Source organism: Podarcis raffonei, chromosome 8, assembly GCF_027172205.1.
Source record: "Podarcis raffonei isolate rPodRaf1 chromosome 8, rPodRaf1.pri, whole genome shotgun sequence".
In the NCBI taxonomy this organism is placed as follows: Eukaryota; Metazoa; Chordata; class Lepidosauria; order Squamata; family Lacertidae; genus Podarcis; species Podarcis raffonei.
The window spans coordinates 47,031,015-47,093,022 of NC_070609.1; the positions used below are offsets into that span (position 1 = coordinate 47,031,015).

At 43.9% G+C, this 62,008-nt stretch overlaps 2 protein-coding genes across 3 annotated transcripts; both read right to left on the minus strand.

Annotated features, from left to right (window-relative positions):
- Positions 1–860: 860 nt before the first annotated feature.
- On the minus strand, positions 861–28,441 carry PSKH1 (protein serine kinase H1). Of its 2 annotated transcripts, none has more exons than XM_053399712.1 (3): positions 28,336–28,441; positions 22,264–23,282; positions 861–2,243 (listed from the first exon to the last, which is right to left on the minus strand). In XM_053399712.1, exons 2-3 carry the CDS (start codon positions 23,182–23,184, stop codon positions 1,926–1,928), a joined length of 1,239 nt encoding a protein of 412 aa, XP_053255687.1. In that variant the 5' UTR covers positions 23,185–23,282; positions 28,336–28,441; the 3' UTR covers positions 861–1,925. The 2 variants fall into 2 exon arrangements, with proteins under 2 accessions (XP_053255687.1, XP_053255688.1); XM_053399713.1 differs by lacking the exon at positions 28,336–28,441 and adding an exon at positions 27,863–28,233.
- Positions 28,442–44,383: 15,942 nt separating this feature from the next.
- NRN1L (neuritin 1 like) lies at positions 44,384–59,225 on the minus strand. The gene is made up of 3 exons (XM_053399716.1): positions 59,131–59,225; positions 46,492–46,663; positions 44,384–45,317 (listed from the first exon to the last, which is right to left on the minus strand). The coding sequence occupies exons 1-3, from the start codon at positions 59,183–59,185 to the stop codon at positions 45,032–45,034; spliced, it is 513 nt and encodes a 170-aa protein (XP_053255691.1). The 5' UTR covers positions 59,186–59,225; the 3' UTR covers positions 44,384–45,031.
- Between the last annotated feature and the right edge of the window lie 2,783 nt (positions 59,226–62,008).

Below are 62,008 nucleotides of genomic sequence, written 5' to 3' on the forward strand. Positions count from 1 at the left end.
ATGACTGACGCAATGTCCTTAAGCTGATGTCTGACAATGTATCCTGACACATTAACCAGCACAAGAGAGTTGCTCTCGGAAACAGGAGAGGCTGGAAGTAGCTGGTTTCTGTGAAACAGAGCAGCTGATGTGAGGGCACAACGCCAATCATGAACAGGACAGAGAAATATTGATTTAAGGTTGGAAACTCCAATAGCTGCCCTTTTTTCTTGACCTTATCTATTGGGGTGAATGAAAGGGCAGAACATCAAGACCTGCTCCTATATCCCAAATAAATTTATCCCACCCCGGGCCATCATATTATTTCAGGACTCTAGTACCTCATTACATCATTTTGATGCACTTTTAGATAAAAGTCTAACCAGAGACAAAAAATCCCTACAGAAACATGTTGTCTCTCTGCTCAGACTGGCTACTGACTCTGGCAATTTGCTGCTGTAATAAGCACCAAGCTTGCTGTCTAGATTTTTTTCATATTACTTAATTCAAGAGGCAGCTCTGGTGTGAGCACCTGATTTGCTCTCTGGCTCTTTATTTGCAGCACACTAAAACCAAGGGAAAGTGGGTTAATCCGGGGGGGGGCATGCAGCGTAGATTATCTTTGGGTCCCTTTAAGCTATGTGATTTTATGATTCTAAGCTGCATTGCCTGCACCCCAGTGTGCCAGCTGTAGAGGCAACCACAGCAGTTGTTTGAACCCACTCAAGCCTTTAATGAGAGAAACAGACTTTTGATGTCACCCCTGTGATGAGAGACCCCCCTGGTGTGTGTACAGGAGGTCAGAAGATGGAAGAAAGCTGTCTGATGTCTCCTCAGTCACTTACAATGTTGCAGTACTGAGTCACACATCTAAGCACTGATTGAGTCAGAATGATGACCGGGTTTCCTATAATTCATTCCAGCGTTAAGTGGAAAGATACAACAGAGAGCAAGATAAGGCTCCAAAATAGTGGGAGGAAAAGCCATTCCCAGCCAACAAAATGAGTGTACTGTAGTTAAGGCACAACCATTTCTCCGGCCTTCAACACACAGGACAGTGAGAGGAGCAGCACTAATTCTGATTTCCTCCAACAAGTATCAAAGGAGAATTTGGTCCCCATTTCACAGCTGTATGGATGGAAAACAGCCATTTAAGTGCAAAACCAAGTGAAAACTGAAACTGTGAAAGTGCATAGCCCAAGATTCAGAGAGCTGTGCAGTGTTCCATACATGTACTAGGACTTATAGGCTCCACTACCCTCTCTTTTGGGTGCAGAAAACCCCCAACTGATGTCACAAAAACTTCTGGGGCAATGTATGATGCAGTGCAAAAGGCTGCAGCCAGAAGAGGAACTCAGTAATCTCCTTCTGCACCTGTGGACCCATGGGGTTCCATGATCCTGATTTTAACCAACAGCCTAAGTCAGCAATAGCCAATGTGGTGCCTTTCAGTTATTGCTGGACTCCAACTCCCATAAGCCCCAGTCAGCATGGCCAGTCAACAGGGATGACGAGCTGTAGTACAACGTTTGGGTGGTACCATGTTAGCTACCCTGGCCTAAATCACCCCCTCCCAGACCCTGTAGCAACAGAGGCTGGCTAGATAAAACTTGGGAGTCAATAAATAGGAGTAGCAAAGATTATTGGCTAGGGAAGGACTCTTCTGCGTGGCTCCAGTATTTCAGGCAACTAACTGTAGACTTTTTTTCCAGGGCTGGGCCAAGAAGCAGGATTTTCTAATCCCCTGACCCTACACAGGTGAGATGTGCTCTCAGGGTCAGCAGCATCCCTAAAGCTCCATCTCCCAAGGCAGGAAGATGGACATAGGAAGTTGGGCTTTGAGAGAAGAGGGCTGGAGCTTGGGGCCCCCTCACTTTAGTGAACACAGTGCAGAACATGTCCCAATGACAAACAAAGAACAAGCCAGGCAGCCTCCTGCTGAGTTGTCAGCCATTGTACTGCTGCTGGTAGCGCAAGTTCAGCTCTCGCAGTTCCCGCTCCCGTACCCGCCGGGACTTATTGGACTTAGTGGAGCGGCTGGAGCGGGTGGACTGGGCTGACTTGGTGCTTTGGCAACGAGATGATGCCCTCTTGAGGAGGTTCTGAGATATGGAGCGGTGCAGGTTCTTCATGGAAGAAGAGGCAGCCATGCTGACCACCCAGGGGTGCTTTAAGGCTTGAAGAGCTGTCATCCGGTCACTAGGATCCACTGTGAGCAGACGGTCAATGAAATCCTTAGCAAGATTGGACACGCTGGGCCATGGCTGAAAATTATAAAGAAACAGGGGGTGGGGAGAGAAGAAAGCATTAATTCTAATGTTGGTAACAAACAGACCATCCCTCACTGGAGTAAGAATGTCAATGTGCAAGCAGTCTTGTTTTAAATAAGTGTGCATTCCTACCACACTTGCTCTGGCAAGTGGAAGAAACCACATAACTTGCCTTGCCCTTGTTATTCCTTCACCCAGAGCAGTGAAAGAAGCCACAGATGCTGATGTACATTGGCACGTACATGGCTGGAGACTAATGGATTGCAGGGCAGCAGAACTACAGGGGCAGCAAATGTATGATTAATGAGCAACCATACTGCTACATCTCTTAATTAAGTTTTGTGTGAAAAGTCAAAAGGCATTTACTAATACTTGGGTTTTCAGTATTTGCACTCTGACAGAACTTCAGAAAGGTTCTAAACATGCTAAATCAATAGTTTTAAAAATCAGTTTTGGTGTGTGTGAACACTTTCACATGTATTAAGAATCTTGCTGGACTATCTCCCATATCTCCTGAAATGGGTTTTCACGGTTTTCATTATGCTTTTTTAATTGTTTGTTTTATTGTATATTTTAATTATGGATCTTTTAATGTTATTGTGTGTTTTGATTCTGATTTTATAGTTGCAAACCACTTAGAAGCCATTTTGGCATGTAAGCAGCGTATAGATTAAATAACAACAAAAACAACAGTAATAATAATATTATTTGATTCTCCATGCAATAAATCCTAGATATTATACAACAATACAGAATATACAGTATTTCCATAGGTTCACAAATTGGAGGATAATTCCCCCTTTGGTGCTGCTTACAGTTATTTATCAGCAAAGTTTTCGTTCTCTTTTTGATACAGGATTCAGACAGAATGGAAGCAGGAAGTCTGGGGCACATGTGTGCTTTTAGGCAGATATAAATAAATACACACACATATATACTTTAATGTGCTAGTGCACAGTGTATTGAAACCTCTAAAAATAAACTCCTACTAAAAAATTTAAGCAACTCTTGAATAAGGAACTAGGATCCCAAGTAGACAACTGGAAATAAATTACCACCTTCAGCCTCGACAGACGAGTCAGCATTACCAGTCCAGTTAAGTGGAGCTAAACAGAAACAAACTCCCAAACAAGAGGGAATTGGATTTCTTATGCTTTCAATTACTCCCACGCCATCAGAAATGGGGAGTACAGAGCACTAGTAATTAGAAATCTCTTCTGGTCAGCAAACACAAATCGGTTTATTGATCTGTTTATGCTGCTGCAGGTTTCACCTGCCGTACTGTATGTATCTTTGGCTTGATTTAATTAAGCTACCCTCCTGAAGAAAAAAAGGAAAAAAGAGAATATCCTGCTGAGGTTATAGCCAAGATGAGTTTACCAGCTTCTTTGTCAAGTTCCTGACAAAGTTGATCCATTTCACAGTACCACATCAGCAGGGTTGAACTTTGATGGAAGAACGGCATCAATGGAAGCGGGGGGTAGGGGAGAAATCATTTTTACAGTATAATCTTTCACTTCTCACTTTCAGATTAATAGAAATTGAGCCTTAAAGTAACTTGCCCAAAGAGGGTCAAAGTATACATGATATTCACCACATCTTTGAAGCCCTATGATTGAGATTCTCTGCCAATTAAAAAACAAACAAACAAAAAATCAAAACAGTAAATAGCAGATTCTGAGGGGTGTGTGAGGGATTTTCAACACAAAACAGTGATGGAGAAAATGTTAAGGTAATCCTCCCCCAACCGAAGTCCCAACCTGGATCAAGACTCTTGCTGTTCTGCAAACCTCATGAGGAATGATTGAGGGTGTTGTTGGGTATGTTTAGTCTGGAGTAGAGGAGACTGGGAGGAGATAAGACAGCCATTTTCAAATATCTTAAGGGCTGTCACAAAGAAGATAGTGCAAGCTTGTTTTCTGTTGCTCCAAAGGGTAGGCCCTCAATGGATTCAAATTACAAGCAAGGAGATTCCAACTAAACATTAGGAAGAACTTTCTGATGGTAAAAGCTATTTGGCAGAGAGGCAGACTAGCTCGGAATGTGGTGGACTTCCTTTCATTGGAGGTTTTTAAGCAGAGGTTGGTTGGGCACTTAGCAGAGGGTTGGACTAGATTACCCTTGGAAACCCCTCCAATTCTGCAATTACAGTATATGAAAGGAAAATCCCAAGCAGAAAATTCAAATTAAATTTTTTTCCTTCCAAATTTCAAATAATCAACTAGGATATGTTAATGCTTATAGAAGAAAGTCATATTTCAATATCATATATTCCAGAAACAAATGATGATACAGCATTAACGTAGCAAACAACGCAGGGCTACTGTGCGTTTCATCCACATTTTTTTTTTATCAGGCAGCAAGTAAAGGCCGCTTGTTGATGCAGAGAGAATGCAAGAATGTATATCTGGAGCTCCTGAACATTAAGTGTCTTCCTCCATCAGCCTGGAAAACACTACAGCATGAAAAGGGTTTAGCTGATCAAGGTGCCCATTACTGTGTTTGGTTTGTAACTTGTGGCCGCTTATGTGAGTCAACTGACATCACTCTTTACTATATATGTGTATGATAAGACACAAAGAGTGCTAGAAGAGAGCAGTTTGGTAAAATTACAAACCATTCTCATATAGGATCAGTGGTTACTTTCCCAACTTGAACTTTCACTGAAATTATATTTGAAATCTGCTTCTACTTCTCAGAGGTCCAATATTGCTCTATTTGCAATCCTTGTTTTGCTGATTTCATTTAATATTCTAATTTTCTGAGATTGTTAATTTGGGATTTTCATCAGCCTGTACGCCATGATCATCACAATTATAACAAATAAAGGCTTGACATTTCTCACTTTGGATGTCATGAGTCTATCTCATATATTAGTTTCACATTTTAAGTTGAATTACTGAAATAAATGAACTTTTCCACGATATTCTAATTTTCCGAGTTTCACCTGTATTAATAAATCGGAGGAAGCATTTCCATGTAGCACAGTATTTCAGTAAATATTAACAGAAGGGACAAAAAGGACCCCTTTTCTATGCTGCTGGAGGGTGGTGGTGGGGAAATTCTTCCAGTCTGCAAATTCTACTAGCCACTTGGTATTTATTTATTTATTTTGTGCAAGTTAAGATAATTCTGGGAGTTAAGTAACAAGGCTGTATGACATGCTTTCTTATGCTCACCTTAAGAGCTAATCACGTGAGTCCTTCTTATAGGTAAACCAGTATTAAGGGAAGGACTATAGCTCAAATGGAAAGCATAAGCTTGGCATGCTGAAATTCTGAGATTCATCCCCTAACATCTCCAGGGAGAGCTGGGGAAAGACTCTTGCCTGAAACTACAAAGAGCTACTTGTTACTAGTCAGTCTAGCTCAAGGGTAGTCAACCTTTTTATACCTACTGCCCACTAATACATCTTTCTTGATGGTAAAATTTTCCTACCGCCCACCAGTGCTCAATGGAAGGAGCTTGTGCCATAGAACCCCCTACCGCTCACCTAGAATCCTGAAACGCCCACTAGTGGGCGGTAGGGACCAGGTTGACGATACGATACGATACATCTTTATTGTCATTGTCCCATAGAGAACAACGAAATTGAAAAATCTACATAAGACAACTCCTGGTCTAGCTGATACTGAGCTAGATGTACAGTTGTACCTTATTTTGTGACCGGGATCAGTTCCGGAGCCCCGGCCGCTAGCTGAAAAGGATGCAGGGCAAAGTGCCATGTCTGCACACGCAAGCGGAGCCGTTTGCGCTTCTGCGCATGTGCAAAGAGCAATTTAACACTTCTGCGCATGCGGCAAGCCCAGAAGTAACTTGTTCCGGCACTTCCGGGTTTGCCGTGGACGTTCACCGGAATGGACGCTAGACGAGGTGGACGTTCGTGGAGGTATTACTGTATCCTATGTTCCTATGACAGCTCAAAGCTGCCCTCAAGTACATATTTAGATGAGCACATGGATTCTGCGTATCTGCATTTCATTGAACAAAGCCAGTCTGTGTCTTCCTCCTGTATTTCCTTTCTCCTATAATACATTGTTATTTGGGGCCAACAGCAAGCTCCCAGGAGCGAGACTGAACTACAAGTCCTCTAATTACTGATAACTTTTGAAGTAAGAACATAAGAAGAGCCTGCTGAATCAGACCAACAGGCCATCTAATGTAGCACTCTGTTCTTACGGTCAGTGGTGAACTTCGGGCTCTCCAATTTCAGTGGCACCCTGCCTCTCATGCTCCGCTCTACAGGATTGTTGTGGTGCCCCCTGCAGCATGGTACCCAGTGTGGCTGCACCAGACTCGTTACCCTATCAGATGCCAATGGGAAGCCTGCATGAATGACCTCAGCACAAGAACATTCTCCCCTCCTGCAGTTTCCAGCAACTGGAATTCAGAAGCATACTGTCCCCCAGCAAAGCCATTGTGGTTAGTAGCCATTGATAGCCTTATCCTCTGTGTATTTGTCTAATCCTCTTTTAAAGCCATCCAAGTTGGTGGCCATCACTGCCTTCATTGGAGTGAATCCCATAGTTTAATTGTATGCTGTTGTGAAACATGTCTATTTCCTTTGGCTCAGTATTAAAGGCTTTATTGTGCAACACCAAGTCTGTAGTGCAGACATAACCACAGCCTAGTATAGAGTGAAAGCTTGTGAGGAAGGAAACTTTTGTAATGCTGCTCTCTCTCGGATTTCTTGAGGAGGCAGTTCGATTCATCACTAAGCCCTGCTGTGAACTAAATGCTAGGGTTACTTTACTGGAAAGTGGATTATAATCTTCCACAGTGAGACAAATGAGTTAATGTCTGTTGTAGCACAAGGGAGCTTTCTGGATAGCAAGAAGAAATACACTTCTAATCCTGCAATAAGCTTCCAAGGAGCTGGTCTTGCCACCAGAACTTTCTAATCTTGTTTTTAATCTTACATTAAGAAAGATTAAATAAAATCTGAACCACTCATCTAGCTTAAAAACATGACCAAAGGTTCTTGGTCCATAAGGAGCTTTCAGCGCCAAGCAAGCAGTTACTCTCCTTGCTTAAAAATAAATAAATCATAGAGGCCATTTCAATACATAGCTACTGTGCACGTAATGGGCTGACCAGCAACTTAATATAAGATAAATTAAAATCTGAACTTTCCTCACAAAAAGAAAATTATCTAGAATGTTCATCTCAATCACAAATCAGAGCTAGGCATACTGCTGTCAGCCTTTTCAAAGTAGGTGACAAAATGGGCACTGCAAACTGTGCTGACATTTGCATTTTAGTGCAGTTTAGGGTGTTAGTCCAAAACCCCAAGTCAAAAGAAATGGCCACACTTCCTCATAAACTCTTCTCATGGCAAGGGCAGACATCTGGAGTGGATATGTTTATTTTGATCTGAGATGAGGTGATCCATTAAAGAGTTGGGGATCCAGGTGACTTCTGTCTGTGGTGCACCTTAAAGGTTTCCAAGCAAAGAATTCAAAGAAGCAAAAATAAAAATAGAGTTACTGGATTCCCAATGAATTGCAGCAAGCAATTACTTCCTTCACCCTTTTGGATCAGCAGAAGCAAGAAAGCAAGCATTACTGCCATAGGAAGGGTGAGCAGCCACAATGAGAGAGGACTGAGGGGGGCTCTCTGCAACTGGCTGTAGTAGCTGTTGGAATCCTTAGTTGCTGCTACAGTCACCCAGAGCCTTGTTTACAGGCTCCTGTGTGAACTAGGACAATATTTTCCCTGTAGCCAGCACTAATAGCAGGAGAAGCTTGAATACTTTATACTTTATCTGGGCCTCTTAAGAGAAAAAAGTAGAAACTACCACTGCCCCTCTCTGACCCGTCCCCATACTCAGAAGTATTGCTTATTTTAATGTTCAGCTTAAAAATTCTTTCAGATGTAATCTGGGCTGGAAAGAATTATATCACAGTACTTCTGGCCTCACAGTGTCAGCCCCCAACAACAGTGACCTTAGGGCAGGCTTCCAAGGACATGCTTCTAATTCCTGAACAAGAAGAATAAAACTGGGATCAGGAGCTGATCGGCTAGATGAATCAGGACTGCCTGTGCAACAACAGGCATTTCCCAGCCTAGAAGAAGCACAACTCTATCATCTTATGATGATGTGTGCTCCAGGCTTTCAACAGGGACAGCAATGTAGAGGTTTTTCCCTTCCACAATTATAAGCCTTCCTCACCAAAACTGTGGGATCAGCTGTATACATAGCAAGATGAATAAGACATTGAGAAGAATTGCCAGCACTCCTTCCAATAGATTCTTGTGCCATTGATGAGGGGCCTACCAACATCTAACAGGAAAGTATGGGTACCTAGGAGTTCTAAATCAGACCAGGGTGTGTTGAGGCCCTGAACTATACAGCCTCTAAAACAGGAATGGGGAACCTGTCTTCTGTTTAAAGTTGCATTCGCTTGGGGATAATCCGTCCAGGCACACATGGTAGAGTTGGGCTTTTTAATTTCTGCCACCCCTTCTTCTTCTCTCCTATAGGATCACTCTTGCCAGAGATCTGATCACTTCCAGAGAGCTTTTGAAATTAGGCCCACCCCTGCTCTTAGATGACACAACTCATGACAGATCTTAAGCAATGGGCACTTGACAGTATCGGGAGGGAGGAAAAAAGGATAAGAGCATGACAAACCCTTTAATAATCCACAGCACTCTAAGGATATGCGGCCATCTGGTGCCATCATCTCCTATAACCTAGTTTTCTCAAATGAAAATAGCCAACGTGGTCTCCCTTGCACAAACACCTTGTTAAAAAGAGGTCATTGGATAACATACAACAGACACACATCATCCTAAGAAACAGAGTCTTAAGACACAGGCATACACTATGCACAACTAAAGGCAGCCACATTTAAGACCAAGCACTAGGCAAGCTTAAATGCATCAACCCACTCAAGCAAGAAATACTTTTTTCCTACACACCAGAGAAAAGAAGTTAATGAATCCTGAGAAACAGATTGCCAGGCAGTTGGTGGTAGTCAGCAAAAGCCTGAGCAAGCCAAGCAGTCAGAAACCCTGTAAAACACTGCTCAAATGAAAAAGTAAAGCCGCCATAAACAATTGCTGCATCTTCGGTGGGTACCATCCTCAACAGGCACCACCCTTATTTTGTACTGTCTGGGTTACTTGCGTTTCTTAACAACACAGAAGTACAGAAACAGATGGCAGCCCTGTACTCTTGAAGGGCTGTAGATCAGTGGCAGAGCACTGGCTTTGAGTGCCATAGGATTCAATACCCGATGTCTCCAGATAAGGCTGGGAAACTGTGAAACCCTGGAGAGCCTCTGCCAGCCAGCATTGACAAAACTGAGCTAGAAGGACCCATGGTTATACCAACCCAAAAGCAGGTATAATTCTTGTCTAAGGTAGATCAAATTCAACACCAAGAAATACTGGATACTGCAATATGCATAGACTATGCAAATTTAGAAGATTTATAGAAGTTATTCAGCTAGTCATGGGGAAAGGCAAGAAGTTATGTAGGCCACAGAAACCCTGCTGATAGCAAATCCTCTTCCATTTGCTCCCCACAATTTCTTTTGATAGTATACAGGCATTGCCAACACACTTTCAAGCTTCTCTTTGCTACCTTGAGGGCTGGAAACAGGCATTTAAAGAAAAAGGGAGAGGAGATTCTCAGGATTCTAAGTCATGCAATCAAAATTTGTGGAGACACAAACGTACACCTCCCAGCCTAAAATGCTATAATAGACTCTCTGCTGCAAGAGTACCAGAGTGGCCCATTTCTCAAATCAGGGAAAGGATAACTATATATAAATTTGCCAGAGACTGGACTGGCTCAGCCAAACTAAATGTTTGGTTTCTGAAGCAGTTATTAAGCAACAGCAATATCATAAATAGTGAAAACAGCAATATAGCAAGGAATGGGATGGGGTGGGGAGTACAGAACCACAAGGGAAGAAGGGGAACAGAAAAACTGGCCTTGGCCAGGTTGGCCCTAGCCCTAATGGGTTTATTCAGCTGACTGCCTACACATAGTCACTTGCTCTGCTATTAATAGTATTGCTCCCCTGGAGTAGCATCAGGTTGGTTTCACCACTGTGCCTGCACTGCATCAAAGTTCCCAATGCCTTGCCCCTCTCCCTCTCAGTAACTGGCAGTGACATGCAGTGTTGGGAAGCCAGGAGAGCAACATATCACTGCTAACAACTACTGCTCGATGGCACAGAGGGTTTCCCTGGTGCATGGTAAGGTCCCATCCTCCCACTGAAATTACATCTGGCTAATAAGACTCCTTTTCTGAAACCTAATTGTGACATTTGGACAATTTTAGAGGCCCTACAGTCGGGGAGGAAGAGTTGTGGCATGTGTGTGGTGCCCTCAAGCATTTTTCTGGTTTGCTAATGTGCCCACAGGCTCAAAGAGGTTGGCAAATCCAGGTCTACAGGAAGAGTCTGGTGACTTGACACATCATGCAAAAATAGACCATGAAGGGCTCCAGATGTATCCACTGATGTTCCTTGATAAATGAACAATATAAAGGAAATTTTGTGCTGCCTTGTTTTAAGTGGGTACTGGCAAGCAGTTAAGCCATTATCAGATCTGGATGTCCCTAGGAATGTCACTCCATATATCTCAGAAAGTTCAAGATGACAGACACGTAACTAGACGAATCTCTTGAATTGTACTCATCATGCAATCTCTACAAGATTTGAACCCCCTTTGGTCTAGGATAATACAGCTGTAAGTTAGTTCCCCAATCACTCTGGAAATCAATCTCCTGAAATATCTCAAAATAAAGGCTCCCCCAGGAGAGACGTTCCTCATGTGCAGCATGCCACAGTATGGGAACTCTGCAAGCTACAAGCCACTGGGCATGAATCTATATAGCTGGGCCGGCAAATCCAGTATCAGCAGGTGCTACAAACAGCTGACAGCGGGAAGCTTCCTCCCCATAACCAACTGTCTGAACAGCTTACCATTTAACCAATCAATGCTTGATTGGTTGCTTGAGCTGATTCTCAGGTTTTAGCAGAACCACACAATTCTTCCAGAAAAGAATTTAGGTCCAAACAAATAACTAATTGGGAAGCATGTTTGGGGACTCCAGACTGGCACTCTCCCAGAACTGCAGGAGGGAAAGGAGGAGAGGGACAGACAAAGCTACCAATTCTCAGAAAGACTGGACCACACAAGGGGTGGTGGGAATAAAGTAAACATAAACCAGAGCTTGGACAGAATGATAAGAGACATATTTGAGCAAGCAGGGTGGGAAGGTCTGCTTGGTTTTTGGAAGAGTTCAATAAACCTTCTTGTCTTTACAGTAACAGTTGCTCTTAGTTTGTGTTAAATGTAGTAAAATGTAGGTTCTCAACTTACAGTGCATATAGTTATGGCAGCTACAATAAATTATGATGAATGCTGGAGATTAAATAAGGTTTCAACTATAAAAGAGTTGAAAAATAAACTGATTGGGTTTGTTATGTCTATATCAATACAAAGACTAATAGATTTGTTGAAAATGGCTTTGCTTTTAGTAGCTTTCAGAAGAGTTGGATTTCTCCAGTTGGGAATAGCTTGTCAGAACAAAAAAGTCTTCAGTTGTTTCTGGGAAGGGCAGATAACGGGCACCTGCCATATCTTGACAAGGAATGCTATTCCACAGAAAAGGAGCAGCCTTCATCTAGCCCACATTCTACTCATGTAAAAACACACTGATTCCTGGACCGTCCACGGGCCAGATTTAGAAGGCAATTGGGCTGCATCCGGCCCCTGGGCCTTAGGTTGCCTACCCCTACTCTAAAACTCCTAATGAATGTTCCCAATGGTTTAATGTAGATGTTAAATAGCACCGGAGACATTATTATATCCTGTGGCACCCTATAGTGCCCCTGAAGCCCATCTCCCAGGTGGATGCCATGATTGATGATATCAAAAGCTGAGGAGAGAAGAAGAAGAGTTTGGACGATATCTCGCCTTTCACTCCCCTTAAGGAGTCTCAAAGTGGCTAACAATCTCCTTTCCCTTCCTCGCCCCACAACAAACACTCTGTGGGGTGAGTGAGGTTGAGAGACTTCAGAGAAGTGTGACTAGCCCAAGGTCACCCAGCAGCTGCATGTGGAGGAGCGGGGAAGCAAACCTGGTTCACCAGCTTATGAGTCCACCGCTCTTAACCACTACACCATGTTGGCTCCCAGAAATAGAAGGCACAGTTGCAACATTTTTATGAGAATGTATAAATCTTTAGAAACTTTAATATTAATGTAACAACAGTTTTATACATGATTTTCTGAGGAGCAGAATATTTGTAATAATTTACAGATGTTGAGTCTTTTGGATACTTCCATCAGTTTATATTCATGACAAATGTATCAAGACAATCTATTGTATATTTACTTATTTATGATAAGATTTTGTGCATTTTATAAGATAAAAATATTGTATTAGAAAAGGAAGAAATTTTCCTTCTGGTGTAAATGGCAAGAAAAAGCCTCTAGGTCACCAAAGAATTGCATTGTGTGGACTTAGTATGGCAGAAAGAACAGGCTCTTCTGCTGGCTCCATATGCAGCTGAATAGATTCACCATATTGCCTGGTGGTTCAGTGGGTTCCCATTGTGACCAAAAGAAACATGCATTATTAGTTAAACTAGTTTGGTTTCTTTCTTTTTTTAGTTTTCCAGGAATGTTTACTTGGGTTATTCACAAGGTTTTGCAATGCCCTGTGACGGGGGGTGGGGGGGTGGAATTATTTGCATTATAGCCCAACTTTGCTGTCCTCTACTTATACAACTTGCCAGTCAGTTGTGACGTAAGGCCAACGTATTTTGCTCTCTCTTTAAGCATGGCAAATCAGGCTTGTGTCAAAAGGGACCCAAGCCCAAAATATTTTAACCGTCTGTTGAAACTATGTATTTATGATGTCAAGACGGTGAACAAATAAGTCTAAAAGGGATGCAACAACTGAGATAGCCTCTTTACTCTTCAGGGGATTCATGCTGCAGAAGAAGTCTTCACTCTATTCTGATGGGAGACTATCCCTCTCATTTTATTAAATGGACTGAGCACCTTCAGAAGGCAAATAAACTACAATGCGTACTGTGCATTCTGTCACACTTAAATCAGAGCTAGAAGCTTTGTGAGTGTGTGCATTTGTATGCTTGATTTGATATTCTCCACGTTCTCTAAATAATCACATTTATTTTAACAAATGCAATACTAGTTTTGTCCCAGTATTATTCAAGGAACTCACTTCCATCTCAAACAAGTGTTTGATGTGTGATTTTCAAACTATTTCACTTTACAGTGGTACCTCGGGCTACAGATTCTTCAGGTTACAGACTCCGCTAACCCAGAAATAGTACCTTGGGTTAAGAACTTTGTTTCAGGATGAGAACAGAAATCGCACTAGCGGCGCAGTGGCAGCAGGAGGCGCCATTAGCTAAAGTGGTACTTCAGGCTAAGAACAGTTTCAGGTTAGGAACGGAACTCCAGAACGAATTAAGTGTCTAACCCGAGGTACCAATGTTTTTTGAGAAAAATACTCTCCTGGAGACTCAAAGAAGTTTATAATTAATGCACCATAATGGAAAGTGGACATTTTACAGAAAACAATACAGATGCTTAGTAATTCATAGAAACTGACAATGAGAAGTGTCAAATTCAGCTTGCAATACAGGTCCAAATATAGGTCCATTCTCCCCTTCCCCAAAGAAACATCTTTACTACAGGATATCTGGTTACTTTGAGCAGATTTGCACTCACCCTAGGTAACCAAGCAGGATGTTGACATTGCTACTTGAGTTCCTAATTCTGCAAAAGTTTCTACCACTGTTCCAGTTAGTTAGCTACACAGCTCAGCACAAAACCACGTCAACTACATCAGCACTGCAGATAGACAATATGATGCCCTTTAGATGTTGCTGGATCCCCAACTCCCATCAGCCCCAGCCAGCATGGCCAATGGTCAGGGATAACGGCAGTTGTAACCCAACAGCAACTGAAGGGCACCATGTTGGCTACCTCTGCCTGAGATGAACAGTTGCATTAAGGTCAGGTGTAGGAGATAAGAAAAAGAGGCAGAGCAAAAAAGGCTTCTGAGCCTCATCATAGAGTGTGCATTTGTCAGGCTGACCTCAACGTTCCACCTCAGGCATGGAGACAGCCTATTTCAGGCTCTTTTCAATGTTCCTCCGTCTTGAAAGAAAAAAAATGAAAGAAAGAAAGGGGGGGGGAGAGAGAGAGAGACCAGAACACTCTGTCTCTTAAGTAGAGGCCCCTCAGGTCACATGCAGCCTTCACCCATACTTGCTCAATGCTCTCTTCATCTGGGACGCAAGAGCACATTCCTCTGTAAATGGATTTCTCTTCTCTTCCAGGAGACAGAACTCTCAGGTGCACTTAAAAACAGTTCCTCTTCTCAGTAAAAGCTGAATTTTCTAGCCTCTATTTATTCCAGTCAGAATCTTCATTGATTTGTTTGTTCATTCTTGTACATACGCACAATTTTAGGCCTCTGTGGGAAATATGTGCAACATTTAATGCATCTCACACATGGTGGGGGTGGGGTGGTTCTAATAAGACCACTAGGAAGACAATCTTAAAAATCCAAAAGTTGCTTCCAAAGCACCATCCAAGGAGACAGCCAAATCTTCACATCCAGCCAAAAAAGCACAAAGTGGACCAAGGAAAGTGAAACACCTCTTTCAAAGGGCCCTCTAATTTGCGCTGACTTTGAATGTATTTCATTCATCATGTTATGTTTGAAGCAGCCAGTGTGGCCAAGCATGGAAAACATCAGATTGAATTTTACCTTCCGAGCACCCTTTCTACAGGTAAGGAGGGAGTTGGAACGAATAATCCTTTGAAACAGGCATTCAGACCTTTCAAATTTCAAAAAGAAAATCAAATACTGTATATCAGTCAATGGAAAGAAAGAAACAACCTTACAGTCTCAGTTGGGTTAGTTTCCTGCTGGGAACATTCTTCTGTAACTATTGCAGGAAAGTCAAATCCTCAGAAGCCTCAGAAGAACTGTGCAGTCATTTATAGGGATGTATGGAGAAAAAGCATTAACCAAAAGACCTCCTGCTCCCTCGCTGTTACAATCAGCCACCTCTTGAATGCCCCTACTATCAAAGTGTGGTGGAAGTCTACCAAAGTCAGGACCGTTTTTGTAACAGTGCCAAATGTGATGGAGGGGGTCAAAGAAAAATCACTTTCAATTTTCTGGGCTCTTACTGGCATTGATAGTTCAATCCTACTCAAAAGAAAACGCAGTGGAGTTCAGTGGAGCTTATTGCCAGGTAAGTCAATACAGGATTGCAGCACTTTATTATTATGGCTATATTTTCTTGTTATATGCTATGAATATGTTGTAGTAAGCCATCCAGGGAGTTATGGATTGACAAGTGGGTACAAAAGTTAAAGTGGCAAACTGCCTGCCTAAAGTTGATGTTTAAAGTATAAATATTTTTAGCACCAAAATATCTGACTGCACGATATTTTATCTGTAAGCTGCCTTGAATCCCTGTCGGGGGGAAAATAGGGTATGTATGTATGTATGTATGTATGTATGTATGTATAAATAAATAAATAAATAAATAAATGTGGTATAATAATAATAATAATAATAATAATAATAATAATAATACCATAACATCATAAACACACATCCCTGCTAGTAAAGGCAAGCCAAATTTCCATTGAGATCAATGCACATGCACTGAATTCCTGCTTGCTTTTAGATGAGACTTGGGAATGTTTAGTTTTCTTTTAGGGCTGTGCACAAGAACACAGGAAGCTGCCATACGCTGATATACCATGGGTCCATCCAGCTCAATATTGCATGTGTGGACCAGATCTCCAGGGCTTCAAAAAGGGGTTTCTCCCAGTCCTACATGGAGATACTGGAAACTGAAACTGAGGCCTTCTGCATGCAAAGCAGATGCTCTCCCACTGGCATCAGCAAAAACTGTCCCTTTATTTGCACTGCTCCTCCTGCATCCCCACATGGCACACAGCCCTTACATGTTTGGGATACCAATTCCCATGAGTAAACATGTTTTTGCATTGAGGAGTTGAGGAAAAATCACACATATTTACGATATCCCAATTTTATTTGGACTGTGTCCCGTGAAGCTGACTTGGTGAAGCCATAGCAAAAAGCTAAGCTTGAGTGTCAAATAGGAAGAAGGCAGATGCTATGGTGTTAGGAGGAGCTTAAATACAAAGGCAGTCTTTGAATATTTATGTTATGTTCCTTTCCCTTTTATAATTCTGTATGCCTCCATTTCACACTAACCCAAGCTAATGTCAACCAGAAACTGTTATGCACCACATCGTGTTCCAGGCTAAATATGCAACACGACCCTTCAAAGTGCATTGTGCGTCAAGGTGTTTAAGCCTCATCCCATCTGAAGGTGGTATTCATCAGAGAATAAAAGCTGGTGTGAGTCACAAAGCAAAAGGAAGGGGGGGTGTGACGTTGGTGGACCATTTACTCAAGCGAGTCAACAAATATCCATGACAATAGATTTCAGCCACTCTTTCAAAGACAGATAATGCAGCCTACACTTTTTAAATTATGATCAGGAAAGTTTACAAAGTATGTTTTCAGGATTCTTACTTTGCTTCCAGTAACTCTAGACATGTCCTCTAAAACATTCCCCGCAGATTCCACTGGGCTTCTTTAGTAAGTAAAAGTAGATCTTGAAGTAAAAGCCAAGGCAAAGAGGATTTGTTAATTTTTTACCCTGCCTTCCTCCATGTTGCTCAGCATGGCATGTATGGTTCTCCCCTTCCCCTGTGAGGTAGGTAAGGCTGACAGACCGACTGGCCCACATTTACTCATGAACTGCACTGTCATAGTCCAACACTTTTAATCACTGCACCACACTGGTTTTCTCCCCGACCCTTTATCTCCCCTCTTGTGGATGCTCTCTCCAGGGAGCCTTGCCTGGCACCTTTGTTACTATCTTTAGGTGTCAGACAAAAACATCCCTCTTCTCCTAAACAATCTAGGGTCTTTTAAACCATCGATAGTAGGCATTGTTTTATTTTCTTTTTATGGTATGTGTTTTTGTGTTTTTATAATGTAAACTGCCCTGTGATATTCAGATGAAGGGCAGTATAAAAATGTAATAATAATCTTTGTAATGCTCTTCAGATGTCAGCTAGGTTCAAAAGAAATACTGTATTTTTCGCTCTATAAGACGCACCAGACCACAAGACGCACCTAGTTTTTGGAGGAGGAAAACAAGAAAAAAAATATTCTGAATCTCAGAAGCCAGAACAGCAAGAGGGATAGCTGCGCAGTGAAAGCAGCAATCCCTCTTGCTGCTCTGGCTTCTGTGATAGCTGCGCAGCCTGCATTCGCTCCATAAGACGCACACACATTTCCCCTTACTTTTTAGGAGGGAAAAAGTGAGTCTTATAGAGCAAAAAATGCGGTAGTAACTGACTGGCTCAAGGGCACTCAGTGAGCTTCATGGCTCAGTGAGAATTTCAACTCCATTCTCCCCACTCCTAGCCTGACACTCTAACCACTACAATGTTCTGGATCTAAGCACAGAGACAGAGCAGCCAGGAAACACAAACAATATACGGAAGAATTTGAGAATGCAGCAGTTCAAGCGAAAGGCACCAAAAAAAGTGGGGGCAAGTAGAAATGAAGATACAAAAATGATGCAATTTATTTCAACGAATTTCCAAGTTGTTCTATGCAAAAATTATTTTATGATGCCTTCTAGGAGGGGCTGCTGAAAGGCTGAGCCACTGAGGCCAGACTGACAGCATTTAAGATGCATGGCAACATAGTTGGAGAAATTGGATAGAGATAACTTTTTCTCCCACTCTCATAATGGAAGCTGAATGTTGTATGATTCAGCACAGGAAAAGCAATGTACTTCTTCACACTGGGCATAGTTCAACTATGGAATTCACTCCCACAATTATGTATTGGTGGCCATCAACTTTCATGGCTTTAAAACAAGATTAGATAAATTAATAAGTGACTATTGGCCATGATAGGTATGTTCTGTCTTCATTGTTGAAGGCTCTAAATACAGCTTGCTAGGTCACAAGTAGGGAGAGTGATGCTGCACTCATATCCTGCTTCTGGGATAATAGGATGCTAGACTAAATGAGCCTTTGGCCTTATCCAACAGGACTCTTTCCTCTTCTTATGACATGCAGCTAGTGGCTTCCATTATGGGTGAACATAATAGTAAAACAACTAACTGTTTGCCTGCCACTCTGTCAAACGTAGGCTCCATGCACTATTGCAAATATTACTCAGAGCTTGCCAGGACTGTAACTCTCTACAGCACTACACTGTCTGTTTCAAGACAAACGGTAGGAAGAGAGGGAATCATTCCAGATGATATGAATAGTGACCTGAGCTTGGGGAACAGGATGGCAGTGGTATGGGGAACTGTGGTGATGCATGACATGGTAGCATTCAACTAGAAACAGAAACAGACTCTGGCCTGAGCATTGCCACTGTTGTGACCAAAGGACATATTGATCTTGACTCAGCAGGGGCACTAACAGCAGCAAAGATTCTGCAGAGATAACCTCCTGCCCAAAAAGATGGAAAATCAAGGTGGAAGACATGGCTGATTGGAACCTTGAAGAGGAGCACTCCTCTACAAAGGTGATGATACACTGCAACATTTTGTTGCAAGTCTTAGTACTTTAACATTGGCAAAGTGCTTTCAAGAAGAAGTAGGCATAACTCAGAGGTAGATCATTTGTTTTGCATGCAGAAGGGTTCCAGGTTCAATACCCAGCATCTCCAGGTCGAGCTGGGAACAAATCCTGCCTGAGACTGCCTGCCAATCATTGTGAACAATACTGAGTAAAACAACCACCCGACTTGGTATAAGGTCCTTGGTTCCATGTATATTTTCCAGTAATTTTTACAACAATCCTAAGTCTGCGTTTTTATCCCCCATACTGTAGATGGGAGAACCAGGGCCGTGAGAAAGTAACTTGCCTAAAGCAGCTTAATGAGTTCAAGGTAGAGGTGACATTTGAAGCTGGGACTTCCTGATTTATACATCAGCCTCTACACTACACCAGCTCCCAAGCACTAAGTTTCCCCACAGGCCAACAGCCTCCAGTACCTGTACTCCACATATTATGCCAAGTTGCAAATAGCTACTTCTCCCTTGAATTCCAACTTTTAAGTAGTTGGAAGCCTTCTAGTTTGTTAGCATCAAATCAGAAATGCAAAAGAGTGACAGGATACATTTCTGAAAAGCATGTGAACTCTCCTCTCTAATGGAAACACTAGAACAGTAGAATAAGTTTTCTGCTATGTTACCTGTAGGATTTTTGACAGTAAAACTAGCCCCTTCAGCTTATTTAGCAAAGCCCTGATAAAGCAAAGAAAGAGCAGCAGGGAGCAGGGTGGCAGGGGAGAACACAATTAGTTCCTGATGGATAGGCTGTACTGATCCAGCTTCGATAAGCATTGTAACCCTTACCCAGGGAGCTAACATCATCAAAAGGGCTTGCCAAGTCACTTATCCCCAGACTGCCTTAAACCCCATGCCTTTGCCATCAACTCTATACCATCAGGAGCCAGAGAATGATAATTAGAGTAGTTGAGGTCAGCAGGACCTAAATGAGCTATTAAGATATAGCTTTCCCATCAATTGCCTACTAGCCTCTTGAAAACAGACACTGCTCCAGGAAAGGAACCCAAATTGTAAGCTCTCTTCATTTCTCATCAAGAAAATGGAAATACTTCACAAGTCAGCCTGAATATCAGCTTTCACATCTCTCTCTCTCAATAGGACTCCACAATCTCAGTTCAGCATTTGAGGCAAGCCTTGTCTTGGAAAGTACACCTTTTCTTTTGGGGATAGGAAGAGAAGGAAAAACATCTAACCTTTTTTGGATTCTTCTATGATGCAAGTTCTCTGCCTGTGAAATTCTATGAGAGCCTATGTTAGCAGACACTCTCCTCCCTGGTTCAAAAGCACATTTCTTATGCTTTAGCCTAGAGGGTCACTGCAGGCGAATCTATAACTCTATGATCGGATCTCCACGGGAGTGCCACTGTCAGATAAAAGTGTGTTCATTTCACAGAGTTAAAGCTAAAAAAGGGGGGTAGGGGCCTTTCTGTAGCAGCCTTTTTCTCCCGCATTCTCAATCTTACACTCAGTTTGCCACAGCTGCATCCAGTGCAGTTTTAAAGGATTTCTGTGTAATAAAAGTTCTCTTAATTTGTTTTTGGAAGGCCAGTGATAAAACAAGCTTATGGCTGATTTCTTCCCATTACACCAAAAAAGATAAGAAGAAGAAAACTGATTCTCCAAGATTTATCAGGTTAGCAGAAGCATGGTTTCTTCAAGACACCCATTATTGGGGGGGGGGTTGTGGGAGCTTGGGAGCCTACCACCCGCTATCAGCTCTTTGACCTACTTCTCCATTGATTATCACTCATTCCTAAACACTGTGAAACATGTTGCTTAAATCAGTGCCAGGACATAGCAGCTGTCAGATTCATTCACAATTCACAAATAGGGAAACTAGTTGGATCATCTGGATTCACTGGCTCTGGTCTACAGGAAGCAAAACAGGCATGGCAAAATAACCAACAACAACAACTACTACTACTACTCTACAGAATATAAATGGGGTGCCTACTTACTGTAGGTTACCTACTTGCTTGTGAAATCTGACTGCCTGACACAACCCAGCCACAAACATACAGAAGCTACAAGTCAAATCAAAGAGTGACCAACTGCACATTATTTGGAAGACTTATCAAAACCTGCACAGCCATGAAAATTGCCTCAATGTTTTCAAAAGCAACTTATATCCTGATTTAGCATCTAGAACATTACACCCCAAATAATATAAAAAGGACTCTTCATCCATTACTGAAATGTCATCACAGCCTGAGAACTAGCAAGTACCTCGTTTGTTTTTCAGTCAGTTATTTTACTGTCACTTCTCAACCCCCGACTGAAAAATTGCTCTCTTACACATATAAAACATTTGGCTCAGTTCTTGCTGAGATGCCACTAGGGGCAATATTTGAATTATTTCTATTTCTGAGTGTAACTTATTGAAGGAAGTATAGAACTTATCTCCACATTCATATATTATTCTTTCTATAACCATAAGACACACAATGAAGCAGACCAAAGCAGTACAATGACAGATTTAATTGATACATGCCAGCACCCCCTAGAAATAGCCTCCAAAGCATTGCCTCTCCAGAGAATGTGTGCCTCTCCAAATATTACTAAACAACAGCTCCCATTCGCCCTGGCCATTGGCCATGCTAGCCAGAGCTGATGGAAGCTGGTGTCCAACAACTTCTGGAGGGTCCACTGCTCTTTTGAACAGCACCAGACAAGACTCAGAAGTTAGATTTAGCTCCATCTTTCCTGAGGACAGGCAGACTCCTAGAGGGGAATGGCTTTTCAACTCATCCCATCTGAAGCTGTTGTAAAGACTTGGCAGAGCTCCCATGCATTCTTCTATCTTCCAGAGGAGTGAGGCCTCCCAAACTGCTTAAAAGCCAACCATTCCAATGCTAAAATGTTAAATAATGTTAATTTATGTAAGAAAAATAAGAATTTTTATATTAGTTTAATACTTCTTTTACATTTTTCTTCTTTGCAAACCATTTTGAGAGGGGGTTTTTTTCTTTAGAGGAAATGCAATACATCTCCAAAAAATGGATAAATGACTCTCAATTCCATTTCTGAAAAAGCCTGGCCTTACCACCTCCCATCAGCAGGGGCAGAGATTCCCACTGCTTGGAAATAACTTGTTACTTTTGCTTTCACCCAGACAACCTCATTGTTGTTGTTTCTTGTAAGACATTTTGTGCAAAAGGGGGCCTAATTTCTGAAACAAAAAAACATACACTATATATTCTGAAAGCAGTAGCTTTTAAAGGACCAGGGTTGCAGTAGGCTTCAAGATTTAAGGATGAGGGTGTTTCCTGTAGAGACCAGAGATTTCAGACCATCACAGAATACACTGGCACAACAGGCACTCCCTTGCTGGAACCTTGACACACTCACCTCCCCTGAGTAACTGTACTTTCCTTTCAGAATTTGCCGATACAAGCGGGTGCGGTTGTCATCTTCAAAAGGCATCGTCCCACTTAGTAGGATGTATGAGATCACACCCAGTGCCCACATGTCTACTGAGTTTGTGTAGGGCTTTCTGACCAAGATCTCTGGGGCAATATACTCTGGTGTCCCACAGGTAGTCTTCATTAAGCAGTCGTCTCCCTTCTTTCGAGCACTCGCCAGCCCAAAGTCTGTGATCATTATTTTAGAATCCATGCCTGGGTGGTAATAGAGCAAGTTCTCTGGCTTTAAGTCCCTGTGAGTTATGCCCAATGTATGTAAGTATTTAACCCCATCCAACACCATTTGCAGCACTCGGGTAGCATCCCTTTCCGTGAAGGAACCTTTGGCAATGATTCGGTCAAACAACTCCCCTCCAGTGGCCAATTCCATCACCATGTAGACACGCTCCTGAGTCTCAAACACTTCAATGAGCTGGATGATATTGGTGTGCCGAACACGACGCAACACACACAGCTCTGACTCACACACTTCCCTTCCTTCACGGTACTTAGTCTCTATTAACTTGATTGCATACGGCTGCTTGGTAGCCTTGTGCTCCACCCGTACTACACGACTAAAGCTGCCTCGGCCAATCAGGGCTTTGATATCATACTTGGCTGTCACTCTGGGATCAAATTTTGCACGGTACTTTGCCACTCTGTTCTTGCGAGGCTCTGCCTGTTCCACATGTGGGTTAGTGTGACGAGGAGGAGAAGGGATAGCAGATTTGATGGCATCTCCATCACCCTTGATGAAGTGCTTATATATGTCAGTTTTATAACCAGTATATGGCTCCACCTTTTTAACGAGATCCAAATGAACATCCTTGGGAGGCTCAGGAAGTACTTTGCTAGTCCCACAGCCCATCACTGAATGGTACTAATCATCCATCAAGGTGTTCTCCCAGAGCAACACCAGAGCAAGCATGTCTGGAACAATTCCAATCTCCACGACATCCCAGGAAGCTGGAGCGGAAAGAGAGAGAGAGATGAGCATACTATATTTATTCAATAAATGCCCCCTTCCTTTCTGCACATAAGCTTAATTCAGGTTTTAGTGCAATATTTGAATTCTTAAACCACAGTTTGTGATCACCAACAAATCAGAATCAATAACTACAGTTTGAAGTAAATTTGCAAACCATGGTTTGCACAGCCTGGCACCCATTAGAATACAACTTCCACCATCCCTGGAGTTGATGGGAATTGTAGTCCAAAACATCTGGAAGACACCAGCTTGGAGGAAGACTGACACAAACCATACCTCTGTGTGATGTCTGAGTTGAACCATATTAATAACCTCAATTCTTTCTCCTGCTTATTCAATCACTTGGAAATTATCTCTACTATGACTCAGGAGACTTGGCTTCCCAGAAAATATAATTAGGAAGGGGGAGTGTAAGTGTGCTTTAAACCACAGCTCTGTCATGAAACCAAAGGAAGAAATGCCACAACATCAGTACTTCCACTGATAAGCCAAGACTCGGACATTCTTAGTTCTGTGCTAACTCCATCAAGTTAAAAATAAAATGATCCAACAATTCTGAGCATCTCAAGATAACTTTTAGTACATATACAGTTCAAACTGTTTCAATATATCAACCCAAGTCCTCCCAAAACCAGTTGGCTAGAGCTTCCTTAATACAATCTCCAGTAGAGGAAAACCTGCAAGTTAATTAATTGCATCCAAAAATGTGCAGAGATATTGTGAGAAAGGGAGAAAGTCACCAGAATCACTTCACAGGTATGAAGTGCTCACATTTCATGAGCATCTGCACCCAAATTATAGGTTACCTATGAAGCTGAAGACAGGAAATTGATGCTGGAACAGCGAATGTTTTCTGCAAAAAGAATATGGGAATGCAATGGAGTCTAGCAGCTGTATAACTAGAAGGCATTAAGGCTTCTAGCTTAGCATAGTTACTAAAAGTAAATTTCACAGAAGTCAAGAGATTTCCAAGTGAACTCAGTATTTGTCTATTTGTTTGGCTGATCAGCATATTGACCTACAGTATCGTTTGGCACCTTCTTTTCTCTATTGTTCCTTCTGGAGCTAGGGTTGCAGATGCTGAATGCTGAAACTGTTGACTCTCAAACAATACTATCAACATTATCATACAGATTACACAGGTACAAAATTCCATTACAAGCTTTAGCATTTTATGCTGCTGGGCTAATATTAAATTGCCAAATAACCTACCTTATCAGGGTTTTAAAATATTTCAGATTCCTAGGAATTAAGCATCAAATGTTTCAAATAGAATAATTCTTAGGTGCCAGATTTACATTTTACCAGTCTCATCATTTTTTCAGACAGATCTTTGAATTGGCTCGCTTTTTGGAAAATGAGGACCTTCCATTCATTTTATCAAAAGAGAAAAGCACCCCTATATCCCAACACACCACAGAAGGTTGCTTGATTTTACAGTGTTTGAAGATTATTTTATAAAAAAAAAAATGCTGGACAGGAGTTTGGTAAGTTGCCTACATTATGTCACTTTCTCAGTCTGAGTTTTCCCATTCTGGTCCACGAGAGAGGAAAAGATGTCTAAACTCAAGCTACTCAATGGAAAGTACTAGAAAGCTGCTGGATCTTCTCAAACATCTTTTGCCATTGTATATTTTACCTTTCCTCAAACGTACATGAAACCTGAGCAACCGTAAGAGAATCCCATCTACTAAGAGCAGCTAAACAACAGAATTTTAAAGGCATGTCAGAAAGAAATGCAGCATTCCACTTTTGAAAAAACAAAAAGCTTAAGGAAGTCAGTGTTCAAAGGTTAACATTTAATCCCAAAAATCTCTTTAAAGCTAAACCTAAACCTCCATTCACAGGACGGGAATGATCTCAAGGCTCAAGAAGTAGAAGGGGAAGCCAACTGCAGAGTAGAGGACATTCCACCCTCTGCTGATGGCTTACCACATGTCTTTGTCAATTTAAAGCACCTGTAACAAACATCAATCATGCACAATTGGCATTCAAAAGTATCAGGAAAATTATCCGAAGTGTGGCATTACTCAGTGTGTTAGAAGCATGCCTTTCAAAATAATCTTTAAAAAATGATGAGCACATTTTCTTCACACTGCAAAGTCAAAGCAACTAACCTTCCCTAATTTAATGCCCTCCAGACATTTTGGACTCCAGCTCCAACAACTCCAGTCAATGTGGACAATGGTCTGGGAGGACAGGAGTTGCAATCCAAATTATCAGGTGGCCACCAGCTTGGGAAAGGCTGGTGTACATACACATACAAACACACACACACTTTTCTTCCTTATGAATGCTGTGAGAAAAGTTAGCACCTCAAGTTTTCCTGTTTTCATCTTAAAGGTACCTGTCATCATATTTAATTTTTATTCCTCCTTCAAATGTCTTTTTAAAAAATCTACGATATTATAAAAAAAGATTTATTGTGCAAACCCTTCACAGACTGCAATAGAATTTCAACAAGAAAATGTTTTGAGAACTGTACTTTCAGAAGAGTTCAGATGTACTTCCTTCCAATCCTACACAAATCTCAAGGGTGGAAACGGGGGGAAACAATGCTCGTCAGTGCAATCAGATATTGTCCCAGAACCTACCAAGGAAGTAAAATATTTCTCAATATTCACCTAGAAGGCCGTTATAAGGAAGTGATTGGAATGCAAACAGAATAGCCTGGTCTTCATCTGGAGTTGATGCCTCTCCTATTAAAACTATCAAGGCATTGAGAGATATTGCAGTAGCTGCACCATTAGCCACCATCTCTCATATCTAAAGTCAACCTTACTACTGCAGGCAGGAATGAAGGTAGGTAACAGACTGGTAGAGTAACAACTGCATCCTCTTAGTAAATCAGAGCTTTGAAAGGGGCAGTCACCATCTTGGGGTGGGGGGAACTAGCAATACTACACTTATTTTGTTAATTTATTAATCACCTTCCATTTGTATCCCAAGGTAATTTACAAAAACAACAACACCCTACTTAAAATAGCTTTTAAAATAGTACAAACGATGAAAACTATAGGTGTTTATTCTGTAGTGTTACTAAAACTAAGGCAGATACCTTTTCACCCAGTTGGAAATGCCTGTCAAAACAAAATGGTCTGCAGTCGATCATGGAAAAATGAAATAATAGGCACTTTTCATATCTCAACAGGAATGCTGTTCCACAGAAGAGGAGCATCCATGCTGAAAGCCCAGCTTTAACCTATTGTGGAGTAGGCTTCTGATATTCTACTGACTTCAAGGAGGAAACTAGTGGGTATATAAGCAAAAAGGTTGTCTCCCTAGTAAGCTGATTGAAGCAGTGGTTCTTTCTGTAAAGAGGTCCTGTGGTTTTAAAACTGTATAACGTCACTCACAGACCCTGGATCAATTTCACTCAAATTCCATGGAAACCAGGCTTTGTCCAGGCCTCTCTTACTTCTTCAAGTGCAGGTAATTCTTGTGCGTCAGCACTTATTACAAAAGCCAATAATGCATAATTTTAAGGTTTAAAGATCAGGTGTACAATTACTTTACCAGTGCAACTTTACTATACCGTAACCATGCAGATAACACCCTTCATATTTATTCAGCACATGTGCCTCCCAAATCTTGCTTGCCACAGGACAGTCTAAGAGATGGCCACTGCCCTGCTCCTCTGAGAGAGACTATTTTTGAAAGGGCAGTTTACAAGAGTACTACAGGAGTCAGGTGTTGACCATGTGTACCATGAAATTTTAGCATGTTTCAAACTGCTATGAGAACACGAGAAAATGAAGTGCCCATTAAAACCCTTGTTCTCTGTAAACAGTCTTAACAAGTTTTATTCCACATATTTTTAAAGCTTTCAAGACAAGATTAGACAAGGAGTGATCATGTAGGAAGAAAACTTCAGTCACAAGTAACAAGCTGTTTTTCACCCTTGTTTTTCTGTTTTATACATTGACAACCTATTCTTCCTCTTGCATGTTGAAGAAAACCGATGTGCACCCACACAACACTGAAGCCTATACTTAATCCTCCTCCACCTTTTTTCCTACAAGCATAAACAGGGCAGCAATCCTGTATACGATGCATGTATGGAAGCTCACTTGATTTCCTGTGAGGGCCAGATATGTTAAGAAACAGTAGCAAGCCATATTTACTCCCATTCATTCTCTCTTACTGCACTCAAGAGTTTTCAGGTAACAGTCAACCAGAGCTAAATTCTACCAGCATCAAGCTATAAAAGTGAATAGTACTCCCAAATTACTTAATGGCAGACCAATCAGAGAGGAACCAAAACTCCAGCACATGCTTTGCAGGAAGGTGATCCAAGATGGAGTACTTGAAATCTTCAGGTAAAAGGATCAGGGAGCAGGTGATTTGAAAGACCTATGCCTCACATCCTGAAGAACAACTGCTACAAGCGATGGAGAACATGTGTGCTTACGCATGCTGTAGGGCAACTCCCATCATCTCTGACCATTGGCTAAGCTGGTTGTGGGTGATGAACTAGGAGCTCAAAACAGTTAAGAGGACACTAGGTTGGGAAATGCTGGAGTAGCCAATGCTGGACTAAACGGACAAATGGTCTTACCTGGCACAACGCAGCTTCCTTTATTTAAGAGATAAACAATTCCCTTTCCTTGACCTTATGGTGACACCAACTTAACGGGACTAAGCACAGTCAGCACCAAAGCATCTTCCTTCTTTGCTTACTCGAATTCTAAGGACAGGCGATGCCCTACTAGAGCTTTGAGGCTGACGGGGGAAAGAGCTACGAATGCCAAAGAGGAGCAGCCTGAAGTGCTACTTTGGGCAAACGGAAGGACTACAGAGGCTCACTGCGAAAGCCCTCAAGCTCCACGCCAGGCCGGGGCGGGGGGGACGGACCTGCAAAGCAGGCCTCGGATACAGCACGAACAAGGGAGAAATGCAGGCCCCTCTATGGTCTGGTGCGCCCAAGACATCCCCCCCCGAGTCAAGGCCCCGCCAAGACCACGCCGAATAGCAAGAAGACCATGTCGAGCTCAGTGCCTTCTGCGGCCAAGTCGCCCCACACCGACTCACCTCAGCCCGCGGCGGGGTGGGCGCCGGGTCCAGCCCAAGCCCAAATGGGGGGTTATGGCCTGGCGCTCGCGTCATTGCGTCATCAGTGAGCGCTCGGGATAACAACACACATGGCGCGCGGCCGCTTTCCCCGGCTGTGATTGGCGGAGGCGAGTCGTGGGCCGCGCTTAACGCAGAGGGGCGGGAGCGGGGGGAAGAGGTGGCCGTGGTTGTCATAGAAACCGAGGCGAGGCCAGGAAGGAAGGAAGCGGGTGCCAAGAGCGGAGCTGGAGCCCTTTACAGGCCCGTGCGGGCTGCCTTTGAGAACAGGAGGCGGCGACTGGCGCGCCCCTTGGTCTCTCTCCCCTCACGGTTGTTTTCTTCTCTGATTTTGCTTGCCTTCATACGAATACATTGTACACATGCGCCTCTTTTAATATGCGTTTGTTTGCTTAATGCGTTTTTAAAATCTCGTCTCACCAAACCGTGACAGTTAAAAAAACAACAATCACCGTTTAAGTTCTTTGAGGTTTATATTCGAGGCTTACAGCAAACGCAGGGCACGTAAATGATAAGAACGACACAAAACCCCTCCATATTCCGTGACTTTTTGGAAATACTTGCATTTTTTCCAAGCTGGGTGTGTTAGAATTACCAACCAGCAAAAAAGACCAGCAGCTGAGACGTCCCTTGCCACATCTGGAGGTCCGAGCAATAAGGAATAATGAATAGCAGTAAGAGGGGGAAAACACAGCCGAATCGAGACAATTTGCTCCCCACCCCCACCAAATCAAGGCACCTATAGCAGAAATTCTAAGCACTTCTGCCCTTCCCTGGCACTAAAAATATAGTAATAATAAATCCAATAACTATTTACTGCCCTTCCATGCCACCCAAAACTAACCGCCTCTGCCTAAAAAATACTAAATAAAGCATATCCACACTCATCAAAATAAGTACAGCTTAAAGGCTGTGATCCTATACAGGTTTACCTGAGTGTAGATCCTATTGACTGAAGCTGTATATCTGAATAGATGTGTATAGGATTGTGCAGAAAAATGACAGAAAGCTCCCTGACAACTCAACATGGGATGCAGCAGTTGGTTTTATTTAAGTGGGCTCTTTAGGGATTTTTTCATGTGTTGCCTACTGCTGCATTTTTGCTTTAGCTTGTAAATTTAGTTGCACACACATCTAAATTTCTTATTTACCATCTAGCCTGACAAAGAGTTGAAAACAGCCAGTTGTACTAGATGACCCTCTTAGTCCCTTCCAACACTACAATTCTATGATTCTATTTGATGATAAAATTATTTCCCTAATATGGATTTTGGTGTTACAGTGTAATCTCACCTTTTGGCAGTATTGCTCTTCTTTTCTAGAGTTTCTTTCAGCAAGCTATGCCCTCCTGTATGAGAGCATAAAGAGTTCAAGCAGAGTAATCAATTTCCCATAACCCCCAGTTTTCTGGTTTCCTCCTTCCATTAACACTCAACATTCTTTGGTACGATCCTCACTCAGCTGGCTTTTGTGGGTTCCCCTTTAATGTTTTGTACTTCAGATCCCCCTGAGGATGCTCATACCACTCCATCTTATTTTCTAATGCCCTTGTTTTAGCTCAATCTCTGTTGGCACTTACCACCTGAGTTTGCTATTAGAAAGAACAATAAATAATAAATAGAATCCATCGCCGTAATCCAGATCCTAGCATGGCAAAGAAGTCAGGGTTCACCATGGAGACTTCTGTGACAACTAATAAATACATGAGATTGGATAAGAAAGATACATACTAGAATGCTTCTTGAGTGGCCAGTTCTAGGACTATTAACTCACTGAAGTTTGTTCCCAGAGTTACTATCCTCTTATTGCTCAAAATTGGTAGAATTTATTTTAATGGGGCTACTTTTGTATAAGAGGATTGTGGCTTTATGTCTGGATTAACACATTCTCTTCCAATTTAACAAAGCTGAAAGTGGAACGGCATGGGACAATATTTAAATCAGAGGTGAGGTTAACTGAAAGCTTGGATGCACAAGCAATAAAGTTTGCTCCAACTGCATTTGCCTTTTGCAATAATAATATCTGTTTATTTCCCTTCTGACACATGATATCCTACAAGGGTAGCATGTCCTCTCTCCTTTCAAGGAATGCAGGATTCTTCATTGTTCAAAGGCAAAGAGAGAGAAACCATGTGCAGCAGCTGGGCCTTGGAGGGAAGCGCCTACTTCAACAGATGCTTGAAAGTGCCAGTCAGGGCTGGCGGCAGCAGTATTATTTACATATTATTTTATTAATTAAATTATTATACTCTCCTTCATCTGAAGATCACAGGGCTATTTACAAAAATTGTTGGGCACCTCTTGTGGCCAATACCCCTGCAAAGGGCCCACTGCCATTCCCTGGAGACTGCTGGTCTTGCTCCTCATCCTCACTGCTGTCAATGCCTGTGTTCACTTGTCATTTCTAGCATGCAAACAATCAGAAGAGTGAGGTGATACAGCAACATCCTCTGCCTGCTTTATTTTCTCTCTCTCTCTCTCTCTTTATCTGAATGGTTGCATGGATTGGTTCCAGAAGAGAAAAGCAAATAAGTTTGCAGATGTGCATTGCAGAATAGGAGTGCTAAGGTTGAGGCCTGCTGAGAGCACCTGACTGACCCTCAAAACTGGAGCCGGCTGCACTACATTTATCAAATTAATTGCAGTAAATGAGACTGAGTCGCATGCATTCAATAAGCCCAAAGATGGAGATGGGTCCGGACTACCTAGGAAGTTTGTGCTCAATTTGTCTGTTGTCATATGTGAGAGCTGCTCACTGTTTGTGCCAACTGAACCAACCTAAAAATCACAATACAGGTCAAAAGAAATTGTGTCAAATCAATCAACAAACTCCAGGTCAGCAGCTCTACTAGCCTTGAAAACATTCAGGGTTTTTGTGTGTGTTTAGTATGAAGTCTTTAAATTCAGAAAAAGACCACCTCAGAGACAGGAATGTTCACTCTGGTTTCTATGAATTGTCATTTCTAAGACCTAATTAGTATTCATTAATTCTTTTGCAGAAATACCATCCTGTTTGTCCTTTGGAAATTGTAAACAGACACTGACATCATGTTGTGTGATGTGGAGGCAAGAGTTGGCCCCACTCCTGGATTAAGCCTCTACTTGACTCAAAAGCAAGCTTCTCTCATCTGTACTCCCCGATTCTTTGGATACTTCTCTTAACAAAACCACTTGTTTTCTTGTGGAAAAAACTGTCTATTGTGTGACATCAGTAGAAAAATAATCCTGTCTGCAAACACCATTCTTTTGAAAACAAATACAATCCAGTTCATTATCCCATTGATACTAGGTCAATACTAAATATTGTGTGATAATGTTTCTGTGTGCTGCAGAGATATTTTGTTGTCTGCATTTATTAAATGGTTAGTTATAAAAAAAAACTTTAGGTCAAACAAATAGTGTTTGGGTATTTTTCAGTTTTTGAAAACTCTCATTTGGAAAATCAGTTCCCTCCCCCTGTTCAGATCTATTATTGGGATGGGGACTCAGGTCACTTCAAGACAAACTGCTTATTGAGCATTCATCCTGATTTATTCGCACAAAGTTTGCAGGGAGGTTAAAAGATGCTGTGTCAAGCAAATGTTACCCCAAGATTCCCAGGGCATTTCCCCATCACTTTCCTTGTCACAAAAAGTCAAATTATGGGAGTGAATTCATTATGCAAGAGCTCCAAATCAGTTTTAGTTATGTGACCTGAATTTACCAATATGTGAATGAATCCCACCCCAAAATAGCAAAACTCTGGAAGTGCTCAAAGTCTACTACTTAGTCACAAACTATTATTCCAGGGAATCCCAAGGTAAGGGGAATGAATGACTGTTGCCCAGTGAGCATGTTTTTTAGAATTCCTGAGTAACACCACATACGAAGCTGCTAGTATTCTGTTTTAACTACTGACATAATACAAATGGAGCTGCTTTCCCTCACCAGAACTTAGTTCTCTGCCAGTAATAAGGGCAGGCTACATGAGGCATCTGATTTTTCCAGATGCCTGGGGCAAGGAGAACATGTGGCAAAAAAGGTGCCCTTCTCAGAGTGCAAAAAAGGCCACTGTCAGTATCTGCAAATCTGGATGGAGGCCAAAAGGAATGGATTCATGTTCAGTTAATTCTATTTAAATCCAGCTTCACACTGAATGGGGGCAGGGGTCTTCTAGAACTGAACTTATTTTGGTAACAGCTTGAGGAAATAACAGCTTGATCCCTTGCAGAGTTAGGTGCAACGAAGCACATTGAAATCAAAAGCTTGAGTGGTGTGCCTACATTGAGTTAGGATCAGACCTGCAACCAGAACTTCTGTGTGAAGAAAGATGACTCTAGATCAGCTGTGGCCCCTCACCAATCTGCACCCTACTGCTTGCCGTTATGTTTTATATAAAACCTCCATGCACACGATACATGGGAACTGCAGTTTGCCCCTCATAGAACTATTGCCAGCAGCCTTAACAAACTATAGTTCCCAGGATTCACATGCACATGGACGTACACAAATGTACATTCACACAGTTTCTCTCCTAAAAACAAAATAGGAATCCTTTTTTCCAGGGACTAGTATTCAAAAGTAAGGGACGTGGGTGGCGCTGTGGGTTAAACCACAGAGCCTAGGACTTGCCGATCAGAAGGTCGGCAGTTCGAATCCCCATGATGGGGTGAGCTCCCATTGCTTGGTCCCTGCTCCTGCCAACCTAGCAGTTCGAAAGCACATCAAAGTGCAAGTAGATAAATAGGTACCGCTCCGGTGGGAAGGTAAACGGCGTTTCCGTGCGCTGCTCTGGTTCGCCAGAAGCGGCTTAGTCATGCTGGCCACATGACCCGGAAGCTGTACGCCGGCTCCCTCGGCCAATAAAGCGAGATGAGCGCCGCAACCCCAGAGTCGGTCACGACTGGACCTAATGGGCAGGGATCCCTTTACCTTTACCTTTAGTATTCAAAAGTAGGAACTACCCCTGCTATAAAGAGATATATGAATCACATGGAAAACTACCGCTTCCTGGAGGTTTTCCTGCATTACGACTTGCTTAAATCATATGACATGATGGAGGGAAGTACATCTGGTTTTGAAAAAAGTTATTTACCAAACTGAAATGCCAGAAACTATGATGATGATGATGGGACCTATGGCGGTGTAACCATAACATCCCATTCCTTTTTCTACCCAGTGTCCTGAGAAAGAAGGTTCTTTTTTCTCATTGAGGTAACACATCCAAGGACATTGCAGGAAACTAATTGCAGGAAGTCCTAGCCCTTGGAGAATTAATTACCCGGTAACCATTAGCAGGACAAAACAGAGTAAGGCTCTCCTTGGCTCAAGGGATTTGTAAAGATTCAAATATTGCTTAAGATGGTGTTGGCCAAGCAGTGATTCCACCTTGTAACAACACCTGCTCAGATCTTGGACTCTTTGTGCAAGACCTCTGTGTTGTTGTTGTTTAAAAGAAAAAAAAACTGTGATGTATGTACTACAGTTTCACAGTGTTCATTGAGCTGGTTGTTAAACCACACTAGGAATTGTAGCCCTGTGATAATGGAAGTCTCCTAACAGCTCTCAGCACCCTTAACAAACTACAGTTCCCATGATTCTTTGGGGGAAGTCATGACTGTTTAAAGTGGTATAATAGTGCTTTAAATGTATGGTATGGATGTGGCCCCAGTATGCTAAAGTGAGAGAGGATGTAATGTTTCACATAGAGCCATACCGCTCTAAGCCAACACTGACTTTCAGTCAAGCTATCCTCTCAGTGCAGGCCCTGTAAGGATCATCAATATTCCAGCATGATCTTAAGAGGGCACTGTCATAGGAATGGCCTTGGCCCCCACAGCTCTATTCCACGTGTGCCCACTGCTGTCACACAGCTGCCCAGAATAGTCTCACCATCTGGTGCCCGGCTTCTCAACAATGGCTGCAGCGCAGCATCTTCCCCCCACCCCCGCTTCACAATTACAAAGAGTGAATTTAAACATCATCTCCTTTTAACTCTCCCTTCTTTTATCCTTTCCCCCCACCCGCCTGTCCCTCCCAATTCAGGGAGGTTTGTCCCTTAGCAGAGAGAGAGAGAGAGAGAGAGAGAGAGAGAGAGAGAGAGAGAGGAAGAGGAGGAGGATAATGTCTGCAAAGCATTTAATCTTCTGGCCAAAGAACAGCAGAGAGCAAATTAGGATTGACTCCAATTAATTTGCCTTGATGGGCAAAATCTGGAGCGCAGCCATTTCTAGGAATTAAGAACAAAGGCAGGGAGGGTAAAGTAGGTCGCTGGAGAGTTTTGTAATGGACAAGAGGGGTGCTCTGTGCCCATTTCCCTTGACGGAGGAATCAATCACCCACCAATTCAAACTAGCTTTCAAATAGCTGTACAAATTGCAGGCTGAGTCTCACCTGCAACTGGGAGACAAGTGAATGCATTCAAGAGCCTCTATTGGGTGGATTCATTTGTGTGCGGACACAGGTAACAAATGATGGCTGAGAATGGAAGCTAAATCCAGGCTGGGAATTTCCTAAGCTTGAGCCTCTTTCTATATTGCTTTTGCTGCCCTCTTAGCCCAGTTGCCTCCACCACATTCTCTTCCACCCCCCTGATGGTGTCTCTAGAAGGGTAATTTCAGATGGAGGATGTCCTCACTATACCTTTAAAGCACATTTGAAATGCATTCTTTCCCTCAAAGAATTATGGGCGCTGAAGCTTACCCCTCACAGAATTACAGTTCCCAGCAATCCTTAACACGCCACAGTGCCCAGAATTCTTTGAGGGAAATAATGTGTTCAAAGTGTGCTTTAAAAATATACCATGCACACAGCCTAAGTGTCAGAAGAAAAGGAGAGAGTGGGAGAATAGTATTTCCCACAAGCCACAAGGGGGCTGTTCAAACCTGTGCTAGTCCACATAGTTGACTGGGCAATATGAGGATTACTGTGAGTGGCACAGGCCAAAGCAAACAGGCTTGAGCACAAAACCCTGCTTGAGCCCCACAACACCCTCGCCCTGAAGTTTCCTCCTGTGCTAATTCTGCTAGTCCGTGTGAACTATTCTGTCCTGGCTACAGGTGGGACAGGGCATGAGAGGTGGCTAAGACTGGCAATAGTCCAGAGGTGGGCAGACTTCAGATTTGGCAGGTCTACTTTAAGATCAAGGGCAAATGGGTTGTTTTCATGCTTTTAGTTAAGGATAGAGAACTTGCAGCTTGAATTTGTGTCTGAAAGCAGAAAGGCCATAGCTCAGCGGCAGAGCACATGCTTCCACGGAAGAAGACCAGAGGTCTGTCAGCCAGAGTATTCTGAGCCTAGAAGTTTTTTCCAGTATCATAACTGAATTGAGCTCACAAGATTGCAGTCATTGTGCCCAGTAACTTACATTTATTATGTAACTAACTTACATTTATGAATGTTAATGTGTCTACTCTAACTAAAAGTTGGCTAAAAGTTGGCTACAGTCCTTTTACACAGCACTCTATTCCTGGTTACTCACACACCTTTTAATTTCAACCACCTAATTTAAGTGGGAAAAGTCATTTTGTTGAGAACAATTTTGTTAGGAGCAACTGAAACTCAGAAACCCTTGCTATAGTCTAGTTGCAAATCACCCAGAGATCTACAAGCAAAAGCTGGTGTACCTTCCGTCCACCTCTGGAATAGTCAGCCCAGGTAGGGCTCAAATCACAGGACCTTGGACAGCTCCAAGCCAGAAACTTGCTCCTTCCAGGTCTTTGACTTACTTACTTACTTACTTACTTACTTACTTACTTACTTACTTATTGTTTAAAAATCATATACCCTTCCCAATGCATCTAAATTGCTTATAGCAATTAAAAATGAAGCAATCCCATGAACACAATAAAACAAGAGCATATAAATAGAAATAGACTCAGCAGATAGGAACATTATAAAAATGAGGGTCAACCTTAAAATGATCATCTGCCCACCAAGATAAACGGCATTTATTTATTTATTTATTTATTTATTTATTTGATTAATTTAATTTATGGATTGCCCTTCATCCAGTTACAGGGTGGTTCACAAGACAATAATATAATGCAATTTTTAAATTGTACATAAAGTGTTAAATGAAACCCAGAGTTTACAACTTTTCATATTGACCCAGAATCTTAATTCTGGCAGAACTCAAGGACTCTCCTGGTTTGCAGCCTAGCCTCTTAAGCTTAGTTCTCTCTCGCTGGTCAGCCTGTGCCTGGACTGTACCATGGCTCACGGAAGAGAGGAGGATCCTGTGTCTGAAGGCTCATCCAGACAAAAAAAAAATGAAGTCTGAATTGATGGTGGCTGACCAGAAATGAGCTTGTAGTGGACAGCGCAATGAAGACATTAACCCAGCTATATACAGTGGTACCTCGGGTTACATATGCTTCAGGTTACAGACGCTTCAGGTTACAGACTCCGCTGACCCAGAAATATTACCTCAGGTTAAGAACTTTGCTTCAGGATGAGAACAGAAACCATGCTCCGGTGGTGTGGCAGCAGCAGGAGGCCCCATTAGCTAAAGTGGTGCTTCAGGTTAAGAACAGTTTCAGGTTAAGAACGGACCTCCGGAACGAATTAAGTTCTTAACCCGAGAAACCACTGTAAAAAAGAGGCAACTTTCTTGCTGGAGATGATAAGGAAAGGAATTGAAAACAAAACTGCCAATATCCTAATGCTGTTATACAAAACTATGATGCAACTGCACTTGGAATATTCTGTGTTGTTCTGGTCTCCTCACCTGAGAAAAGATATTTCACAGCTAGAAAGGGGCAAGTAAGAATGATCAAGGGGGTGGAGTAACTTCCCTGTGAGGAAAGGTTGCAGTGTCTGAACCCATTTAGAGAAAAAGCGAGGAAGAGGCAAAATAATAGAGGTGTATAAAATGATGTGTGGCGTGGAGAAAGTGGGCAGCGAAAAGTTTTCCTTCCTCTCTCGCAACCCTTGAAATTGTGGACATGCAATGAAGCTGAATGCTGAAGTACTCAGGGCAGTTGAAAGAAAATGCTTCTTCCCACAGTGCAAAATTACACTGTGGAACTCACTCCAACAGGAGGCAGTGATGGGCACCAGCTTGGATGCCTTTAAAAGAGGATTTGGAGGCAAATGTTATCAATGGCTGCTGGCCATGATGGTCACACTCTGTTTCCAAGGTTCTATGCTTCTGATCACCATTTGTGGGAAACCGCAGGAGGGAGAGTGCTCTTGTGCTTGGGTTCTGCTTGTGGGCTTCTCCTAGGCACCTGTGACCACAGGATGTTGGACTAAATGGACCATTGACCTGATCCAGCAGGCTCTTCTTCAGTTCTTCTGCATGTTAGTAAGGTAATAATGAGTTGTTTTCAGAAGCTCCAGAGAGCTGAACCTGAACCAGGGGGTTCAAATGACAAGAAAGGATATTTTGACTGAACATGAGAAAGAACTTTATTGACATCTCAGGAGACTTTTACAAAACGCCCTTCTACCCTCTCAGGGATGTTGTACAGTGTTGTCATCATGGTTGGACTTTGGGGCAAGAAGCCCAGGGCCCCATTCAGTAGAATGAGCAGGAGGAACCCCCCACCACAAACATAGCAGGGGCGGCTTACTACATTTTGAAGTGATAAAATACATTACCATCTAAACAACAGCCTCCCATCAACCCATGTAAGATCATATACAGTAGTTCAAAGTCTAAAATTGTATAATTGCTACACTGCGGATAGAGTAGTGGATCTCCTACATCGACAACAGATTGGACTAGATGCAGTGATGGATGGTCCATAAGGATAAATGGGGCATTGCCCCACCAACTTCTGTTTCCTCCCACTTGCCTGCTTTCTTAGTTACATCTTGTCTAGGGGTGACACTGGATGTCAGATTCCTCAGCAGAGAAGAGGATGGTGGAAGTACTTGGCTCTGTCTGTCACTGTCTCTGGTGCCACCGACTGATGGGCCCTGCCTTCTGCCTCTCCAGTCTCAATAGGCACCAGTCACTACTGACTAGATGACAGTTGAGGTGCTTCCCAAATCTACAATTAAGGCTGCGATCCTATGCACACTTAGCTGGGAGCAAGCCCCACTGAAGACAGAAGTATGTAATTTAGAGTATTAGTACACACATAGCTCTGGACTGTTATCAGAGTCATGCTTCCATGTACCTGAACTTCCCTTTCACAACAAGTTTCTAACACTGATAGTTTGGTTAGCTGCTTGCTTGCTTGCTTGCTTGCTTGCTTCCTTGCTTGCTTGCTTGCTTGCTTGCTTGCTTGTTATCTGAATGTTGGCGGGAACCTTGCTGCCTTTATGGATTCCCAACTTCTTCCTTCAGAAGTGTAGTTGGTATTCAGTGCACCAGGCTCGTATTTCTTTGTATTGTTCAATCAAGCACCATCTAGGGGCAGGATCCATTGTCCACACCCAGCCGCAGCCTCTTTCCAGCACAGTCCCTCTTACCTCCTACGCAGTGCATTCTCACTATGTCAATATAAAATCAAACCCAAATGAAATAAAACAAGAAGAGCTAATGTGAGAGGGCTCTTGGTTCACCTATGAATAGTGACTGATGGGGATGCAGAGAGTGCAGCCAAACAGGTCGAAGAATGAGCAGCAGAGAGTACAGTTTGTGTAGGTTGTCACAGCTCCAAAAGAAAATTTGGCTTGTCTATTATAGGCAAAAACAGGGTCAGCTAATTGGTCTGTAGCAGTAGTTCAGCTCCTGGGATTTTGGATCCCAGTCTAATAATAACAACAACTATAATAAATGTAAAACACTTTTCTGTTTACATGCTCAAAGCATTACCAGTATAGTCCAGAAATTTATCAGAACAAAATTCAGGCACCCGAGAAAGTCACCAGTGTTTCCTAGGGCCTGTGTAGCATTAGAAACCTACACCTGCTATATCAAGATAGATAATATTTTCTGTTTTCTGATCAGAGAAAAAAAGGTTTTTGACACAAAATGCATACCTGTCAGTTTTGGATACAGGTATAATTTTCTGATAACCAAGTCTTTAGTTCCACCCAGCATCATAAACATAACTGCCAGTATACAGTTGTAACTTCCAGAGCCGTGTTAGGCTGTTGCATCAAAAAGTAACACATTTATTAAGGCATAAGCTGAACCTTTCTTCAATACTGAGGACAGGATAATATCTTCCATTGCACCTGAGGGCAGGAGGCTAATTTAGGAGGGCCAGGACAGACTGTATGGCATGCACAGCTCTGTCCTCCGTCAGAGGGTAATGGCTGGGAGGCTCAGAGGGATGCTCCCCAGCATCTGCCACCTGAAGGAGTCACCCCATTCTGCCTAGTGTTAGGGCTGGCTCTGGCATATAGAAAGATTAAAAAAAATACAGCAAAACTACATGCTTGACTATGAATAAACTTGTGGTTAATTCATGTTAAGTGATCTAGAGTGTGCCCTGGATAAGTGATTCATCTAGTAACTACTCAGGCTGAGCTGGGTATCCTCTGTTGTTCACACATACTATCAGCCTGGCTTATCCTCTTAGCTGAATCCTGCAGATATCCAGCACTAATTCACCCTTAAACACAGGCTTGTTGAAATTCTAAATGAAGAATAGGCAGATTATCTGCCCTGCTGGCTGCTTTTAAATGCTGAGGGACCTTGCAGAGAACTGCTGAATGTGCGCATTTACAAAGGGCAGCCCTCTTCCTGTCCCACCCCCCTTGCTACGCACAGTTTAAAAAATTGTTGGTCAAATTGCTTGATTTTGATTTTGGCCTTTTCCCCTTCTCAACAGATTTCATCACACCAGTTGTGGATTTTGGATCAGTAGGACTTTGTGTGCTCCCTCCCCTGACCAAAAAGACAGTTTAAAAGTAAAAGTAAAAACTGAGGATATACATTTGATCCTGGTTGCAAAGGGAGGACCCTTAAAATAACCAGATCATCTTGTTATTGCTATGTATCTCCTGGTCTCTGCACTTGGTTTCTTTACATCTCAGTGCCTTGTATGCTGCTTGGGAAAAGATGGGTGCAAGGCAGTGGAATGTGGAAGAAGAAAAAGAATCAGGCACCGCAATCAAAAGTTGCTTTTCCCCTCTAATGTGGTCTAGCATGATTGTGATACCAAGACAATGTCCCTGTTTGTCTGGGCATATAGCAACATAGCAGCCTATGCCTGGGCCTTAAGGATGGTTGCAGAGGTCCTGCTCGTACAACCAAAGTCAGATGAGGCACAAATGATAAGGTCTTTTCAGTGGTAGCCCCACATTTGTGGTACTTCATCCTGTTTGGCTCCTCTTTCTCTCTGATTTTAAGAGCACACTGCTGTATCAAGCCTCAGTCCCATCTAGTTCAACACTCTGTTCTCTCAGTGGCCAACCAGCTGCCCATGAGCCTTAAAGGCCTTTTTACTTAGATTTAAATAAGTTAGACCTGATATATAGATCCACTTAAAGATGTTGTGCTGGGTTTTAAATTGTTGCTGGTTTGTCTGATAATTTTTTACCTAGATTGCTGCACTGAACCAGGGTGTTTTATGCTTCTAGATTCCCATTTGCCGGAGTCCTGTTCTGGACATGGAACAGATAAGGGCAATTTGGGGTAAGGGGAACTGGCAATTTGCCTTCCCATTTCCACTGGAATACTCAAACATCCCTAGCAGGAGATGGGGAGAGCTGCTATCTGAGATCCTGGACAGCTACTGTCATTCAGACTAAACAATACAGACTAGATGGATGAATAGGCTGCTCAGGTATAAAGCAGCTTCCAGCATCTAGTTTGCATCAAAGGACCTGGAGAAATTGCTGCAGGATTTAAGTGGAGTGTGGAATTTCAAGTGGGATACCTGGTGAAGGGACATAGGAGATTAGAAGAAGACACTTTGCCTGCCTTAACCCATTTTTCCATTCAGTGAGATATTAGCCTGGTGAACAGAGCACCTTTCCTCCCCTGCTCGTCCCAGTGCACACCTGCTGCTATATTAGGCCTTAACAGGGAAGAGACCGTTTCTCCCTGAAGCATGCCAGCACAGAGCGTGGAATGGAAATAAGCAGGGGGCCTTTGGGGGCAGAGGCTCTCTGGAGGCACCAGACTCTTGTTTGTGCCTTTCAGAAAATGCTGAGCTCATTGCCCCAGAGACAGCAGCTCGCAAGCCCAGATTTCTGTCATGTTCAGGTACAAGAAGCACAGGCTAATGAAAGCCAAAGATTTAGGGCTGCTTTATACAGGCCAACAACCACCCCCAGGTCACTCCCCGCCTATCCCTGAGTACCAGGTAAAGGTAAAGAATCCCTGGACAGTTAAGTCCAGTTGAATTGGACTATGGGGAATGGTGCTCATCTCCACTTTCAGGCCGAAGAAGCCGGCATTTGTCTGCAGAGTTTTTCCAGGTCATGTGGCCAGCATGACTAAACCGCTTCTGGCACACGGAACACCTTGACAAGTGTCGGGGCACAGCACTGCATTGGCACACTCCTGCTACAACTCAGCAACCACTGCAGCTCTTAAAAACCTTCAACCAACATTGTGGAAAGCACAGGGATGAAGCTTTGGAGGCTTGACGTTATGCAACCCATTTATCTAGCAGAATATAAGAGCCCTGCTGGATCAGGCCAAAGGCCCATCTTGTCCTGCATCCTGTTCTTGCACTGACCAATCTGACCAATCTGTTCTTGCACTGACCAATCTGATGCCTTTGGGAAACCTTAAAGCAGGACAAAATGCAACAGCACTTTCCTCACTTGTGACAATCACAGGCACCTTGCCTCCGACAGTGGAGGTAAAACACAGTCATCATGGCTAGTAGCCAATAGCCATTGACATTAATATGCCCAATCCTTTTTTAAAGTCACCCACAGCAATTACATTGGCGACCAGCGTTGCTTCCTGTAGGAGCCACTTCCAGTTTAACTATGTGCTGTTACTTTCTTTTGTCTGCCTTAATCTTCAGCTTCATTTGATGTCCATAAGTTCTAGCGTTAGGGGAGAGGGAGAAAAACTTGCCTCTCTTCACTGCCATGCATACCTTTCTGGACTTTATCTGGCTACTGGACTTTATTTCAGTGCACAGTCCTGTATCTGAAATGCAGGAACCAAGTAGTGGAAGCGTCTGACGTGGACTGAAGTTTCCTCCATCATTCTAACCATAATGTTTAACTTCTGTTTCCCACCTCCTCAACATAGCCCAACCATCTTTAGGTATCATCAACAGGAGAAAGGCCCAGGGGGGTAAAACAGCAACAATTTCCCGTACAGAATCTGTGCCTCAAGTGATTAAAGTAGTTTAGAGGATCTGGCCTGAGCAGAAGCTGACTGTCCAATCCAGCTAGGATTTGGCCCATTCAAGAAAAATACCAAAAGAAAGAGACATTTGAAAACTGAATAACGAGCAAGATCTGTGCCATAGCGGCGGATGTTTACCCCAAGGTTGGAAGCAGCCATTGTACCTGCATGCCCTGGGCATGCGGCAAATGCGTAGAGGGTGCCAGGAGATGTATCAGAACTGCAGCCACGCTGTGGAAGGGCTTAATTGGGCTAGAAACAGAGGTGGGTGTCGAGGGCTCAGGAGAGGCTTTAAGCAAAAAGGCAGATTAATTACATTATGGGCAAGCAGCGCTGGGAACACAGAGCTGAAATCCAAGCAAAGCCGTTAATACCCTTAATGGGGGGAAACATGTGCCAGTTAGCACACCCTCTCTCCTCCTCTCCCACTCTCCCCATCCAACACCAGAATGCATATATCCAGTGTCCTATAGCTGCAGACACACCACAGAGTTAAAGCACACACCTGGCTCCAACAACCCTGGGCACTGGAGTTTGTTAAAGGGCGCTGGGAATTGCAGGTAAACTGTGAAGGGTACACTACAGTTCCCAGGACTCTTGGGAAGAAGCCGCATACTTTATAAAGGACTGGCACTCAGAAGCAAGATTGCTACTAGCATGTATAAAGAGGATGGTGTGCCTGAACAATAAAAACTTTTGGAGGTTTGATATCCTTGTAACAAAAATGTATTTTTAAAAAAATGCCAAGGAAGACAGCTCTCACTCCAGGAGGCATGGGATCCGCTTATGTTGCAGTTCTCTGAGCCCTAAATGCTGACTTCTTCCAGGTTAAGTGCGATCTGGATCACAAGACACGACAGGCAGAAAGGCTCCCGGCAGCAGCACCCTGCAGGAACGGCAAAAGCCACCACACAGGACAAGGCAAGAGAAATGTAAAAGTGCCTTTTAATATAAATATATAGATACATTTGAACAGCTGACACCAGCAAAAAGGGAGGCCCAGGACTTCCATTGCTTACACATTTGTCGTTCCACGTCTTGGCCAACAGATACCTGTGTGCTGGGAACAGAGGGGATCTCTGAACTGAGACTGGGCTGCACAGGCAAGGCAGCCCTGGACACCCCCTTTAGGAAAGTGCTACCTCCAAAAAGCCCATCTCCACAAGGAAAAGAATAGTGCAGAAGTATATTCAGGATATGACCTTGTGAATGGTAAGAGCATATACCACCCCTTCCCCATCCTGGTGCCCTCTGGCTGTTTTGGACCACAACTCCCATCAGGGCTGATGGCATCATCACCCCTAAACATCTGGAGAGCACCAGGTTGAGGAAGGCTGCCACAGACCCCCTCTCACTGGCAAAATAGTTGGTGGAGGGTGCTCCGTTTATCATCAGGTCCAAACCAGCTCCCCTGCCAGCTGATCCTGGTGGGTGGAAAGCATGTCTGGAAGGGCACTGGGCTGGGAAATGACCTACCCATGGGGAAATGCTGTACTTTGGAGGCTTAAGATGTCAAAAACCCTGCAGAGAAGTAGACAGCAGATGAAACTTAAGTGACTGCTGTTATCCAATGCAAAGGGTAACCTGGAGGGCTTGAACTTCTAGGGCAGAGAATTATATAATTGCCAGATAAATATACTGCAGCACCCACCTGCAGCCAGTATAGATCCCTAAGGTGTCCCAGCTCACAGGCGACAGCTGTGCTCCCACTCGATCAGGTACACAGAGTGCTGCAGGACGGGGGAAGGCTAGGACAAGAGTGCTGATGTCATGTCACATCCACACACACTACCTTTGGCACTCTCGGGGACACTGTAAGCAGCTGGATGTACTGATGCCTTTCTTACTGGAATAAGGAAGCAGGGAGGCAGTGGCTTTGAGATATTACCCCTAGGCAAAGTTTCTTGGGTGGTACAGGATGGGGAAGGACCCAGATTCCATCAGAGGGCGAACATCTGCTTTGCATGCAGAAGGTCCCAGGTTCCATCCTCAGCATCTCCAGTGAGAGCTGAGGGAGACTTCCTAGCTGAAACCCCGGAGAGCTGCTGCCAGTCAGTGTGGGCAATAATGAGCTAGATGGACCAATAGTACAAGGCAGCTTCCTATGTTCCTAGCATGAGGCTGGGGAGCAATGGAGACGGACACAAGGGGCAGTGTAGGCAGGAGGACAGGGCAGTAGAGCTGCCGCAAAGTGCCGGCTGGCAAAAGTAGGGCACACGGGGACAGGAAGAGCACCATTAGCCCAACCCAGCCTCTTTGAGCAGGGCAAGACACAAGGCAGGCAAGCCATGGCATCCTGCCTCTTCCACCCAGTGGGCCTTGTGCCCCCGTCATCAGGACACGCTGAGCACCGCTGCCGACTGCCAGGCCTGATCCCAGTTTCCCTGGCAGGCAGCGGTGCTGGGCCACTGGTCTGCACTGTGGTGGACAGGAGGGAGGGAGGCCTCCCACTGCTCCCTGGCTAGGCAAAGGGCACCAAAGCCAAGAGAGCCACAAGAGTCAGGCTGCCCACAAAGCTGGGCCGAGGCAGCCAGGCTTCCCCCCGCAAGGTCTCCTTGTTGGTCTCATCCATATCCGAAGCCCTCCCGCTGCCGGCCAGCTGGGCTCGTGAGCTGCAGAGGTCGTGAAGGTTGCCTTGGAACTGGATCTTCCGGGACTCCTGCCGAAGAGACTCCCAGATTTTCGCTGCCTCCTCGGGGCACCTGGACAGAACCTGAGTGGCACAGGTGTGGAAGTCATCCCAGGACCTGCAAGAAGAGGAATCTGCATGAGGAGCAAGCAAGGCGCCCCACAGAAGCAACAGCAGCAGGGGAGCTTCAGCTAGGCCTGAGGTGGGGAAGTGGTAGGCCTCCGGATGTGGCTGGGACTCCAACCCCAATCAGCCCCAGCCAGAATGGTGAATGGCAGCCTTTGCCAACCTGGTGGACTCCAGGTGTTCTGGATGACAACTCTCATCAGCCCAGCCTGGCTGTTGGGCACCTGGTTGGCTTAACCACATAGCTGATGGCTACAGACCTGCCCCTATGACTACAGTCGCTCTGCAGCAATCTTTAAGAACCACTGAGAGTCTGTGTGGGGTAGTGATTAGACTGCTGAGCTAAGACTGAGAGGAGCCAGGTTCAAACTCCACTGAGCCATGATGTTGATTGGGTGGTCCTGCTTGCGTATTTCCAATGGGCATCTAGCTGGCTACTGTAGGAACAAGATGCTGAACTAGATGGGTCTTTGGTCTGATCCAGCAGGGGTCTTCTCATGTTCTTATCCTAAATCAGTCCCATTCTCTTAGCCCAATGTAGCTCAGAGGGTTGTTCTGAGAATAAAATGGGGTGGGCAGGGAAGGGAACGTAAGGGGACTTTGTCCAGTGCTATGAACTCTTTGGAGAAAGAGCAAGGCAAAGATGTAAGAACATAAGAAGAGCCATAATGGATCAAAGCAAAGGTCTACCTGGTCCAGCAGGCAACCAGATGCCTATGAGAAGCCCACAAGCAGGGCAAGAGGGCAACAGTTGTCTCCTGTTGTTGTTTCCCAGTAACTGGTGTTCTTCCTCAGAGGTTCTATATCCCCACAACCATAGCCTAGCTGTGATATCAAGTGGCTGCAGTGTGGCATCCAGCCTCAGAGAGCTACAATTCCCAGATGGCTTAACAATCCATCCTTCTTTCCTGGGAACTCTGGGAATTGTAGCTCTGAGAGGAGAACAGAGGGTCTCCTATCAACTCTCAGCACCCTTAGCAAACTATCGTTCCCAGGATTCTTTGCGGGGGGGGGGGGAACCATGACTCTTAAAGGCGGCATGATACAGCTTTAAATGAATTGTGTAGATGTGGCCATAGTGTTGTGTTCTATAAGGCAGCTGTCTGTCATGACCCGCTATGGGCATTTTTATCTACAGGTATTTGGAAGAAGGATCCTGTACTCACTTGCAGATGATGTCCAGCTCCTGCTGCTCCTGGATGCTATCGTCATCCGGCTGCTGCTCCTGCTGTGCACTTTGAGCCATGCTGTCCCCAAGGCTGATGAGGCACTCAGCAAAACCTTTGTAGATGGTGTTGCACTTACTGCCAGCCACACTCACCGGCTCCTCGGACAGAACTGCAGAGGGAAACAAGCAACACTCAGCTTGTATCATCTCCAACACAGATGTCCCCAAGGGTCACATACGGCTCCTACTTCGGTTCATGTGGCCTTCAGCATAGCCTGAAGCCACCTTGTTCCATCTCACCAGGCTTCCTCCCTTCCTTGCTATGCATTTCCTCCTTATTTTTTCTGGCTTTTAAAAACATTTCCCGATATTTCTATGTACTTTTGGAACAAGTGGAAAGGGTGCCATGTTCCTTAGTGCAAAATAATTAGACATTTTGTTTTGGATTCTGCCCCTCAGTTTCATTGTTTCCCCCCCAAACTGTGAGAAAACAAATTTGCAGACTTTAGTCATGTTAAGTGTGCATTTCTGTGCATTTTACATATAACACTAAAGTCAGAGAGGAGTTCTTGTAATAAGAATAAGAAAGTGCTGAAGACTACCTGTTATAACAAGGATTGGTTAACTTTACAAATTAGTCAGCAAATGCTCATCTTAGAAAACCTCCTAAATATGGAAAGTCTGAAAAACAGGCAAATCTAATTAAATTGGTCTGGTCAAATTGATTCAAAGCCAGATGACAAATCAGCTTTAAAAACCTTCTTTAAATCACTAGACAGACCTCATAGTGCACCCATACTGGTTTAATATATATATAGGTGCCAGTATCAGAAGACACAGTAATTCTGACCTTGCTGCCGTCAGGACCTCTTGTTAAGATGCTAGTCTGATGGCACCCACACAGACACCCTCCATTAAAGCTGACTTGGACCAGTCTTGGCTGGGAGACACTTACCTGCTCAAGGCTGACAGAGACAACACAGTAAGATATCCGCAAAGGAGAAAAATGATTAATATTTTAAGTGAGCTGGCCTACTTCAGTCTGATCAAAACACATCCGTAGGCTGCCTCACTCCTCTGAACACACCAGCAGGAAAAGGAACAGCCAGAAGATTTGAACAGCAAAGCTGACGAAGATGGGATTCCCTTCGGAACCGGCAGGGGAGCCCCCAAGAAGATGATTAGCAAACTCTGAAACTGCTCTCCTCTCTGATGACCTCTGGCCTAGGCAGACGTAATGGGAACAGGCTGAATCAGGTCCAGAATGACAAAGGCCTCCAGTCCCCATCTGCACTATGCATTTTTAAGCAGTATCATACCACTTTGAACAGTTGTGGCTTCCCCAAAGGAATCCTGGGAACTGTAGTTTGTTAATGGTGCTGAGAGTGATTAGGAGACATATATTCCCCTCACAGAGCTATAATTCCCAGAGTTCCTTGGGAAAAGGGACCGATTGTTAAACCACCCTGAGAATTATTCAGAACTTTATTTGTTTGTTTGTGTGCAAGTACTAGGAGTGTGCTATCTGCCTATCGAAGGGCAGTAGGTTAAAGGACAGAGGGCAGTTGTTTGGGGCAAAGTGCAGAAAATCAATAGAAGGTTCAGCACCCCAAGGATCTCCACTTTCATTTTAACAGCCACAAAAGAAGTTTCTAGTCCTTAAGTTGTTGAGTTATGCCCAGGAAAATACCTGAAAAGCCAAAAAGTGAAGCAAGCCAACCTGTATTTGCAATAACAAAGAACTGGGATCTAGTGCCCTGCATACATTCTTGCCCTCCTGCCATGACCGCTATGTCATTAGTAGTGCAACAACTTCAGGCACATCTCAGCCAAACAGCAGCCAGGCATTTTCCCATGCTGCCCAAGGAGATGGGACCAAGCACAGGGATGTAGGTGAAGAGCATATTTCGGACAAAAAGCAATTCACATGCTACGTTATATCACTTGTACAGAGTGATAGAAACCTCAAGGGCTAGTAACCCATGTCATCGTTTTAAATGCAAGATGCTCATGTCATGATTTTTAAAAGATGTTGCTGTAAGAATCCAAACTTCCCCAGATTGCACATTAGAACATAAAAAGAGCCTGCTGGATCAGGACAACAGCTCATCTCCCAGTGGCCAACCAGATGCCTATGAAAAGCCCAAAAGCAGAACCTGAGTGCAATAGCACTCTCCCCACTAAGGGAAACATTGCCATCGTGGCTATCACTGCATGCAGATAATAGCGCATTTGCCACACACGTTTACTATAGAGTAACCTTGCAAGAGGCTGTGCAACAACCTTTGCTGGTCACCCAGGGCAACCCGCCAATTCAGGATGGGAAGTCTGTCACACCCGCAGGTGGCAAGCCATATGTCAGCTTGAGCCCATAGTCCCACCATGAGATTAGCATTAATCAAATGAAAGTCACATTGCAACTCAAGGACTCTAATTATTTATTTAAAGATGTTTTAACCTCTAAGTCCATGAGGTTGGCACAGAGTTACCAGTGTCACTCCAGATTTTTAGGGTCCCTTGGGCGAGATACTCTCTGTGAGCCCATCACTTTGCTGCTGTCAATTCTATCATTTGCCTGCCCATACCCTTGTCCAGAAAGAGAGGGCAAAGCAAGGAGGAGGAGAGAAGGTGGAACAGAACAGTCCAAACCCCAATGGTTGCAGAGGAAGTCACTGGTGGAGCGTGAAAGATGACGAATAGCAAACTTTTAAAGTTTCTGTTCCATGGTCTCACCCAGATTCGGAGGCGCTGATACATCTCCTTGCCAACTGTGCAAGGGACCAGGTACATGCGCACTGATATAGCTCCCTGACAAGGGCTCAAGGGAGCCTAGGTATACCTCTGCCCATCCCTACTCTAGGGATTAGTCAAATGTGGGATAAGCAGCCTCATATAACTAACATTTTTAAGTCTAATTAATGCATGAAGGGGTTAAGACCATAGAGTAAGCTGTCCTGCCAGGCTTAACTCATCTTGGGAGGGACTATCAAGACTTTGTTCCTCTTCAGTCTACTGGATGAACTCAGCATGTGCAGAGGCCAAGATGGTTGTTCCAGATTAGCTGCATGGCTCTCACAAGCCATCTTGGGTTCCTATACCAATAATTTATGAACTTCTACCATCTTGGAACTAAACTAAGTCTTACTGCCTGTGCAACTTTTCTGATTGATGTATGGAAAAAGAACATGAACCTGACTTTTGAAGAGTCTGTAAGTAAACCAATTTTAAACTTACCAAATGTGTGGTCTTTTCCTATGCTGGGTGAAGAGGGAAATTCTGAAACTCAGAAAGGCATATTTTAAAGGTCTAACAACCTATACTTCCATACTTTACTTTGCTGCATATTTTGTGATTTTAAATCTCTGCTGGGGTTCTCTCATAAAAAAGAACTTGCCCCAAACTTGGATCTTGGCATCCAGGAATTCTTCTTTATCCCACCCCTTGAGCCTTCATAATACTGCAGATGATGATTCTGATGATTATAAATGGTAACACCTAGTTTTAGCCTGTTTTGTGGCTGTGTTGATAGGAAGTGCAGAGATCTAAATTCTAATGCTGATTTCTCTCCCTCTCCACCCCCAACCTTTGCATGAAGCTTGTACAGTGGTACCTCGCAAGATGAATGCCTCGTAAGACGAAAAACTCGCAAGACGAAAGAGTTTTTCGTTTTTTGAGTTGCTTCGCAAGACAAATTTCCCTATGGGCTTGCTTCGCAAGACGAAAACGTCTTGCAAGTTTGTTTCCTTTTTCAATGCATTCCTATGGGAATCCATGCTTCGCAAGACGAAAAATTCGCAAGACGAAAAAACTCGCAGAACGAATTAATTTCCTCTTGCGAGGTACCACTGTAACTTTAAAAAAAAGTGGGGGGGAGGGAGTTCAGAGCATATACTGTGAATGCAGAAGGTCTCAAGTTCAATCTAAGCATCTTTAGTTCAAAGCCTTTCAGGTAGCAGAACGACCTTCTGCTTGTAAAGCATGTGGTTTGCCACTGAGTTATGACTCATTGGCTAGAAGGCACAGTGGCCTCACGGTAGAAGGCAGTGCCATAAGCTACTTTTACTGTTCTTCTCTGTGAAGAACTGAAAGCCTAAATATTCCAGTGCCCATAATATTCAAAGCAATAAAATAATTATTTGGAACCCACAGATGGGCAGTGCCCTGAAGCAAGTAGAGGCTGCTGCTTTAGGTGGCAGATTTTGGATGCCGCTCGGGGGGGGGGCGGAATCTGATTTGTGGCAGAGTCTGCTGTAACATTCTCTCAATTGAGCCACATATAGACAAACAGGAGCTGAGTAAGGGCACAGTTGTGGATGAATGCACAGGTCCCATTTAAACCAATGATGGTTTTGCAGGGGAACATCTAGTAAGTAGGTTGTGGCCCATGTGAATTAAAGAAAGAGAGTGGGGCTTGTCATGGGATTATTCATGTTGGGTATCAAAATATCTGATGCTGGCTCTTTTGGGATCTCTTGTGAAACTCAAGTAACATGCCAACACTTATCTGTATCAAGTTGCTGCTGAAACTACGAGGACTGAGTTTTCTGCTTTCTAAGCAACGAAAAGGACGACTGACTTTGGGACTTAGGCTAAAATCCTACACCCACATACTTGGGTATAAGCCCCATAGGATTAACTTTTGAGTATAGGCCTGCACTGTTATTTACTTAGCAATCCACTATCAATATCTCATGGAAATGAATGAAGCTAGGCTGTGTCCATTAGCTATAATTAACAGCCTATTGAAACCTATTTCTAGCACCAGGATTCTGTAATGGAAAATTTCAAGCAAAGTCTAGAATCAACCAAAAGGATGGTAAACAGGATAAAGCATAAAAATAAAAAGCGTTTAATTAAAGCAGTAATAGAAGTGATGTTTGGATTCTCGTCCAGAGCTTGGTATCCCCAACAAAATTGAAAAATTTGGCTGTATAATTTGGAATTAATGTGATTTGAAATAATGTGATATGATTGGCCTGTTAATAAAAATTATGTTTAAAAAAAAGCATAAAAATAAAAAGCAACAGAAGCATATTTAAACACATAACACAGATGGGCATAAATGCATAATGGATTTCCAGTTACAGAACTTGGGATTCTGGTTGAAATTTAGTACAGGGTTATTATGCTTGATCCTGCAAGCATCTGGGGGTGGGAAGGAGATTCATTTGACACAATTTAAACCTTTTGCACCAAATCTGGAAGCCAAATTTCAGTGACTGAAATTCAGTAATAAAACTAGCTAATTCATGCTTCTCACTCTAAATCAGGAAGAGGTTCAATATGAGAAATAATATGTTCTGTGCAATGTACTTTGATATTTTTTGTAGTTTTTTAGTTTTTTTCATTATTATTATTATTATTATTATTATTATTATTATTAATGAATTTTCTTTTGTAATTTTGGTTGTCTATATTTATATGTATTTGTTTAAAGCAAAATAAAATTTTTTAAAAAAATTGTAAGGATCTAAACTTGGTGCTACAAGTATAGGTTGCAAATGTAAACACACTGCTCCAACCCCTAGTGGGGGGAGGGGTTGGAGATTAAAGAAAATGAACTCCCTCCTAACCATTAGCATCCAAAGAAAAGTTTGCTGCGGGGCGGGAAATGCCATCCATAGAACATTCTGTGGGCATACAAATACACAACAGGAATTTAGAACTATTCCAAATCCAGCCAAAGAAGACACTTTACATGAAGGAATACTCCACGTTTCCATACCCAAATGTTCTGGTGCTTAATGGCTGGATTCTGCCATTTAACTTCCCAGAACATTGTGTTTTATCCAATAATTTCCCCAAATGTGTATTTCAATTAGGATGAGCGGCTGCAGCTTCCTGAAGCCACAAAAAATTCTACCCAACACTTTCTGAAGAAATCTTTTTTAAACAAATTGCATCTTTCATATGCTTCACATCAATGAGAACTTCTACTTCAGCAATCATTCATCCATAATAATTGCCCTGATTTCTTCTAGAGAGGACCTGGCTCTTCTCAACTGACACCAGGGATGGGAAATCCATGGCCTTCCAGAGATTATTGAGACTGCACCTCCTGCAAGACCCAGCGAGCTAACATGACCTCTGATCAGGGATGATGGTAGTGGTGCAATATATAGAGGGCCACAGGTTGCCCACCCCTGTCTCAGAATCACAGGGTCAGAAGGCCCCTACAGCCAACACTGCTGAATAAATATTCCATCTCTCTCTCTCTCTCTCTCTCTCTCTCTCTCTCACACACACACACACCACAAACAATGTCAGCTTGTAGAATGTGGAGTCTGTGGCCTTCCAGGTCTGCTGGATTCCAATTCCCATTAACCCCAGTGGGTAATGGAACGGTAATGGGACGATGGGCGCTAGAGACCAACAACATCTGGAGAGCCACAGGCTCCCCATCCCCTGTTTCAAAACTTGTTGGTATAGTGCAGTGCATGAGCATCTTCTTCTATATGGGCTTACCTTCTATGGACCATGCACTGACTTCTAGAGTGTCTGTCAAATCCCAAAGATGATGGTTCCTTAGCATTGTACCACGTTAATTGTATATGGAAAGGGAGAGTGAGCTTGAAGTGTGTGTTACCTTTGTGGTCTGAAGCGTACGGATAGCAGAGAAAGAGGTGGGACCCCTCTGTGGGCAACAGGAAAAAGAGAAAGCTGTACGAATTCCCCCCTTAAAATATAGGTCCCTTTCCAAGCAAGAGACAGGCATAGAAAGGGGGGCAGAAAAAACGTAAATAGCCAAAGGTGGAAGAAGACAATTGTTGCTGAGATTGCATTCATGTCTGCTTCTTTCTTTGTTGCCACCGATTTATTAAAACCAGTTCCTGAGCAACACTTGGAAGAAAAGTCCCTTATTAGATATCTCAGAGGCTGCTGACTCTATAAAGGGCTGAGAGAGCTCCTCCATGGCTTGTCCAGATCTTATTAGGTGGAATAATGAAAGAAAAGACGACCCAGTGGCCCCATAATAGAATAGATAGTTACTTCATGCTCACAAGCGTAATATTAAAATGTCTTTTTTAGAAAGGGAGGATGGAACTCCAGAATACTCCTTCTCTAACACACACACACAATTATGGCATAGCTACAGCACAGACCTGACACTGATTTAATTGTCATTTCCTCTCCTGAGAGAACACTGAATTTTTAACTTCTGGGAGGAGAGAGGCTAGGTATCTCAACCTGGGAATTTTCTGTGCTCTCACCAAAACGACAGTTCCCAGGATTCTTCAGAGGGAACCATGACATTTAAAACTGGTGTACAACACACCAGTGTACACCACAGTGTACATTTAAATCTGGTGTACACACACACACTTACAGAGAGAGATATATTTGAGGTGTAGATAGAGGTGGACAGATCTGTCATTTTTTATTTTTTATTTTGTTTCTCTTAATTTCTCCTTTTTTCCTAATCTTAAATTCAACTCTCCGTACTTCAGCATCAGTTTGTGAATTTTGTTTAAGCCCTCATGAAAAGTCACCAGTATTTTAGTGCACATTATCCTGATTTGTGTATACAATTTCCCCTAGAAACACATTTTTGCAAGCAATTTTCCCATTTGTATTTGTTTTTCACTTGTTTATACATTTTATGCACATTTTACTCTAGAATATAGATTTCTGTGGACACTACTTGGCTGGAGGGCTGCATCACAAAAATTGGAGAAGTGCAATTTTAGAAGGATGGCTATGTTGCAGTTTGCGTATTACAGTGGTACCTCGGGTTACATATACTTCAGGGGACATACGCTTCAGGTCACAGACTCTGCTAACCCAGAAATATTACCTCAGATTAAGAACTTTGCTTCAGGATGAGAACAGAAATTGTGCTCCGGCGGCGCGGCAGCAGCAGGAGGCTCCATTAGCTAAAGTGGTGCTTCAGGTTAAGAACAGTTTCAGGTTAAGAACGGACCTCTGGAACGAATTAAGTACTTAACCCAAGGTACCACTGTATTTCAAAAAGTGTGAATTAAATAGATTCACTTGAAAATGCTAAGCAAATTTCTCCCCCTTCCAATGTATACTACTACTGCTAATTTATTATTTGTACCCTGCCCATCTGACTGGGTTGCTCCAGCCACTCTGGGTGGCTTACACATAGTAAAACATTAAACCTTAAAAGGGCTGCCTTCAGATGTTTCCTAAATGTTATATAATTACTCATCTCCTTAACATCTGATGGGAGGGAATTCCGCAGGGTGGGCGCCACTAGCAGTAAGGCCCTCTTCCTGGTTCCCTGTAACCTCACTTCTCACAGTGTGGAAACTGCCAGAAGGCCCTCGGTGCTGGATCTCAGTGTCCGGGCTGGATGATGGGGGTATGCTTCTTCAGGTATACTGGGCTGAGGCCATTTAGGGCTTTAAAGGTCAGCACCACCAACACTTTGAATTGTGCTCGGAAACATACTGGGAGCCAATGTAGGTCTTTCAAAACCTGTGTTATGTGTTATAAGCCCACATATTAACCAACTGGAACAAGGTGAGTCAACATATCACAGATTTGTAAAGCTTCCTAATTACCTCACTACCTGTCGGTCACTGGGAACATTGCCCTGACATTGGAGAGGGGGCAGAACAAGAGTGTACTCAGTCTCAAATGTCAGCTGCACTGCAAATCCTCATTCATTCTTGTCCTTTCCAAACTGACACTGCCACACCCCAGGCTGGGCAAAAACCAGAGAGTGCCACTATGGCAGGGCCAGAAGACAGATTGACAGCACAACCCTAGGCATATATACTCAGAAGTAAGTACTGTTGAACTCAGGTAAATGTCTACAGGATCACAGCCTAAGAGGATAACCAAAACAAGGTGTGAAATATTCCATGAATTGTTATGCCAGCTTTTGCCAACTATTTCTGATTATTACAAATAACCAACTACAACAGATGTTCTAGAGATGATCTTGCAATTTATGCTTGAATGTGAGGGATCACAGCTCAGGGGCAGATCACATGCTTTGCATGCTGAAGGCCTGACATTCAATCCCTTAGCAGATCTCCAGGTAAAAGGGTCAGGTAGAACAACAACCAGCTTGGGATCCTGAAGATCAGCTACCAGACTACACAACAAAGCAGCTAGATTAACAGACTGGAAGCCAGGAGATCCGGGTTCAAACCCTTGCTCAGTCATGAAGTCTCCTGGGTGATGTTGAACTAGCCACACTCTCAGTTTAGCCCACCTCACAGGGTTGTGGTGATGATAAAATGGGAAGAAAGGATGGAACAAAAATAGCACATCATAATATGGCAGCTTCCTGTACAGTGGTACCTCGGGTGAAATAATTAATTCGTTCCAGAGGTCCGTACTTAACCTGAAACTGTTCTTAACCTGAAGCACCACTTTAGCTAATGGGGCCTCCTGCTGCTGCCGCGCCGCCAGAACACAATTTCTGTTCTCATCCTGAAGCAAAGTTCTTAACCTGAAGCACTATTTCTGGGTTAGCGGAGTCTGTAACCTGAAGTGTATGTAACCTGAAGTGTATGTAACCCGAGGTACCACTGTATTCCAAGTAAGTCCATCAGTCCATCTAACTCAGAATTTTGTGCACCAGGGATTCCCAGTCTCTTCCCCACATGGACCACCTGAAAACTGCTGAGGACCTTGGCAGACCACTTAAGGGTTTTCCTGACAATTGTAGCAACTATAATGTGCTGTGCTAGGTGCTGTGTGATCTTTTATTGTATTTTTATCGCTTCTTTCTTATATAGTATTTGATTGCATTACAATTTGCATTCCATGGAATTCAGATGGTAATACAATATAAGAAACAAAGAATCAATAAAACAAGATTAAAGATAATGCTGCAGACAACCTGAATGAAGTCTGAATACAACTGGTAGTCCATGGACCAGCTTGGGAACCCCTGGACTACACTCAGGGTTTCATTCTGAGGTCTCTCTCAGCCCCACCTGGGGATGCCAAGGAGTTAGCCTGAGACCTTCTAGATGCAAAGCAGATGCTCTAACCACTGAGCTACAGCCTTTCCCCTAATGATAAATAATTCATGCTAGGCTAGAGGAACAAACAAAGGATTGTAATTAACTAACTTTTGCTCAGGGTAGATGCACTGAAACAAACAGTCCTACATCAGTAATGTTCATTAATTTTAACAGGTCTAGACAGGTGGAAGGCAACATACTTTGCAATACAATCAGAAGCAACAATTGCTGGAACTGTTGCCTCCCCCCCCATCCACAGATACATCACCGCAACTGAGGGCACATTGGGGTCACTGACCGTCTTTTCAGCGTCAGGAAATAACTCTGCCAGTTATGCCAAGCTCAACTGAAACGCCACGATTCAAGCCACAATGAAAACTCCATCCGTCTGAAAAGACGTTGCCAAGCTGAGCTAAAGACAGCTCCAACTCCACCGGTAAACCCCCAGGGGATCCATTCTGGGCAATTGCATGGCAATGTGGTGCCCTCTTGCTCCAGATTCCAGATTAACAAGGACACCCTGCTTCTCTCTCTCACACATACACACTCATTAAAAGTGCTGCCACAACAAGCCTGTTAGTCTTTTAAGGGGGCATTAGACTTTCTGTTATGCGTGTTGTAGCAGACTGGCACAGCTACCACCCCCACCTCACCCCAGAACAAATTCAAAATAGCAGTCCACCCATAAATTCAACCCCTTTTTCTCCACCTTGATCATGCAAAAAAAAGGGGGGGAGGAGAAGAGTGCTTTCAACATATGAAGCAATCTGTTAGAAATATTGGATTGTACCCAAGCAAGTTATACTCCTAGTAAACACACTGAGATTGATGGACCTAAGTCATGTCAGTTAATTCCAGTAAGTCTACTCTGCGTAGGGGTAACACTGGATAGAACCCACAATGTAGGATTCCACATCCTTTGTTTGCCAGCGTGACAGAGGATGCAGCTGTGCCAAACTTCTCCAACCTGGTGCTCCCCCAGATGTTCATGGGACTGCAACTCCCACCTGCCCCTACATGCCGCATGGTCAGAGATGATGGGAGTTGTAGTCTAACAACATCTGAAAGGCACCAGGTTGGAGAAGGCTGATCAGAAAATCAGAAAACGGACCGGTTGTTGGAGACCGTGGTGCTGAAGAAAAGGCACCCCGGGAGAGGGCTTCCTTCCATACGAGCGCGCAGGGTTGCTAAGGTGCAGGAGAACAAACTGGCGAGCCAGAGGTCTCCCCTGCTGGCCTGGCAACGCAGCCGGGGTTTGAGGGGAGGATCGGAACGCTGGTCTCCGGTGTTCACACACTTAGGAGAAGGCGCGCACGGCGCCTCCATTCATAGCAGGCAGACCGCAGACAAGAAGCAGGGAGATCCTCCTGGCGCGGAGCCTGGGCGGGGGGAGAGGCAGTCTAAAGCGCTCCGAGCTTTGCAGGGCAGGACTTGGAGGCCGATGTTCGGGGTCCTATTTAGCAGGATGAGCTAAGGGTCCCCCCCAAACGCAGCGGGGCTTACATCCTTAAGTAATGCACTTTTGCCATTAGACAGCAAAAATAGATGCACCGGCGCGAGGCTGCAGAACCAAGCAGCGGCATCTTCACGAACACTTGTCACAGAATTGTAGAGTTGGAAGGGACTCCAAAGGCCATCTAGTCCAACCCCCTGCAATGCAGGAATCTCAACAAAACCATACAAGACAGATGGCCATCCAATCTCTGCTTAGAAACCCCCGAGGAAGGAGAGTCTGCCGCCTCTCGTGGGAGTCTGCTCCACTGTCAAACAGCTCATACTGTCAGGAAGTTCTTCCTGATGTTTAGTTGGAATTCCCTTTCTTGTAACTTGAATCCATTGGTGTGGGTCCTAGCCTCCGGAGCAGCAGAAAACAAGCTTGCTCCATCCTCCTTGTGGCAGCCCTTTAAGTATTTGAAAATGGCTATCTTATCTCCTTTCAATCTCCTCTTCTCCAGGCTAAACATACCCAACTCCCTCAACCGTTCCTCATAAGGCTTGGTTTCCAGGCCCATTATCATCTTGGTCACCCTCCCTTGCACATGTTCCAGCTTGTCAATCTTCTTAAATTGTGGTGCCCAGAACTGAACACAGTATTCCAGGTGTGGACTGACCAAGGCAGAATAGAGCGGTCCTATGACTTCCCTTGTTCGGGACACTATACTTCTGTTGATACAGCCTAGAATAGCATTAGCCTTTTCTGCTGCTGCACCACACTGAGGACTCATGCTCAGCTTGTGGTCTATTAAGACCCCTAGTTCCTTTCCGCATGTCCTACTGCCAATCCAGGTGTCCGCCGCCTTATAACTGTGCAACTGGTTCTTCCTGCCTAAGTGTAGAACCTGACATTTGTCCCTATGGAAAATAATTTTGCTCGTTTTGGCCCCGTTCTTTCATCGCGAGCATCACACACAGACGTGCAGCCCAAGCCGATCCGCGCCCACTGGGACACAAGCCCCGCTCCCGAGCTACCAAGCAGGCGCAGCGATGCTCGCGGTCTTCCTTTGCTCGAAAGACTTTGCACGCCTCTCTCCTGTCCCCTTTGCACGCTCCTCCAAGCGCCGGGCTGCCCTCTCTGCCCACCCCTTACGCGGTTGGCAGCTTGCACACTCAACTCCCTCGCCTTGCCTCTTGCACTCCCGTTGCACACTCGCCGCCCTGCTTAGACCCAAGCACACATCTCTGATACTCACCCAGGTGCAGCGGGAGCAACAGCGCCAAGGACCCCAGCAGCGCCCCGCAGCCCATGGTGGTGCCGGCGCCCAGTTCCAGCGGCAGCAGCGGCTCAGTGCGGAGCCAGGTGGGAGAGCAAGAAGCCGAGCGGCGCCAAGCGCCTCCCCTCTCGGCCCCGCCCCCGCGCCCCGCCCCTCGGATCCGGCCCGCGGAGCTTCGCCTCGCGGCCTCTAGGAGCGGGCCGAGGTGGAACTGATCTGCGCACCTGCCTTTTGCCGAGCGCCCACTCCGAGCGCGCGCGCGGAAACCTGGAGCAAACTATTCTCAAATGGCACAGGATCCATGCAAGTTCTTGGTGTCGTCGTCCTGCACTGCAGCTCGTAAGGAACTGAAGTTTTCTCTCTCTCTCTTGCCTCGTCTTCACGTCTCTAGCCCCGCCGGAGCCGCAGTGCGGTGGCTGCCCGGGCGGCAAGCTTGTAAAAAGTTGCTCTTCCCTCAACCCTCGAAGCGGCTGGCCGCAGATGGAGGAGAAGGCGGTGGCGGCAGCAACAACAACTAGGGCGCTGGCGTTGCATAGATCAGGGAGCAGCAAATAGCCCGACTACCTAGCACCACCAAAATAACGGTCAAATCCAGCCAACTTATTTTAACACTTGGAGCAGAAAGCCCTGCAAGCACCTCTCCTCTTCTTGGCCATAAAAACCGGTTTTAGGTTCTACTCCGAGTAGACCTGTTGAAATTAATGGGTCTGAATTAGTCGTGTCTATTAACTTCAATGTATTCCTCTGAGTGAGTAGAACATAGTTGGTTGCAACCATTAATAACAAATAAAATAGCTAACAATTAGTTGCCTAGGCAGCCACCCTACACAGTAGGGTTAGTCGGATTTAGGCAGGGGGACTGAAAGGTGCAGGGGAAGGCAGGGAGACAATAGGTTGCCTTCAATGCAGTGCTAAGGCCATGGAGTTCCATCAGCACAAGGATTTTCCTTGCAGATTGGAACCTCTTTCCCCAGCGTGCCCCCCAATCTATTTTTGGGTATCCTCCCAACCCTCCAGAGCAGGGTAGTCGGGAGGGAACTTGGGGGAGGAGAGAGGGAATTCCCATTGTTCTAGCAGGAATCACTGTGCCGGCTCCCGCTAGTGCAATAAGTTACTTGAACTTGGCCTAAACAGTATGTGAAACCAGAGCCAATGACAACCAGAGCCACATGATCTGTTCAAAAGTGTGCCCACGTGTCCACTCTTAGTCCGTAGACCACAAGTGAGACCTTGAGGTCATAGTAAATAGCTTGATGAAGATGTCGCCCCAGCTTGTGGCAGCCATGGAAAATGCAGATTCCGTGCTAGGCATCCTTAGGAAAGGAACTGAAAGTAAAACTGATGCCATTATACGGATCTATGGTGCAACAACATTTGGAATACAGTATACAGCACTGGTCACCTCACCTCAAAAGAGTTGGCAAAGTTTCCAAACAGGGCAACCAAAATGATCAAATGGTGTGACTCTCCTGTGAAGAAAGGTTGCCACGTTTAGTTTGAAGAAAAGGTAAGAGGGGACATGATAGAAATGGATAAAATGATGCCTGGCATGGAGAAAGCGGATAGAGAAAAGCTTTTCTCCCTCTCACAAAATTAGAACTTGTAGACATGCAGCAAAGCTGAATGTTGGAAGATGTTCTGGACAGATAAAAGAAAGCACTCCCGCAGGCAGCACATATGGAACTGGTTTCCACAGGAGGCAGTGATGGCAGCCAACGGGAATGGAAATTAACAGAGGAGAGAGCTATCCGTGGCTACTAGCTGCAGCTGTAGCAATGCTTCTGAATACCAGTTGCTTGAAACCACAGGAGGGTAGAGTGCTCTTGGGTCCAAATTCTGCTTGCTTGGTTCCCAGAGGCAACTATTCAACCACTGTGTGAACAGGATGCTGGACTAGATGGGCCATTGGCCTTATCTAGCAGACTCTTCCTTGTTCTTAGGCAGAGCCAACTCATCCTAGTTTTGTCTACACCTGTTTCCCTACTGTCCTATCCAATGGCAACACTGAGATTGAGGGAGAGGAAGCTGACCGTGAGTGCCGCCCCATGGACCGGAGGATGCAAGTGAGCAGGCAAGCAGGCAGGTGTGGGCTGGAAGAGGACAGCTTGCGATTGATGGGGCTTGCCTCAATAAGGAAGACGGAAGCATGAGAGAATTGCCCTTCTTTGCTAGCCTGTACCCCACTTGCTCTCAGATCTGAGCAAGCTGGCCAGCCTCTGAGAGGCAGGCATCTCAGCCCTTCCCCACCCCCAGCCCTGGCACAGAAGCCAGCTGGGAAAGGGATATTTCCCTTCAGAATATACTTTAATCCCTAAAGCCCTCATTCCCAACTGCTATCTGGCTCCAGCCTCTTCACACACACAAACACGCACACACAATTGTTTTTATTGTTAAATCACTTCAAGATGTTTTAGGAATGAGTCATAAATGTAATGGAAGTGGTATTGAAATGGGAGGTTAAATGGTCTTTTACAATGAGGGATTTTTATATAAAAAAAACCCAAGCCTGTTACTCAGGAACAACTCCTTGTGAAGACTGGAGACCTGGGCACGGGTGGGTTGCATTTACGTCAAGTATCTCATTTGTTGTCAGACTCTCAGATCCGTGCCCAGACTCCCTGGCTTCTTACACAAGTTCAGAGGGTATTATATTGAATAGGGTTTATTCTGGGAAAGGATTGGTTGCTGAACTTTATGCAGAATTATTTAATGTTATTTTGGGCCCAAGGACAGGATTGGAAACTATTTCAAAGACAAATTTGAAAGCTAGATTAGAGGGGGGGGGAATCAGGTTGGAGCAGCCAGTAGTATCTATATTGGCAAATATTAGGAAAACTTAAATATTTAACATAGATGA

Bases quoted from the DNA above. Each gene is read 5' to 3' on its own strand.
- NRN1L (XM_053399716.1), bottom strand. From the start codon at position 59,185: ATGGGCTGCGGGGCGCTGCTGGGGTCCTTGGCGCTGTTGCTCCCGCTG. The intron at 46,664-59,130 runs GTGAGTATCAGA...TTCCCTCTGCAG, and splicing joins GTTGCTCCCGCTGCACCTGG to TTCTGTCCGAGGAGCCGGTG. The intron at 45,318-46,491 runs GTGAGTACAGGA...CTCTTCTTGCAG, and splicing joins GAGCTGGACATCATCTGCAA to GTCCTGGGATGACTTCCACA.
- PSKH1 (XM_053399712.1), bottom strand. From the start codon at position 23,184: ATGGGCTGTGGGACTAGCAAAGTACTTCCTGAGCCTCCCAAGGATGTT. The intron at 2,244-22,263 runs GTGAGTGTGTCA...TATAATTTTCAG, and splicing joins AGTACAGTTACTCAGGGGAG to CCATGGCCCAGCGTGTCCAA.